Raw genomic sequence first — 63,684 nt, 5'->3', positions numbered from 1 at the left:
ATCTTTATTTAGTATTTCCTAGAAATTTTAGGATGATATTTTTACTCCATACAAACACTGTAATTTTACTGGAAGCGTACTGTGGTACTATCACAGAGCCTGGGTTACCTGTGGACCGAGTAAGCTCATGCAGTCCAATCGTCCAATCGTCAAAAAGTCAAAAAAAAAAAAAAAAAACTTGGAAAGCTTGCTTTGCAACAACGAGGGGACTATTTGTACGGGCAATTATTCAATTTGTTTTATTTGCTGTTTAGTAGCCTGCATAGCCAGCGCGATTGTTCATTAGATTGAGCAAAGTTTTGGCAGAGGAACGGCTCAACTAGTTTATATTAAGGCCTGGGAGTTTACCTAAAGGAAATGATTTCAGTTGGCTTCGGCAGATTATGGAAATGAATCAAAATTTGCTATGCATAGAAAACTCATCATCCTCAACACTTTAAAGTATAAATATTGTGTTCACGTTAGGAGCCCTGGTCACGTGATATGTCACGTGACCATTTTGCTAAAAAGAGGTCATGTGAAATCATTATGAAAATGAAACTTACATGATTTTGCCTTCGAAAAACGATTAGCGGGTCATATCTTAAAAAAAATAATAGTGATTTGGTTTCAAACCTGCACCATTTTAAGTTCGTGGCTGGTCACGTGACCAAAACGTGATTTTTAAAATTGTGAATTACCCCAGCCTAGTCCCTAGGCTTTCTCTTGATCCGTTGTCCGCGCGAAGTATCTCTTGGTGACGTCACAGCTCATGGTAGAGTCTAGGAATGACCAAGCCGAAAACGCCTGGGGACTAGACTGGAATTACCCCTTTCTGAAACAAATTTCGCACTTAAACTTCAAGGAAAATGTTGAAAATATAACGTGGTAACGTTTACAGCACATCTGAGCGTAACTATCAAAAGTTTAACAAGATATAAGCAATAAGTAGTTTTGGCCGCCATGTTGGAGGGCAAAAGTATGCCCTCCAAAATGGCGGCCAATACAAATCATACTACTTTGTTGAGAAATCAAAGTACCATAAAATATCTCCCTTAAATGCGTCTCCTCTTAAATTTCGGATGTAAGATAATTTTTATGTGCTCTACCAATTTAAGAGGATTTTAGAGAGCCAAATCCAGGCCTGGGTAGTGCTTCTGTTTTGACGTGCCGCAAGAGAAATTGGCTTCAGCTAATCAGAAATAATACCCAGATCTGGGTAGTGACAAGCCATCAGTATGAAATTTCTGCCGTCGTCCCTCAGACGTCATTTCGCCGGAAAACCAGTGCAGTTGTGGCCTCGCAAAATTAAATGTCGGCTAAATTTTCTTAGGCTTTAAAAATAGCCGCCATACAGGCAAACTATTCATTGGCTCCTATAAGATCGTTGAGAAGGACGTGCTCAACAAGGAGCGTCAAGTCTCCTCCAAGCACTGAGTAGACTTACAATGGTTTACAGTCAGAAACAGCACAACTGGGCACATGGAATGGTTCGAGCAACCGGGTTTTTGTTGAATAGAAATGCTACGCCACAACGAGTGAAGTGGAGAAAACCGTAAAGTAAGCCTTATTTTTAGCCAGTAATCATGATTTTTGACCAGAAAATGACTCACTGCATGATATTCCTCGATACTAAAAGTAGTCTCAATGTTTTAGAAAATGTTGGCAAATAGATAGATTGTCAACTGTGATGAAATATATTTGGGGTTTGTTCGTTAACTGCCCTTAGAAACAGAAGAGCCCCCAGAGATTTTTACAGACTTAGTAACTAGAATATCTGTGTAAACTGCCTGCTTAGTTTTAGCGCTGGAACTGATGTACTTTTGGAGAAATTCAAGGAAAGAATAACCATATTTTAGCCATCAACTCAAATGGCCGAAACTCTATGTAGTTGATTAACCGTTTATGCCTCGCAAATTTGATATAACAGGAACGCGCTTACAGCGGCATACACTGCATGTCTCGCCTGCTTGGAGATTAGATCGAGAAATGAGGAGGTGATTAATTCTACAAGAAACATGACTTACTCGCTAAGGTTTTTTCAGGTTTTTTACTTCAGACTTTATCGACGTCGAAACTTTTTGTTTCTGAATTGATTTAGTACGCGTGTTAGCGACGACCTAAAATACCTCTCCGGTAGCAGGCTATACGCGTAGCTACGCGTGCATAAATAGACGAAAATTCAAGGGCCTAGATTCCAGAGAAATTGCATGATTGCCAGATATCTCTGGCCAGATATCGCAAAAGTGATTTACAAGGCACGTCATTTCAATCATCGCCGAAAATAAATCGCATGCTCATCACAAGACTCATTTGCATGCAGTGAAAGTTTACAATACCCGACCATCGCAACTTTGCTAATTAAGATTCTTATTTTTTTTCGACCACTCAGACTCAGTAGTGTTCACTTGCTCTAAAGTAATCAACGCTTTTAAGCGATAGAATTCGTGGACCGACACGTTTCGGAAAAGCTCTAAATTTAATCTTTCCTAAGCTTTCTTCGCAAAACATGCGTGGCTTCGATCACGCAACGATTCTTAGTTCTAGTGTCCACGGTCTCCGCAAGGAACGCCTGGCACAATGACCTGCCTTTTGTGCCCTAAATTACGACCAAAAATTCCGGGTGGGGGGGGGGGGGGGGGGGGGGGGGGAACTTCCAGAAAAATTTGGAGGGGGGTGTGCGGCACGCTTCCTGAAACCCTTACCCTATTTCAGACCAAAATCTGTGATTTTCCCCACCCTATTTCAGACCTGAAGCCCTGGAGCCCAGCGCGTGACCGGAGTGCGTAACAAGCTGTTACGGCATGTACACGGTAGTTGGCGTAAACATTAAAAGGGAAATGATCTTATCACCAAATGATGAAGAAGTAGCTAATTCTTCTAAAAAAACATACCCAATTCAAGACTGGACAAACCATACCCTATTTACGACCAAAGTGGTCGAAATTGATACCCTATTTCAGACCAAAATCGGTAAAAAAAAACATACCCTATGGCGCGGCACATACCTATATTGCCTATATAAGGGAATACACCCCCCCCCCCCCCCCCCCCCACACCCGAAGGGAAAACGCGTTGCAGATTATGAGTCTCGCTGCTTACGCAAGCAAGACTAATAAAGAGCAATATACATAAATGTAAACTAGAATGATCGTATTATATCGGCTTCAAGTTGTAGCGTTTTAATGGACTTGAGAAACACAGCTACACATTTTGCACTTTTTACAACAGTTTGAGTTGAACATGAGGTTTTTTTGCCACCAACAAACAATTGGTGCTACCATGACAACAGTTAAGAAGGAACCCGAACAAAGTGCATTTTTAGACACGCAATATTTGAGGGAGGGAGGGGGGGGGGGGTGTCAAAGTTTTTCATTTCCCACTTTGCTTGACTGTTACAGAAAATTGCTCTTAAATTTTTTGCGTGTTTTTAATGCTGTAGTGAATTTACTCAGAGGTAACAAATGTAAATTAACCCTTAACTGCCTTAAAAATAGTTTCTTTGACTAAATCAGCATATTTCTGGGCCGTAGCTTCACTTGTTATGTTGCTGTAATATACAACTGTCCAGAACAGTTGATCATTAAATGTGGCAATATTATTAGCAAATATGCTTCCTCGTTCGTGTTCAGCAGTGCAGCCGAAGCTGGCTCGTAGGATGACATCATCATTTGGAGATCCATCCAGAAATTTACAGTAACCTAGATTAGTGTAGACCATCAGGTGCCTGAAACGGTTACCATGCTCATTGTCCCTTTTAGCTGACCTACAAAAATACTGACTGAGCACTGGAGCCATGCAGTAAAACATTAGGGCCATTTCCATGTGCTCATTCTTCTTCAGCCTACCATGGATATCTTCAGAGACACTCTTTGCCCTTTCCCAGAATTTTTCATGCTCAAGTGAAGTGTCAAAAGTGTTTTTACACAGAATGCTGGTTACAAATGGCCCTGCATACTCGTTTGGCACTGTGGACTTGAAGAATCGCCTAGCATTCACTGTTATTCCACATTCTATTTCACACTCGTTCTTCTCTAGCAGAGATGTCATTGCAACACAACCTGCTGTCTGAACTGCGCCTTGCACTGTTGTTTGATGCTCTTTGCACTTCTTTAACAGGCCTGTTGTTTCCTCTTTTGAGAACTCTAGAGGAATAATCTTGGTTCTTGGTTGAATTTGAGGATTTCTTTGCACCTCAACTCCATGTTTTCTAGTGAAGACATTTCCTTTTCCACTAATCCCTACCACTGCAACCATCATAAAGGCAGGAAAGCCTGGTATTAAGCTCAAAATGTCCATAGCTGCTGCCAGTAGGTGATGGTACCATCTGCCCTTAACAGCTTCATGTATGTACACAGAAAATGGTGGTAGCAATGCCATTGAAGATACTTTGGGTTCTTCCTTGTTACTTAACTTGTTTACATAGTTAATGAACTCTGCAAACATTCTAGCAAACGATGGCCCATCTATTATTATATGATGGAAACCAAATATACAAATGCACTCATTAGGGTATGATGTCATATCCTTGACATCACCTCCAGTGGCTGGTTTGTACCTAGCATTTGGCAAGAATGTCAACCTCCAAAGGGGACCATTCTCTGAATCAAATTTCTCCAACAAACTTTCCTCCATAACATTTTGCCAGTCCTTAGTATCCAGCTGCCTCATGTCGACATCAACTTTGTCCATTTTCTGAAAACAGTAAACTCCATCTTGATTCTTTCTAAGGTGCATGCGTAGCATGGGGTGTCTCTTTGTGAGCAGTCTCATTGCATTTTTCACGTCAGTTGCTTTTATTGGTTTTTTGGATCTCAACACCAGAGCATTGGCAATAATATCTTCATTTCTGTCATGAGCTATTCTCCAAATCTCCTCTGTTGAATCAATAGGACGTCCATTATCATGTGAATAGTGTTTCGGGAAGCTATCTTTCTTACCACAAAACTTAATCCAGAGTGTGGTAAACAATATTCCAGCAACTGCAACTACTATTGCCAAGGCAATCATCATGTCTGGGGGAAAAAAGAGTTCAGTAATTAATGACATAGAAAAAAAAAATAACATAGTTCGAAAGAGGCAATTAGTTGTTTTTTTCTTTCTCTTTTTGGTTCTTTTTCTTTGTTGTATCATTTGTATACTAGATATTACCCTTTAGTGACTGTTATTTTCCATGTATTGTATTTTGTTATTAAAAAAGATTGTCGTGTATCCCTGAGTTTTGTTGATTATAAGGTTTGTTTTTGCATTGAATGATGCATATGCACATGGTCATTCGGCACTGTGCACCTATAAAGAATCATCTGGGATTACTGACAGGAAAAACTTGCAGCTATTTGTGAAATGTATGGGGAAAATGTGCAATGGATTTCAAGTTTTCAAGCAACACATAATATTATGCATATGGTCCAATTTTTATATCTTAGTGTGGCATTATGGAGGCAACCTGTTGAACTGACAAACTTAATGCTGCTATGCTGACCTGACAATTCACTCAATACAACAACAGCAGCAACTTTATTTCAGTATCCCCACGCGAGCACATGGTATTACCTACATTATTTATGTCATAAATCTTAAATCAAAATAAAGGCTTTAATTAAAGAACAAGTTTTTGTCTATATTCCATACATGAATGTATATCTATGTATTATTTATAAGCAGCTGTAAGTTTGTAGATATAGGATCGATGTTGTTAAATATGAAGAGGGTTTTTTCATTGTTGTCAAAATTATTAAAAAGGGGGTATCTATTACTAATTTTACTGTAAAAGTTAGATCGAAGACCATCGTAAAGATTATAATTGAAGAGAAAGTGTAATTCATGTTCAACTTCATTTAAGTGGCAGAATGGGCAAATTCAAAGACTTTCTGGAGTTTTCGGTCATGTATGTCTGCCCGTTTCAATTTCAATAACAAAAGTCATCAAAAAAAATCTATTAAAATAAATAAACAAATAAATTAATTAAGATAGATAAAAAAGAAAGAGAGAGAAAAGAAAAAACTCTTCAATGGCATTTAGCATCTTCCAAATATTTGACACAGTTTCTAATTACTATCTTGTGTTAAACTGCATGCCTTTTAGAGGCAAACCCAAGCTGTAACTGTGTAGATTTTTCAAACCCTTACTTCAGTTTTATTTAAGAGGGCCCAGATGGGTAACAGCTTAATAATAAGAGGGTTAGTATTATGAACCATAATATTCTTACTTTTAAGTGATATAAAGCCCAAAATGTTAATGTCACTGGCATGAAATATATAACCAAATTAAATTAACTAGAACTACAGAAGTGATACTGATGATATTTTCATTAACATAGTGCCAAAATGGGCATTTTCTCAAACTTATCTCAGCTCCAACTTTTGAGAATGTGGGAGCCCAGGACAAGAATACAGTGGAGGAATATGGCTTCTTTCACAACCATGATTGGTGTCATACAATATTGTTATATTTTTCAGATATTTAAATGTTAGTGCAATTTTTCAACTTGCAGGTAATTTTATTAGAATTTCCTTATTGGGAAATTTCAAGTTAATTACAGAGCCCTGCCTGCAGTAATGTGCCCTTGAAAGGTTTTTTCTCTCAGACGTCAATCAACTGTTTCCATGGTATTTTGATGCACTATACCAGAGAAGGTTCTCTGCCTCTCTCATCATTCCACTTGGACAGCGAAGACTTACAATAATATTATTCTGAATGACAATTTTTCTGAGGTGTTTCCAAATTCATTGACATAAAGGATAACATTGTTAAAACAACCTTAACAGTCTGTGCAGGCTAATCGAGGTAACTGAAAAAACTTTCTGTAGAAAACGTTTTTAAGTAATATTCCATCATAAGAGAACAAGGGAGCTGTGGGCAAACTGCCAAGGAGTAATTCAAAGAAATGAAATAAATAAGGTGTAACCAAGAAGAGAAAAATTTTTCCTCTGAATAATTATGGAGGCTTTCTTCGAAAAGTGAACATTGAGTGAAAATGCAGGGTCCGAAATTAACTTTTTAATAGGGGCGCCCGCAGTACTGTGCCTCAAATGCAGTGCATTTTCAAGGGAGACGTTTACCTACAAGTTTTTTTTTTATATTTTCTATCCGCCAAAAATTTTAAAATAGCAAACCAAAGTGTCTCCTTATTATCACCATTCGTTAGATTAAATGTAAAATAATCTGGATTCCAAAATCCAAGAAAGTTTTGCTTGAAGAATCCGAAATCCAGGGCTTTGGAACCTGGAACGGAATCCAGATCAAGAAGAATGGAATCTCGCTAACGATTGGATTCTGGAATCCAAGTTCCACTGACGAAAAATTTAATATCCAGCACCCGGAATCCGGAATCCACTGTGTGGAATCCAGAATCTTGGAATCTAGTACTGGAATCCCGGATCCACAGCGTGGAATCCAGAATTGGTGTGGGTGGATTGGGTGCTTATCACCGTTTTTGTTGTTGTTGTTGTTGTTGTTGTTGTTTCCACCTTGAGATATTTGACCACGATCCTCGTTCCGGTTTGGAGACTGAATTCTTGCGCATTTAACCGGAATAATTTGCCCGTGGGCAGGGAAGCTGTTGGCGGTAAGTTTTAAGAAATGAAATAAATAAGGTGTAACCAAGAAGAGAAAAATTCTTCCTCTGAATAATTATGGAGGCTTTCTTCGAAAAGTGAACATTGAGTGAAAATGCAGGGTCCGAAATTAACTTTTTAATAGGGGCGCCAACTGGCGATCAAGTATAAATTTCTGGTCGCCAGAGGGCAAATTGTGGTCGCCAAAAATTCCCCCTCCCTTTTTTTCAAATAAAAGTTCAACACGAATAAAAAATACATGGTATGGGCGTTTTTATGCTCAAAAATTGCACTACTTCCGCTCTCGATACCAGAAAGCAACCGTTCGTGTACAAGTGAAGTCTTATTTTTCCACAAATTACTTTTTGGAGATATAAAGCTATTTAACCTAGAACATAGGAACAGAAAGCTGTCTGCCCATGACTGCACTGATCATATCAAAACTCTATTTCTTCCGATAACTACCACGAAACACGAAACATAAACATGAGTCAAACTTGAGTCAAGCCGCCTTGTTGCTTGTACTAGGCCACAACTGTGCCACATTACTCGTACCAGTCCACAAAGTACATAACGTACTTACCGTATTTCAGCTGAAAACAACATGGCGGCTTGGAAACGTTCAACTCGTATTGATCGTAGCTGTCCTGGAGGTATTATTACAAGAAGATTTGTTTCACTTTCAATTAAAAAATATCAGCAGGACAAAAAGGAAGACACTTGTTGGCAAATAGCTTCGAGGTTTCAATTCTTAATCAGTTTCTCCGAACTTTAAAGTCCACAATAACAACCAGCTTTACAAGTTGCCAGCTGGCGACCAGCTATGAAATTCTGGTCGCCAGGACTAAATTTTTAGTCGCATTGGCGACCAGGAGGGCGCAATTTCGGACCCTGAAATGAAGTTTGTAAGCTGCAGAACTAGCTTAGTGTAGAATCCAGATTAGAATATTCTTGCACGTCTTTGCAGAATTTATGAGAGAAGAAAGTGTAAATACCACGATCAACCACTGACTAAAACCCTTCGAGTGGGTGTGTGATTGGTAACCGCTGTAATGTTGGTTCTACACGTACACGAATATTACAGACTTTTTCATTAAGGGAGAACAATGAAGACAATTTTCCAGTCTTTGCTGGTTGATTTACAAGTAAAAGGCATTGTTTTGCAATACTGGCATCAGGTAGACTATCAGGTGTAACCAAAACTTTATAATATTTTCATTAATATTTAAGATTTTACTGAAAGTTTGCCAGCTTCATTACAAGATAAAATGTTTGTAGCTCTTCTATTCAGGCAAGCAAAATGTTTGTAAAATTCGGTGTGAATTTTTTGATGGCATCATTTTCTTATTTCTTAAGTTCAGTATTGCCGTAGGCACCGGCCCTTACCTCACAGCTGTATGGTAATAAAGAAGGAAATAAGACATCAAAAAGTTTTTGGATACAGAAACTCATGGAAGCTTATTAAATTCAAGATAACAGTTTAAAAGCCTGACCCTTTCCTAAATTTCAGGACAAAAAACAAAATCCCAACATTCATACCTTGTTTAGGACAACAACCTCAATTTCATTACCCTGTTTAGGACAAAGGACAAAATGAATGCCGTCATGTTTTAAAGTCATTAATTGACAATTGCAATCAAGAAAATTCACGTTATAGTCATTGCTTTTGTATACTTGGAGCACAAATACATTTAATTCAACAAATCAACTCAATTGGCAGGCAATATGCTGTTTACCATTAGGACAGACTTGTGCAAAATTATATATCCTGTTTACAACAGAGAGAACAAAAACCATACCCTATCTATCGGCACATCTCGTATAGCCAATATCAGAGTGTACCTCCCCCCCCGCCCCCACCCCAGGCATGTACTCACCGTCCATTTCTAAGTTGTCAACTCTCTCATGAATGATAAAACAAAACAAGCTTTCTTTATCCTCTTACAGTGATTAACAGTACACGGAATCGAAATTAACAAGTTACAGGACGTTCATCATGAAACCATCCACAATTTTTGGTTCGATTGCAATAACATCACCCAGCAGGGAGGGGTAATGGAACTGGGGGGGGGGGGTCTTGCTGCTTGGAAATGCTTCAGTTTTATGACTTAAATTCTCATGAATTCTGGCAAAATGCTTTACCAGATCTCTTCCCTAAAAGGTAGCAATCTGCTTACCAGTGTCTCGACTCTGTCTCTGACTTCCCCGGGAAACGATGATTCACTAGACGATTATTACATCTGCTGAGCTGAAGATGGGCTGCTGCATGTGTACTGCCCTTTGCAGATCAGACATTTAGATTTAGATATACACTGTACGACGATGCAGCGGCACGTTGACTTAGGATCAAATTCTTCGCTTTTTCTATGGCCTTTCAACACTTTTTTTTCTGTTATTATGCTGTTGTATCGGGTTGGAGTTGCGGGAAACCCACTCTACACCAAAAACACTCGGTGTACTTCGGCACGCAACAGATAGGCTTGGGAACCAGGCCAAGAATCCTAACCAAATTAAGGGACTTGTCAGAAATTAGCAGGGGGGGAGGGGGGGGTGGGAATTTTAAATTTGGGTTGGGAAATGAGGTGACCCATCGCTGCAATGGGAGTGAAATTTGCTAACCCTCCCCTTGACCTTGGCCTAAAATATCATGACCCTCCCCCTTTTGTATAAATGATAAAATGTAGTTGTTGCAATACATTAGGGTGAGTCAGTATTATGCAAGCTCAAAATATATTTCTAATCTGTTCTTTGTAATGCCATATACATACATTTTAGATGACAGCATTTATAACAGTCCGGCTCTGATTCTGACAGCTGATCACTCGACTCTCCTATTTCTCCAAGGTTTTTTTTACAAAATACAGAACTTTTTTTTCTTTTGTGGGTGAACCTCTACATAATCACGGACACATATTTGCATGACCCTCCCCCTATTAACGGCCCATTTTTCATAACCCCTCCCTTTTCTGCAGTCTCAAAAAGTTGTGACCCTCCCTCTGTTTCCACCCCCCCCCCCTCCCCCCCTACTAATTTCTGACAAGTCCCTAATCGCCGGAAGGCGATTTTAACTGGGTTTGCGAAGGCGATTTTATCTCCTTTGTTCCGGACTGATGACAAGACAGAATCTCGATCAAACTTCAACTTATAGGTAAGTCTCGTTTAATCATGTAATTTTTCCGAGAGAGGAGGTCTGTACACAGGCCACCAGGCACAGTCAGTCCGGGCACCACATTGTCGTCGACCATTGCTTGACACAGCATCCCATGTGAGAGTTATTAACTTAAAGGAGCTGTCACGAAATTCAGCCAAATTAGGAAATTACAAAGTGCCCGTCAAATTAAGAGAAACGTGAAAAACCCTCTTAAAACTCTAAAGGAAGGTTAAAATAACATAACAGAGACAACAGATGCCACGGATGGGCAAAACTGAAGAAGATTGAAACAGATTGAGAGATTGAAATGAAGGTTTTTGAAAACTGTTCAGCCTAACAGTTTTTCAAAGTTGATCCCAGCTGCTTGCAACTTTAAAAATAATGCTCAGGAGACATTTGTTTGTCTCGGATCTCTGATTTTGTCATTTACATGTAATTTCTTTGCTTACTTTAAGTTCCATAGCAATTGAGGGCGAGTAATTGGCAAAACAAAATGAACTGGACTGCCGTGACGCCCCTTTAAACTCATTTGAACATTGTACCCTTTTCAAAGACTTTTGTAACAAGAAAAATAGTACCACTTTTAATTCGGGGCTGTATAGTAACTTTTCAAATTCCAACATTATGAATAAAAGTAAGCAAGTTAGCCATTCTTAGCAGGAACCAATAAGCGTTATTTTCCCCACAGTATGACAGTATGACGTTACTAATTAGACCTAATCGGAAATTATTGTCATTCTACGGGTCATAAAACGCTGTCAACATGCAGCAGAAGCAGTACATTTCTCAATATTCTGGTTCTTAAAACTAACAAAGCAAATTAAATTTTAAACGGTACTTGCTTGCATTTGCCTTATAGATATTGATCTGAAATAGAGTCTACAGTCAAGATTAAGAGAATGAAACGACAGAATTCCCACCACGAATTGGTAGGGATCCCCCCCCACCCCCGGAGAAAAAATCGACGGTATTTTTTAATAAACTTGGCCAGCCTATGGCAAGCCCAGTTAGATAGCGAGACAACATTTTGAATCGTTCAAAAAGTAGCATTTTTGCTCTAGAAATGTTTCGTGCAAAACAACCCGCGTGGGGAGTAGCCCCCGCAGTACTGTGCCTCAAATGCAGCGCATTTTCAAGGGAGACGTTTACCTACAAGTTTTTTTTTTATATTTTCTATCCGCCAAAAATTTTAAAATAGCAAACCAAAGTGTCTCCTTATTATCACCATTCGTTAGATTAAATGTAAAATAATCTGGATTCCAAAATCCAAGAAAGTTTTGCTTGAAGAATCCGAAATCCAGGGCTTTGGAACCTGGAACGGAATCCAGATCAAGAAGAATGGAATCTCGCTAACGATTGGATTCTGGAATCCAAGTTCCACTGACGAAAAATTTAATATCCAGCACCCGGAATCCGGAATCCACTGCGTGGAATCCAGAATCTTGGAATCTAGTACTGGAATCCCGGATCCACAGCGTGGAATCCAGAATTGGTGTGGGTGGATTGGGTGCTTATCACCGTTTTTGTTGTTGTTGTTGTTGTTGTTGTTTCCACCTTGAGATATTTGACCACGATCCTCGTTCCGGTTTGGAGACTGAATTCTTGCGCATTTAACCGGAATAATTTGCCCGTGGGCAGGGAAGCTGTTGGCGGTAAGTTTTAAGAAAAAGTCAAATCCCCACCTCATTCACTTCCTCCCCTTATACAGTGATAGGTGCATCAGAGGTCACAATTTGATCAATGAAAAGACCGCGGAATGCCTGAGGTTTACTCATTTATTATTTATTTATTTGTTTAGTTTTTTATTTATTCATTCATTTATCTTAACACAAACCACGCCTTACCTTTTAAATGTGGCTTTGAATTCCATGCATGTTGACACTCCTTACACATTTGTTGTCACAATTTTCAGTTGCTTAATTCTGGTCAAATATGAGGCTCTTCTTTAGAATATACAGGTGAAAAATGTTTTTCCTTTTAAAATATATATTGAGAAGTTTAAAGCTAATAATATAAGTTGTCGCGTACCCAGTGCAGCGGACACGGGATGTTGTGCACTGGAGATCGGGAAGTGTCAACCACAGTATAGAATTTAACAGCACAAGTTGACTCAACAGCATTTAATACGATCACCAACTCGTCTCAATTATTGTACACATGCGGTGAAAACTAAAAGGGGAAATTACAATGTACAAGATCAAAAAAGGGGCTAAGACTAATTACAAAAGAAGCAAAATTGAAAGGAAAACGAAAACTAAATACAATAAGCTGAAACTTACGTCTGATCCTGTCTTAAGGGCTAGAGAAACTCCGACGTTACGTAACTCCGAAAAAGATAAAACTGCTCTGAAAACTCCGATGTTGCTCCGTAGATCTCCTAACTCCAACTCCACAAAAACTAAAGGGGCGTTCTCTGATAAGGGTACAATTCACGTGTACAGTTGTAAAACCGGTTAGAAAACAGGAATGGTGAGCTACGTAATTGATTCAAACTGTGAACAATAGCACATGGAAAAAGGGGCGTAAAAACTCGATAAATGAAACAGAACAGAAACGTATCTTATTTAAACCAAAACAAAACTAAGCTTAATTGCGTAATCAGGTTCTCTTTGATTAAATGTTCATTGTTCATCACACTCCTCGCCCAAGGATTCTTATCCTTGCTACTCATATTCTCTTGGCGTTTACTGCTGGTCTGGATCAGCTGCGTCGGTCAGGAGTAGAACTAGCTCCTTAATTGGTCTAAGGTAGGTTTTCCTTTCTCCGTCTCTGACAACGTTTACTTTGACTTTCCTCACTCTGCCGTCGTCGCTCCTAAGGGCTTCCGACACTCGTCCCAGTGGCCAATCGTTACGGTGTTGTGATTCGTATCGCACAAGAACGATATCTCCCACGCACAGGTCTCGCCGCGTCTCCGTCCACTTTCGTCGCGGCTGTAGGCTCTGCAAGTACTCTCTCCTCCACCTGGTCCAAAATTGTTCCGCAAGGAACTGGACTCGTCTCCATCGACGGCGCGCGTAGATATCTGTCCGCATGAACTGGCCTGGAGGGGGCGAGGCTGGGCGTGTCTTCATAGTGAGTAACATCGCAGGGGACAGAGGCTGCGGGTCATCGGTGTCGGACGGCAGTGCTGCTATCGGCCTGGCGTTTACAATGGCTACCACTTCGGCCATCAGTGTCACCAGCAATTCGTGTGTAAGCTGACTCTGGCCTAACTCAGTGAACATAGCATCCAATACACGGCGAATCGTATTAATCTGCCTCTCCCACACACCGCCAAAATGTGATGCATGGGGAGGGTTAAACTCCCACTTGCAACCGCACTCCGTTACGAACTTCTCCACTTTCTTCTCATCTAACTCGGATGCTGCTGTGTCAAGCTCCGTCTTAGCTCCAACAAAATTGGTGCCCCGATCGCATCTGAGGAGTTTAGCATGGCCTCGTAGTGCGAAGAACCTCCTCAATGCACAGATAAAGGCACTGGAGTCCATAGCTTCTAAGACTTCGATGTGAATGGCTCTGCTGCTTAGGCACGTGAACACTAGGCCCCAACGCTTGGCGTTTACTCCTCCTCCTCTAGTCTTACGTGTTTGCACCGCCCAGGGGCCAAAGACATCAAATCCAACATTGGTAAAGGGAGGACAGACTTCGGTTCTATCTAGCGGGAGGTCGGCCATACGCTGTTCTAGGTGTGGTCCTCTCAGCTTCTTACACACGACGCAAGCTCCGATGACCTTCGTGACTACGTCATGGCCTCCAATAAGCCAGAAACCTGCTTTTCTAATTGCACCTCCTGTAATCTGTCTCCCTTGGTGGTGTACTTCATGATGATAGTGTTTAGCTATTAGCTGTGAGACATAGTGACACTTCGGTAGTACAATTGGGTGTTTCTCATTATACTCCATTTGAGCTCTCCTTAATCTGCCTCCGACGCGGAGGATCCCGTGGCTGTCTAGGAACGGATCGAGACGGTACAGCTGTGAGCCTTTGAGAGCCTTCTTGGCGCTACTTTGGATTTCTCTCGGTAGCTCAGGTTCTTTTCTGGTATCGCGTAACAACCCACTGAATGCTTCTCTCTGCGTACTGCTGATTATGACGCGCAGGGCCTGATCCCATTCCTCGACTGTCGGGGGTCTGAGTTTGCCTTGTGTACTACGCGCTTTACTCTTGAGGTTAACTCTTTCTGCTTTAACGTCTCTCCGGTGTTTGAACTCTCTGACAACGACAATTAGATTAGCGACTGCTCGCTGCAGAGACTTAAGTGAAGAAAATTTCTTGAACCTCTCTGCTCCAAGGTCTGGTTCTTCCTCTTCGTGCGTATTCACACTGGCGCTGAACACTGCTTTTCGGACTTCAGGGTCGCTTTCGACGAGCGTGAACGTTTCCTTGGTTGGGAGGGTTCTCTCCGGTTTGCGTAGGAATTCCGGGCCTACTAGCCAGCTCGTCTCCATTAACTTACTTGAGGGAACTCCGCGCGTTGCTAGGTCTGCTGGGTTCAAATCAGTCTCCACATATCTCCACTGTTCCGGGGCAGACATGTTCCTAATCAGCTCGACTCGGTTGGCTACGTACACATAGAACCGTCGACTCTCGTTGGTGATGTAGCCAAGTACTACCTTTGAATCGGTGTAGTATGTCACGTCAGAAATCTTCAGATCGATTTCTTTTATCACTCTCTGGGCTGCTTGAACAGCTAGGACTGCTCCGCACAGTTCTAGACGCGGTATACTCGTCGGATTTAACGGGGCGACTCTTGCTTGGCCGTACACAAGGGCCGTAGACACCTCGTTTGCTTCATTCAGCTGGCGAAGGTAGACTGCGGCTCCAATACCGTCCTGACTTGCGTCGGAAAAGGCACGTCACGCTGCCGAAATCTTTAGGGCGGTAACAGCGAGGCACGGAAAGGTTCTGTAACTCTACGAGAGAGTCTCTCCAGCGCGTCCACCGATTTATCATCGCGGTAGGGAGGGGGTCGTCCCAGGCTAGGGGGGTATTGTTCTCCTTCGTCCGTTCTCCCATATGGACAAGCTGCTGCAATATTTTTCTTCCTTCGAGCATAACAGGTACTGCAAAGCCAAGCGGGTCGTACACAGAGTTGACGATGGACAATACTCCTCTCCTTGTAAACGGCTTCTCCGGTAAAGATACCTTAAAGGTAAAGGCATCTGTCTCCAGGTCCCAGAATACCCCGAGCGAACGTTGAGCTGGCAAGCTGTCATGGCGTAAATCCAGGTCACGCACGTCTTTTGCTCGATCTTCGGCCGGGAAGGCTTCCATGACTTCCACAGAATTAGAAACTACTTTGTGAAGTCGAAGGTTAGCTGTGGCTAGGGTGGCTTGCGCACTCTTAACCAGGTCTGTCGCTCCTTGAGTAGATGAAAGCGAGGTCAAGCCATCATCGACGTAAAAGTTACGGCAAATGAACTTTTTGGCCTCCTCGCCATACTCCTCCTCGCCGTCAATGGCTGCTCTGCGTAGGCCGTAGGTAGCGACTGCGGGACTGGGTCCATTGCCAAATAAGTGTACATTCATCCGATATTCTATAATGGGCTTTGACGGATCGTTGCCTTCGAACCATAGGAAACGAAGGAAGTCTCTATGTGGTGGCTCAACATAGAATGAATGAAACATTTGCTCGATGTCGCACATTACTGCTATCCTCTCCTTGCGAAAGCGCATGAGGACTCCAATGAGGTTGTTCATCAGGTCAGGGCCTGGTAAAAGTACTTTGTTCAGTGAAACTCCTTCAAACTCGCAACTGGAATCAAACACGACGCGAATGGTGCGCTTTGTATTGTGATAAGTTGCAAAATGCGGTAAGTACCAGGAACGGCCGGGAGGAGGCGGAACTTCTTCACTTGGGATAGCCGAGGCGTGGCCTTTGTCGATTATTTTTCCCATAAACTCCAGATAGTCCGCTTTCATTTCGGGTTTCCTGCCGAACGTCTTGAGAAGCCCTTGTAAGCGCTGCATAGCTTGAACTCGATTGTTCGGCATAGTCTGGCGCTCGTTACGAAACGGGAGGGGCATCTCCCAGTTTCCCCTTGAGTTCTTGTGTATACCTCTATCCATTATCTCCAGAAACTTACGGTCCTCGCAGGAGAGACCGGGCTCGTTGTCACCTCGTGTCTTCCTAAATATGTCGTCAGTGGCACGCTCCAAGAGGGGGTCTGTAACCTTGAACTGGTTGGGGCAAGGTACTAGCTCGTAAATTCTGCTTCCAGTCTCCAGTTCTTTCTCCGTAACAGTAGACAGGCTGGTGAGGCGAGTGAGGACGTGTGCGGGACCACTGGCGAAGTCAAGGCACATCTGACCACTGATGGTCCAGCCGAGGGCCAGTCGCTGAGCCCAGGGGGCTCCTTTCGGGCCATTTCTGAACTCCCTGACTTTTAAAAGCTCCGGCGCGTCTCGACCAAGTAAAAGGTGAATCTTAGCTGTCTCGTTTATGGGAGGTATTTCGTGCGCTATGGCCTTTAGGTGCGGGAAACTCCTTGCCATGTCTGGGGTAGGGATTTCGCGCTTGTCTTGTGGGATGGTATCGCACTCGGTGAGGGTCGGTACGGCGAACTCTGCTCCACTAAGTGAACGTACTGTAATGCCTGCCACTCTTCGACCATACTTCTCCTCTTTCTCGCCGCTGCACGTGGACAAGAAGTATTTTTCTGAGGGTCCGTCCGCTCCAAGGTCGTCGGCTAGTTCGCTAGTGACGAGGGAACTGTTGCTCTGCTCGTCAACGATAGCATAGACGCGCTTAGTGAGGTGTGGGTTACGTCGGCTATAGACGTCCACCAGCAGAGTCTTGCTGCAGGACACGCCCCCTGTAGGTCCACAGAGCACGGTACATTTTGGGTTGACTGCTTCTTTCTCCGGTTTAGAGGGTGGCCGCTTCTACTTATGCAGTACGGCGCTGTGACGCTTGTCTCCGCAGATAGCGCACTGTACGGGGGTGTTACACCGATTGGCGACGTGGTAAGGGCTGAAACAGCGAAAGCATAGGCGGGCGTCTTTGATCCACTCCGTACGTTCTTCCAGGGGTTTCGCCGAGAACGCTTTACACTCCTGCAGATCGTGTCCATCTCTTTCGTGATACGGGCAATGTTTAGTCTTAGTTTCTCTTTTTTCAGGGGCCTCTCTCTGTTCTTCTCCGGCACTATCCTTTCCAGCTGTGGGCTGAGTCTCCGTTTTAAGCGTTTTCTTTTCTTTGCGTGGCTTAGGTGCTGAAGCCTGGGTGGGGCTGGCTGCTTTACCGGCTAGAACGTTTGGATCGTTCTTTATCTTTGATTGCTCCTGGACTATTTTAGAGAATCTGGAGAAGGGGGGATACGCTCCGCCGTTGGTGTTCGAGTAATAGGCTATTTCTTTCTCCCATTTGGCGCGGATAAACTGCGGCAACTTCGCGGTTATTGGTTGCATGGCGTTAGGATAGTTGAGGCACGCAAGTCCGGGAAGATAAGTCACTTGACTTTCGATATCCGCGCATAGATCTGCGAACAGCTGCAGTTTATCGTGTTCTCGCTCATCAAAGGTCGCGGTGTCCCGTAAGCGCTCTAACAATGTATTGCTAATCACAGCCACGCTCCCGAAACGCCTTTCTAGTTCTTCCCACAACTCTTTTAGCAACGCGACGGGGTCGCGCATTTGCCGCTTCCGGTAGTTATCGACGAGGCGTTGTGGCTTTCCGCTAGTAAAGCTTCTTAAATAGTTTATCTCCTGAGTAGGGGATACATCAGCATCTAACAGCATAGCTTTGAAGGCGGTTTTCCAGGGATGAAAGAGGGTAGGGTCCCCAGAGAATATGTCAGGCTGGCATTTTGGGAGATTTTGTCTTGCTAGGCTGGCAACTATCTGTTGATTTGCGACTGTAAGCGAATCTATCAGCTGACTTCCAGTGATATCTTTCAAAGGGGTCGAAGATATAAGTGGTTGCCGATTGAAAATGGTATTTTGTGGCACTACACGATCCTCATCTGTGGATTGCTGCTGAGGTAGATCCGGGCTTAGGACGTGAAGTTCAGGGAGGAGGTCTGTTTTCTCCGATTTTCTTTCTTTGGGGGTGGGGCGCAATAGAGGCTTTATTTGTTCTGGCGTGCTTAACGGCTCTTGGTTTCGCTCGGAACGTGATATCTTTCCCGTGGGTAGGGGGTTGGAATGTACCCACTGGGAAGTCCTCTCCTCTGCTTTAATTTTGGGAAATTCTAACTCTGGTAATTGAAAATCTTTTTCAAGTTCTTCTTCTAGAAGAGCCTCCTCGAAAACTTTAAGTTTAGCGTTCGCCATCGCGGCCTTTTTGTCTGCTCCCAGAATCGCGATCTCCTTTTCGAACTGCGCTATCTCCTGTTGTCGAATTTTCTGCGTTTCTGCTTCGCGTGTCCTACGCTCAAGTTCTTTTTGTGCTATTAGCCGCGTGTACTGAGCTTCTTCTCTTGCCGCTTTAGCTTCGGCCAGCGCTTGCAATCTAGCGGTAGTGCTGCTAGTTTTGGAGGCTGATGAATGGCGCGAGGAACGACGAGAACACACAGATCTTGTCTCCAACAATTTGTTGGATTGTCTAGTAATTCTATTCTTTAAACTGTCTAAAAGTAAGAGGGCTCGGTTAAGGGTCTCGTTCTCTTCACTAAGTTGAGCCTCTTCTAAGTAATCGCCGCGTGAATCTTGTTCGTACAAGCCAATTAACTCCTGCAACAATCTTCCAAACTCCTCCGAGGCGAGTGTAAGGTCACGCGCCACCGTATCAATATGGCTGTCATCACTTAGCCCTTCTACTGATTGCATAACACTAAGGAGCCTTTTACGCGATCTAAGAATTTGCCTCCGTTTAAGTTCTACAGCGCTTTGTAGAGCCCTTTGTGAGGGTCTCGTCTGCCTTTTGCTCCCGGCTCCGCTCTCCTTTGCTCCTTCTACGTTCAGCCATTCTCTTCCTGGGCTCGTCATTCTCGATGGCTCCGGTTTTAAAGTATGATACCGCTTACCTCCATTCGTTGATTTTATCCTCAGACTTTTCACTGTCGCGTACCCAGTGCAGCGGACACGGGATGTTGTGCACTGGAGATCGGGAAGTGTCAACCACAGTATAGAATTTAACAGCACAAGTTGACTCAACAGCATTTAATACGATCACCAACTCGTCTCAATTATTGTACACATGCGGTGAAAACTAAAAGGGGAAATTACAATGTACAAGATCAAAAAAGGGGCTAAGACTAATTACAAAAGAAGCAAAATTGAAAGGAAAACGAAAACTAAATACAATAAGCTGAAACTTACGTCTGATCCTGTCTTAAGGGCTAGAGAAACTCCGACGTTACGTAACTCCGAAAAAGATAAAACTGCTCTGAAAACTCCGATGTTGCTCCGTAGATCTCCTAACTCCAACTCCACAAAAACTAAAGGGGCGTTCTCTGATAAGGGTACAATTCACGTGTACAGTTGTAAAACCGGTTAGAAAACAGGAATGGTGAGCTACGTAATTGATTCAAACTGTGAACAATAGCACATGGAAAAAGGGGCGTAAAAACTCGATAAATGAAACAGAACAGAAACGTATCTTATTTAAACCAAAACAAAACTAAGCTTAATTGCGTAATCAGGTTCTCTTTGATTAAATGTTCATTGTTCATCACATAAGTCCCTGAATCAGTTAGTCTCAAAACTAAACAATCCAATACTAAAAAGTCTTAATGACCTCAATGAGTTAAACCAATTTCTTTTATTCTAAAAAACCATATGCAAGACTATAATGGCTACGATTAAGCTGGACGACCAAAACAACAACAAAAACTGAACTCTTACAACAATAATGACCAGAACAAGTGATCTTTATGACGATGATCTTTGATACTCAAGATAAACATTACTAGAAAGGCTTTCCTGGGAATCCTTACTACCAAAGTTACTGCCCTTACCAAACCATATGTATTTTGAAACTGATTTTAAAGTATTTAAAATGTATTTTCAGTATTTGAACACTATTTTCCTGTATTTTAATACTATTTGACAAAAAAATTTAAATTTTCGCCCCTGTTTGAAATATATCTTGAGTGTAGTTAAATTGTATTTCATGTAAAGGAAAACCTCTCTCATCAATTTACAATGTATTTTGTTTAATAAATATGATTAAAATAGAGTATTTAAAATGTATTTGGGGCATAGAACCACTAACACTGTTACAAACAGAGTTCAAATAGACTATTTGAAATATGTTTTAAGGGCTTTTATGCTGACTGTAATTAAGATACTTTTAAATAGGGTACTTTAACTCTGTTTTGAGTTGTATCTAAAATGTATTTTGAGACGCATCCACTCACAAAGTTACAAACATAGTTCAAATAGACTATTTGAAATATGTTTTAAGAGCCTAAATGCTGACCGTATTTTAAATCCTTTTAAATAGGGTACTTTAACACTGTTTTGAGTTGTATCTAAAATGTATTTTGAGACGCATCTACTGACAAAGTTACACACAGAGTGCAAATAGACTATTTGAAATATGTTTTAAAACCTTAAGAACTGACCGCATTTTAAATACTTTTAAATAGGGTACTTAAACACTGTTTTGAGGTCTATTTGAATTGTATTTTGGGCACACAGCACACTGACTATAAAAACAGATTATCCATAAACTATTTGAAGTCTGCTTAAAGTCATCAAATGCTTACCTTATTGTAAATACTTTAAAGTAGTGTACTTATAACTTATTATTACTAGGGTGCAATACTGTAATGTCTTTTGGGAGACTTATACTCAGACTATAAATAAAAGTAACAATTGCACAAAGTTAATTTTTAAGCCTTCATCGTGTCACGAACTCATAAATGACTCAAAACAAGCTGTCACATATTGTGGACCGGATTCTCCTCCCAACAAAGTTCGAAGCTGAGCGAAAAATTAAATCTAAATTAAATAAAAAAAGAGAAGAAAATTAGGAATAGGTTTTAGCTTTGACTGACGACACGTAACTGTGACAGTGTTCCGATAAAAGATCTATCCGTTCCTCACTGTTCATTACCTGCAAGCTCTCTGCGAAAATCTCCGCGTAGATTTTAGCCGTGATTCAATTAATGCAGTTACGGGACTTTCCATAAGTTTTTTAAAAGAAACTTCTTAAAATCGCATTTTAATTTCATATAGAAATTTTTTCACAAACAGCCGAAGCCGCGGGCCGAGAACCGGATGCACGCGGTCAACAGAGGTTTATCTAAAATAAGCCCTTGAAATTACATAATAAATAAATTATCCAAGCTAAGATCTCACCTCATATATATTGCATCAAGAAACAAAGCTCAGATATGAATAAACTCCGACATATGGTTATCTTTCTCTCATAGATTATTCCGCACATGCATGGCATATTATTTCTAAGATGTCACGCGCGACTGAAATCACGACTTCGCGCCGCGGTGATGTGACAAATGCACGTGATAAACAAACCGTCCTTTGTCCTTTGCTCATTTCAAATTATTGTACCGGCGGTTGCTGTGATGGCGGGTGCGCTTGATTTTACTGTTTGTTACGATCTTACAAAAGTATACATTTCAACTCTGCGGATTGTCTGAACACGTAGATGTTGCATTTATCACGGATCAAAAATGGGTATGACTCCTCAGCGACTGTTATGTACTTTGAAAGGATCTGGTTCAGTTTCTCTCCGAAGCACGCGGTCTTGTGCTGTCTTGTGTGTTAATCCAAGAGTATTCTGTTATGTGGGTATTATACACAATATATGCATAACATGTTACTAAGACGCTTAAGTATACGCCATATGAGAAACAAATGAAGGGTAGTAAACATTTATATACTCCCGCCTGTACGGCAATTTTAGTTTTTACAGGGTTCCATGCTCAGCCTCGCTGTTCTCAGTCACTTGATGTCACGTCACCGACCTCTTTCATGCTCGTGTAAATTTGATGGTGTTATTCTTATGTTGTTCTTTATCAGCCAATAATTAAACGTTCAGGCGTAGCCTGCAAGCTTCTGATAATAATCGAGTAAAGCCGTGAATATAATAAAAAATGTAAGTTACATGTATGTAGATTATCATTTACCGGTAACGTAACGCAATACTCTTTTGAAGCGGAAGATTGATAGCCTGTGTACCGACCCCCTTCCCCTCCGATTTTTATTGAGGGGAGGGGGTTAATTTGTACACAGGCTAAAGATTGATTTCAGCATTTCTGAAAAATTCCATAAGAATTTCCCGAGAATTCGTAGGGAAATCAACGTAAAGTAATTGGCTAAGAGATAATTCCGGTGAAATCCTAGAGTAGGACTGTGTGGAGAAATTTCGCAGAAGTAAATCTTGCTTTTTCAGAGTAATTTTCGACGGTTTTGTATTCATTTTATTTCATGAATTTAAATGGTATTTTCATCCTGTTTTTGTACTGTTTTTATGCTCTTTCGACCGATTTTTGTACTGTTTTCAGACAACTCTAAGGCTATTTTCTTACAATTTTATACTGTTTTTGCATTTTTGCATCCTATTTTTGATGTATTTTCACAATATACGCGTGCTATTGCTTTTTTTCCTCTGTGGTATTTTAATACTATTTTCAAAGTATTTTTATTGTATTTGCAAATACGATTATTTTACTAAATTTCGAAACCCATTAAAAAGCTATTAAAATATATTTTGAAGCATAACATTTTAATAGCGTTTTAAACAGGTTAAAACACCTTTAAAATCAGTCGAAAAATATATTAAAAATATATTTTTGGACCTATTTTAAACCTGTTTTTTTCAAAATACGTTTAAAATTGCCATTAAAAATAGTTTTAAAATAGTATAGCAAATTAAAATATGTTTCTGAAACTGTTTTTATCCTGTTTTTATTCCGATTTATAAGATATTTAAAAACTATTTTAGACCTGTTTTGAGCCTTGCAAAAGCCCTGGAATTTTTTATATATTTTAAACGAATTTAAAAATACATTAAAAATTCTTTTTTAATAGCGTTTTAAACAGGTTAAAACACCTTTAAAAGCAGTCGAAAAATACATTAAAAATACACTTTTCACCCTATTTAAAACCTATTTCACAAAACAGGTTAAAAACAGTTTTCAAAAATAGCTTAAAAATACATTCAAAACAGTGTTGGATTTGGTAAGGGTGCGCTTTTCGCAAGCACGCGAACTCCAAGCATAAATGGATTACCTTACATAGGGTGTCCAGTACGCATAAGCATAAAGGTGATGTCACATGAGACGATTTACATTGTCGATTTTTAGCGCAACACAGCGTTTCAATATTATTGCGACATTGTTTCGAATGGTTACTACATTGTTCCAGCATTGCAACACTGTGTTGCAATAAAAATCGTCGTTGCCAATCGTCCCGTGTAACATCACCTTAAGCACAAGGACAAAAGCAGAATAGCATAGTTGATTTAATTCTCAATATCAGCTTTCCTCAACCCGATGATAAACAAGGTGGCGGACGAAGCGTCCGCTAAATTGCTTTTTATATGTCCGCATGAGGTCTGGGTCAAAGTGACCTATGGTTGGTTCACGGCCTTGTGCTTATGTCGACCCAGTTTTCACTAGTCAAAGCTACGACATATGCACAATTTTCTTGTGCTTACACTTATGCTTATGTCGACCCAGTTTTCACTTGCTTACACATGTGCTTGTGTCACAATCGTGTTTTTCGCTGCCATCAATCATAATTACGATCACAAGAAAGGAACCTTGAAACTCAGAAACACACAAAACTGATCAGTGAAATCCACCAAGCACAAATCACAAACAATGACCTTTTGCACCCGTTTAAGTAAAGTCCTATGTCCTAAGAGGTCCGCTGAGATTATTGACGGCAGCGAATAACGCAAACTTCAGTTGGCTTTTGAACTTCAGAGTTTGCGTGTTTTTAAAAAGCGCAGTAAAGATTATGTAAACCCTTGACTTTGTCTCGGGTTTGCATAACCGTCTCGAATTCTCCCATCACCCTCTACTGTTTACTGTCGGGCTACGCAAACACGGAAAACGTTTTCTATTGCTCAAATTTGATATCTATCTGGTGATTTTTTTTCATCGATTTTCCGTTCAGGTGTAGTCAGTATAATTCAGCTATCTCGTCTATGGACAGCCATAGACTCTTCGCCATTTTCGTGAGTTCAGTCAGGGCCAAATCAACTAGGTTTCCCCGCCACTGCCTGGAAACGAGATTGTGATTGTATATTAGGTCAAAATACCATCTTATTGTATGGCTGAATCCACGAGTGGGCAAGATGAAGCAAACTTTGTGTTCTGATTGGCTACCCTGATGGGCCCATCCAGCCCGCTGGGTATTCCCCACGTTGGTCCCGGAAGAAAAGATTCTTTTTTTCTGACCAAGCTTGTTCGGTCGAGGTTGCTGTATATTGGCCTCATTATTATTTTGAGTTTTTATTAATTGACTAATATTCAGCCATCTTGACCTCACACTTGGTCAATAACGCATATTTATCGATTATGTATTATCTACATCTTCCAGTGCCTTTTTGTTATGAAGAATTAGTCAGGGTATCTGAGCCAATCAAAAGCGGAGAACTATTTTGAATGAATAGTAAATCAAAATTGAACCACACCAGGGACACACAAAACAATGGACAACAAATATAATAAATTTCATCCCATTAATAGACGTCAGAAGCACGTATTGGCTTGGCTGAACGACCATCTTCCTCCTCACTTTCATCTTCACTTGCCGTTCCAAGTTTTTCGCGAACAACTTGATTCTCTCTCTGGTTCTTGAACTCCAGATGCTCGGGGACATCCGGGATAATCCATGCTATCATACTGGTGAGCGAGTACACAACAAATATAAAGGCAATCACGAAGGCGAGTCTGGCGGCCACAACATTCCAGTATTCCTTGGAGTAACCATACGGGTATGTACTTTCACGGTAACTGGAATAACTGAGTAAACCCATAAACAAGTAGCAAGTGAATAAATTTGACCCTCTAAAGTTTAAACGGGTTGAGAAGGGAGGGTGAAGCTGCCCACTAAGGTTTTGCCCCCCCTTATTGGAAACGATTGTAAGCCAGAAGGCGTGGTATCAGACTTCTTAGGTTAGAATTTAAGGGCACACCGATCGGCAACAATACTGATCCACTTTCCCGGAGTATCATCATGGGAGAACTGCCGTGCGTTTTCCGGTCAACATTCCTATACTTGTTGGGAAATTTGACGCTTAAAGGAGTTCTTTGCACTCCCCTTTGCAGTCATGCTGATGACCCAAATGAGCTCAAAACAGATGTCCATTGTTGTTCAGTGGGCTCATGGCTGTGTGTATGCGTAAGATGCTGGCCAAGTAGAGGTTTTGTGTCTGAGTGTTTGGCGCTGGTTGGTCTGATAATTTTGCATTCTCTAGATCTAATCAAGGTATCGAGGTCCAATTAACATAACAATTAAACAAAGTTATATTAAGGGTTTTTAGGACTGAAGATCTTTTCTGATATGTTCACGTTTGATCCAGGCAAGTTATAGTTATAACGCAAGCGCACATTCCGCTTCACCACACTCGCACACCCCGCTTCGCTATTGCGAGAGTATAAATTTGCAGGTATGTTTGAGCATAAAAGGCCAGGTAATCCATTCTTTCATTAGTGCTGAGATAACAGTGTTGCGATTATAAAACTTAAATAAACCAAGCAGAATAGCATCTTACCTGCAATAGTCCCTGGTGTAATTAAGATTCGCAAAGGGATTAATGGGCTCGGTCCCAGGCTCCCACGTGTATAGCGTCTTAAGATCAATGGAAGCAAGGCTGTTGTTGACGAATCCTTTAAGTGTTCCCCCGCCAGTTGAATTACGGTCTGGAGCATATTTCAATCTGTACAATAGCCTTGGTATGAACTCAGAAGTGAATGCTAACACAAAGGCATTCATCAGCACTGCGGCGATGGTCACTGCTTCCAGTACACTGTACCATGCTCCGATATCTTCAGCACGCCCTACCGGGGGCCGCCTGTGATATGAAACCATGTTGATGGCATCCACCCGAATTTCCGCGACTGCGTTTATAAGAGCGAATATTGGGGCGAGTGGAAATGCGGCAAGAAACATGGTTACAAAGCCGTACTGGAGAACTGAAAACAGCGTAGCAAGACTGTTAGTTTGTTGGTCGGTTTTACTTCCGGTACTAATTAACGGATGAATGTACTTCTCTTCTTCTATTTGGAATAGAAGCTGAGTGAAATCTACTTCCAAAAACCCCTCCGCCAACAGGAGGATGTTTGAGCGTGGATTTGTGTTTGCATGGGCTTCAATGAGAGTATCTGATAGACAAGGGCGGGGAGGGACGGCCGGGCGTTTGATTTTAAGTACAACCTCCTGTAAGACAACTTTTCCGAGGCCTTTTTTCGGTTAGTAAAGGGTATTGTTTCTCCCCTATCCCAATACCCAAGACGACAAAGTGACGAAATGATGACCTGAGGAGAACCGACATATGCATTTCAAGGCGTCATCTTTTAAAATCGAGCACTTTGCATAAAGCACCTATCAGTTACCAGGTTGTCTTTTTTTGCTGCTACATATTTCATTTTCTTTATTCATTTTACCTATCTCAAGGTAGTCCCAGAATAGGTAATGATCCTCAAGTGTGCTTAGATTGTAGTCCTTAATATACTGTGGCTGGTCACTAATCTCTTGTAATTCCTTCCGTTTGAGCCATAGCTTGAACCATCTGTACTCCAAAGAAAAAGACATAGATTAAGTAAGAAAAGAATCTAACGAAAACAATTACGATTTTAATACTACTGAAGTAAGCAATTACATAAAAACTCTTTTATGGCTAAAAATCACAGGTAGTGCAGAACCGTCATCTCTACTAAGGATCGTTTTATGTGAATGCCTCCTTGATTTTCCTGTTAACGTCAATGGTCTGTCTCTCGGTAAACGATTTAATTTTATGACCCCTTTCTTCTTTTGGTTGACCTTTCTCCATACCTCAAGGATCGGCCAAGCTGTCTCTACTATTCGCTTCCACAGCTGTTGCGTGAAATATCGCACATGCATACAAGGCCCAATACTATAATTTGTGTGGACCTTGTGACTAGAGTTAATGGTGACGAACATTCATTGATTTTTTATATGTAGGCATTTTTTCTCACTTAGTGTGTCCGGCGCACTTTCTTAAACTGAATGATTCCAGGGTTTTTCAACAGAAGGATTGAGATATTTTAGTACAAAAATGTCCTATCTATATCGAATGTTGTAAAAGTCACTTGACTCCGGGAATTGCCGGGAAAAAATAATACAACACAGGGCTCTTTCTGGGATTTATCCTTTGGGAAAGAAGTCCCTCGTGGCCACGAGCTTCCTAGGGGGGGTCCGAGGGCATGCTCCCCGGCATTTTTTTGAAATGAATATGCGCTGAGATGTAATCTGGTGTATTTTGAGACACAATTTTGAGACTTATGTTACAGTGGCATTTTATTTAATTATTTTTTACTTGTGACCACACGTTCTTTTTATATGGTGTCCTTAGACAAGGAATACTTACTTCATGTGCACTGATCATGACCTCGTCACTTCTGGATAATTTTTCCGATATAGCTACTTATATACTGTAATGATAACAATATTTTTTTGGGGGAAGCTGGTACCCCTCAAATACCCTAGACAGAACCCTTCAAGAAAAGCAATGAATCTGGACCAAAAAAATATACACACGACATCTGAAAAGTGTCTGGGCTGCTTCATTGAAGCAGCAAATTCCAAGACTTAGACTTTGACTTTAAGATCACAAGAAGACAATAATTATCTACCGAAAACGAAATTCACGTCCCATACAGGCATCCATTTCGCATTTAATTGTTTATTAAACTAGGCAAATCCGTCAGGCAATTTTCATACTGTGGAAATCAAGACCAAATTCAGCAAGAAGGTACACACTACCATCCCCGTGGAAAGGCAAATGCTTGACGCATGTGCACAGCCCTAGGCGAAGGGTAAAATCTGGCCTTTTGAAATTCAGACCTTGTAGTTACTCAGGGGCACCGAACGACTGTTTTCTCTATCATATCTGTTCGGAGAAGCAAATATTGCCTAGAATTTTCTATTACTTGAGGACAGCTAAAAAGTTCAAGATTATCATTCCATGCACAATTTTCGAAGCTTATCTTATAAATTTCTACGATTTTCTAAAGTTTAATTTTTCACAATTCACTCCCAGGGTTAGGCTATTTTTCATAGAAAAAAGGAAACCTTAAGTTTTCACATTTAAAAATGCGATGGAGAGAGGAATCAGAAAAATTCTCACTTTCCTAGTATGTTAAATTGCGGCTAAAAATTTTCGGGAAAATAATACTGAAGCCCTTGTAACTGTTCAAAAAGACTCAAGTTCAGCTAGGATGACTGAAAAAATACAAATTTTAAAGCACCTTTTAGAATGCATTTCTAGAGATCTAAACCGTTGTCGCGTACCCTTACCCTACTACCTTATTTTTTTTAAGCGGAGCCAAGAGACGAGTAAACTACACACGGCCATCACCTCAGTTTCACCGCCAAAAATACAGTAATTCTTAACTGTATATATCTTCCCATTTCCAGGGATACTTACGGAATGCCAACTTCCAGAATGTTGGAGACAATCTGCAAGCCGATCATGAGAATTGCAATCTGAATGGCGAGTTCTAAGAAGCATCCCTCCTCGCTGCAGCCTTCCAGTCTATACTCTCCAAAAACCCTGGTGTATCTTCCTGGTGTGCCAACAATAAGATCAGACTTGAAAAATGCAATGTAAATAATAGACGAGAAGGTGTTTACAAACTGGAAAAGAGCCATTTTTGTTGTGAAATTGTCCTCATAGATGGTACGAGTTTTAGGGTTTTCCCAGTTGGTCAGCCAAACAGCAATTTTGTTGTAGGCGTTCTTCAACACGGTGATGGCCACTAGATTAATGCACGCAGCTATACCCGTTGTCAGTATTTGAGCACTACTCTGAACAGTTCGCTCTGAACTGCTACTCAGGGTGGCAAAGACAGCCGCACGAAACACCACTACACCGATCACAACAGCTAGCACCAGACAAATCATGAATGTGACCACGCTAGCAACCACTGCAAAACGACGATTCTGCTTCATTCTTTTAGCCCTAAACACTATCTTGCCAGTGTCTGGATCAGGTCTGAATGGATCAAGTTCTTCTTTGGTTAGAGAACTGACATATTCGGGGCGAAGTGGCTCGTCTTCAGCTTCGAAATCTTTCGTGTGCCATGCTTGGGCTATAGAGGCTTGTCGACGCTTCCAGAACTCAAGAAAGAGGGTGGCCCAAATAGACGCAACAAAGGCGAGAACAGGGGTGCCATCGTTGTCAAAGATGTAAGTTATGGAGGCATAGAGACAAGTGGTAGTAGCTAGGCTCCAGTAGCTGCACTCTCTATCACAAAGAGGACACATGTACCAGACACCTTCATTCCTTTCGTTACACACGTCTTGAACAGGAATAAACGAGCCTAGAGATAAGATGCCGTACAAGAAGACAATCAAAGAGAAGATAGCGAGTGGAACCAGCATGGCCGTGTAGAACCCAAGCCAGGCAAAGTACAGACCAATTTCATGGCCGAAGTAATCTTTGATGGCCTCGTATGGTTGGTACTTGAAACATCTACCAAATCTTGCCCAGTCACTTTTCAAGCGTTGGCGGTCATTCACAGGGAATTCTCCTTCCTCAAGTTTCGCCGTTCCTTCGTGCAAAGGATAATGCGAGGTGTATGCACCATCTAAGACCAGCCTATTGAGACCAACGCAGTGAGGCTCCTCGGAGAAGCGGGTATTTTGCAGGATCTGCTGGACCATGTACATTCGATCTACAGTACTAAAGAAAATATCCTTATCCTCGTAGTTGATGTACTTCTCCAACTGTTCTTGTTGGAAACGGCCCACAAAATAATCTCCCTTTTCTCTGACTGTTGCATCGTGTACACGTAATGGATCGCAACGCTTAAGGGCTTCAATTCGTTTTGGACCACACCATGACTCCAAAAGCGATGGAAATTCTACGTCGTTTGGTTGAAGGGGAATCTTCAATCTCATCTTTTCTGCCCGCCTAGACAAAAATTCCCACGTCGCATGAATTAACACAAAATGGCGTTGAACGTCAGGGCCCTAAAGACAGTGATAAGGGAAATTTACGTCAACTGTTCTCGACACTTAATTGTTTTAAGTAAATTACCAGCATATGAGCAAAACCTTAGCTTAAAGGCTTGGCTAAATTTCTTCTTGGTTTTCACTTGACGTCACCAAAATTCAGCAACAATGGAACCTCTCCTTTGAGACACCTCCATTCAGGGGACACAAAAACTTGTTCCTGAAAAATGTTCACATAATCTTTCTTATTCAGGGGAATGGGGCACTTTTTACTTTGTAGGTTCCGAAACCAAGGTTTAACCTCCACTTAGGAGACACCTCAGCACTCAGAAAGTGGCTGGGCACAAAAAACATTTATAAGTTTAAGTGTACATTAGTAACAATGGCGACAGCTTTCAAAACATGAACTATCTCACGTAAATTAATGTACTGCACTTGAAGGAATTCAACACACAACATCGAGGAGATAATCTAATCATGTTTTTTATACATTATCTAACTCCTTGAAATATTATGGCTGCAGCAGATTACGAGGAAGACAAAAAAGACAATTATTTTATCTGTTAGTTTAAATTATCAACAAACCCCAGCCGAACCTCTATTCAATGTAGACTTGCCTTGGTGCCGATGGTGTTGTCTGAATGGAGGTTCCTCTGTAGCTAAAGAATATCAATTCATTGTTTTCATGATTTATTGCTGCAGCTAAACAGGTTTCGGTTCGAAAGGGCTCTTCGTTTTGCGACAGAATACGCTTGAATTTCGAAGCCTTTTTGTGACGTGGCATTTTGGTGGCTGCGAGGGCGAGGAAGCTGTCATGTAGGTTTAAAAAAAGTCAGCGATCTTTTGAAAGTTCGCTATGTGAATAATCCTTAGTTGTCTCAGAATTAATATAATTTCAACCTTCATAACTTCGCCATGGTGAGTTCACACCTTTTTAGCAAAATTCACACAGGTGTTTCAGTTGGTCTCCGGCTGCCATGTTTTGGACACTAACATGTCGTCTCCATACAATGCCAAGAATCTCGCATAAGGAAAATCACACAGATCTTATTCTTGGAGAGGCTTTTTTCATGTTTATCTCCTTTCATTTCCCGGATTCTGGATTTTGTGTTTTGAATGGTACGATTTCATTTTATGTTTGATGGCACGGCATTAAAAACCACCAATAGTATTATGAAATTTCAAGATGACCTTTATATTAAGGCTTCCCTTGCGTCCTTTGCTTTGTTGTAAAGCCGCAGCAGGTGGTAGTTTGCTCTCAATGGCATCATCGCCAGAAAATATGGAATTTGTTATTGACAAAAAAACCATTGTAACTGCTATAACTCTTGTCGATCGAGAATGTGTTAAATCAAATAGCATTTCGCTCGAAATCAACGCCGACGATCTTTCTCATAAGTGGAACTCACCTTTGAGTATAAAAACCAGCCAAAAACTCCTTAAGAATATGATGTTAGACTACACGGTAGAACTGGGAAATTTTAAAATAGTAGCTCGTTAGAATTGTAACACGTACATTACATTTTTTAACAGTCACTGTATCAATCCATTTTATCCATCTTACTCTCTTTGGTAACAATTTGTTATTTTAGATAGTTGTCTTAATTCCTTTTAGGCAAGTTTCGGTTCACAATGTAAACAAATAGGGTTTTAGAAATTCTGCTCACGTAAAGAAGTTTAGTTATTTGTATCTATTTATTTATTCATATATTTATTGCATTACTTCATCAGTTAATGCATGATTGAGTCATTGGTATGCCTTAACGACGAAGTACAGAGAAGTCCAGTTCTTTCAGAACCAGAAATTCAGAGGTAGTAGGTTTAGCATAACAAGACAATCAGGAAGAAATAATATCAAGGTCTTTGTATCTGGTAGGGTTTTTTTTCATACATTTCACTGGGCAAAGAAAATGAAATAACCGGTTTTCTGCTTAAAGAAGAAGCGGAATATTGCATTTCTCCGGCTAACTACATATACAGTGAGTGGCACGAAGCCTCTCCATGGTAACTGTGAAAAGGAAGTTAGAAAACAATTTTCTATTCTCCTACCTCGCTTTGGCTGACATAGGAAGTACAAAGGATTTTACCCTCCCTTCCCCCCCCCCCCCCCCCTTTGACTGACAAGGAAGTAAGAAAACATCTTTCCCTCTCTTCCCTCCCTTTGCCCTACTTTTCTCCAGACCAGGGCAGGTACAGCTGCATGATCTCACCTTTGCTGGGAAAATGTTGTTGTTATCTGGATCTTCCTAGTTTAATTTGTTTGAATCAAATAAAAGGCCACGCACTGGCCAAATTTTTCCAAGTATGGATTTTTCATTATTTTAAACCCCAGCAAACAGAGCTCATGCGCACAAATTAAGACTCCGCCAGCATCAACAATTGACTTGATATGCCCAGGAAGATGATGAAGCATAAATGGTATTATTTGCTATAACGGCTATACCGCGATCCTCTGTTAATAGGAGTTCCAATGTACAAACCAACCAAAGAGACATAAAAAAAAAAGACACGTGATAGCCTGTAACAAAAAAAAGAAAACTGGTATGCTTGGTCCAGGAAAGGTGGCTAAGGGAACGCGCCATAATCATTAATGACTTCTACTTAATTGTCTTGTCTAGATAGATAGATTGGCATGCTTGCAAATAAAAAAAGTGACTCAGTTTTGCTCGATATCATCTGATAAGAGTTCACTCACGGACTATATTTGAGGAGTCTAAACTGAGAATGGCACCCGAGTGAACGAAAGATGAAGTAATAAGTAAAATAAATTAAGGACTAAATAAGATCCGCAACGTGAACATTCATAAAGGGGAGCGCTACTACAGCCAAAAAAATTGATATTTTAGACTAAGAATACCTTTTTCACAGTAATGCTATCTTGCCGTATAATAAGACCTTTCTTTTCAAGTCCTTTCTCGTACGATCTTCTTAAGTTTTCAAGTTTCTCCGCCTCCTTCTTCTTATGTTCGTGTTCGTTCTCCTCTTCTTTACAGGTCTCGTACACCAAGACGTAGTCAATACGCAAACCTTCATCTCTCGGGTACGCTCCTTGATTTCTCGCTTCAGGCTCGACTGGATCATCGTCTTGAGACAATTTAGCGTAGACTCCTCTGTCCATAGCAACAGAGTTCCTTCGTTTTAAAATCCTACCGAGATGACTGAGACGACCGTGACTAGAAACAGTGGAAAGCGAGAATGTCCAACGTCTCGCTTCAAAATGAGATGGAATAATTCAGGAACATGAATTTACTGGGCATAAATGTTTACGTTCTTGTTTTTGAGATCCATAGCTAACCTTCTAAGATGTTTGACTTTTACAAACAGAAGATAATTGAATATCACTTTTTTCCAGAAGTCGTGGTGGTATTAGTCTCAGAGTGAAGTTAACTGACGCATTTTCGATCGAGTAGCAATGTATCAGCCTTCGAAGTCGATAAATATTAATTTTACTTTCATGAAGGCAGAAACACTGCTTCCCCGTCAATTATCAGTCACACATAATTATTCTTATGATAGCACTGTTTTCGGTTTTCCCCTTTCACTTCGCAAACGGAGCACTCTGCATTATGACCAGACAACGGGGCTACGAGAGAAATGAGGATGACAAAAAACATGAAATGACATTCAAAGTCGAAAAATGCGACTTAAATAGTAAAACGACATAAAACAATCGACAGAAAAAAAAAAAAAAAAGGCGAGAAATTAAAGAAGCCATCAAAGGACAAATTTTAACTTATGTAAAGAAGATAATAAAAATTACTGTGAATTTTCGTTGTTGCTGGTGTTGTCCGCTCGTCGAAAGTAGTCATGGGAGAGTAACTATTAAAATCGTGCTTTCTCAAGTAAAAGCTAAAGTACTTCCGTATTTAATGGTGATTTGAATTGCTTTTAGAATTTTCGTATGCTTCGTATATAGGTATACCAAATTCCCTTTTTACTCTTGACGACAACCTAACAACACCAGTGTTTTGTGGAAAGCGTGAGTCAATCTGTCAACTCATGTACAGCATTCATGGAGTTTGATTTCAGGGTAACATGTATGTCTAAGAATTTTCTATCTATCATCATATTTAAATAAGTATAGGATACAAGAAGGCAACACAATTTTTAGGCGTTTAATTCACCCCCTTGTTTGAATCACTCAAAGAGTTGTTAAGTTCTACCTGGTTGAAACTGAAAAAAAGAGTTGCTTAAACATTTCTTTCATTTTACGGTTACTGAAATTTTATCAAGTCTCAACATCCACTTTCATTATTTATCATGTTTTAATTTTTCCAGGACAACGAATCCGTCCATCGAAACGATCGTTAAGGCATTAACTTGATCGTTCCATAGTTGAGATATAGAATATAAAAAAATATAAAGGTAGTGGCGGTTTGATTACAGTTTCGACGTACGCGCTGGGCCTAAATTTTCCACTGAACTTGACCGATTGTACAATAATGCGATGAGAAAAAGAAAGTCATTCCTCTGTTATGCAATCTTGCGAAAAGCACAACAGAAAACGCCGCCTGTTTCAGGTGAATTCACTGTGTGAGAGAAACAGTCACCCTATTCTTAATACACTCCGTACAGCCATTGCAATGCTAATTAACCCAAAAACCAGTCCGAAAAAGATTAACTGATAAAAAAATGCGTTTTTTTTCCTGTTAAGTGCAAGCAAGTGCTAACGGTACCCAAACCAAAAAGGTAACCACCATTTTTTATTGACCATGACATGTTTTAAATTATCTCCTAAGATAATTACTCTTGGAACATCCTTGCTTTTATATTTTAATACCTGTTATCTTACTATCAAAACCCATTGGTTCTTTCTGGACCAGAGGGGGGAAAGCTACTTCCCATACATTCTCTTAAATGAAATCCAAACGATGTTCTCACAACTTGCAAAACGATCAGCAAGGGTCTTGCCAGCGGATTTGTGTACTGATCATGCGCATTGCGTGAAAAACCATAGATCAACGGTCTTGAGAAGAAACAAAAACATGGCGGTCGAAGGCAGGACTGTTTCTCACTATTATATTTGTAATTCGCAAATTTATTGATTTTATGTCGCTTTTCAGACATAGTGTATAGTCAGGGCTCACTCATATATGTATACATATATGCAATTACTTTGTGTAGGCATCACAAGGTATCCAAGGGCGGTTTGAGATATGAAAACTAGCGTTTACCGCAAACATTAGGAAAGTTAAAGCCGCTTCAAGGTACAGAGCTGTCAGTAGTAGTTGTGATTTGTTTATTAGAATCGTTTGAATTTTAATTTTGGCTTCAAGATGTTGACTGATCGAAATAAACGAAGTGAAATGTTATGAAGTGTTAATTTTTATTCAGTTATGATATGTAGAGCTGTAAGCTCATAGTTATAAAGCTCTCTTGAATATACTTGCTTCCGATAAAAGTGACACTTGCTCCAGTAATTTTTATCAGCATCAAGTTATCCTTGCCCGGCAAAAACGATGTAACCTATAAATAAGTCGATCGTCCGCGTTGTTGTTGGTTAAGATCTAACACGGTTGCGTTTTAGTTTCCCGCGCAATTTCAGAACCGAAAGACAAATACGATATGCAAGAAAAACAAAGATGCATGCATATAATTTTTTCAATTTTTTAAGCATTTCTGATTTCCTCTGCCAGTTCGCTTGTTGCTTCTAAAAAGTCTAAAAATATTTACTGTGGGAAAAATAGTGCAATTATCCACTGACCACCACGCAGGGTGACCGCTTTGCAAGTTGTGAGAACATCGTTTCTCGGTCCCAGACCTCGTCTCTTCTCTATCCCCCCCCCCCCCCTCCCCCCGCCCTGTTCTGGACAAACCAAAAAAATCAAACAGTTTCATGAAATATTAATGAGATATGAATGACTGATACGAATAATCTGCCCTGAAACCACTTTTAACATGGCATGCACCTCAGACATGCAAGTACTGCATCGATTGTGAAACAAGTCCCCTTATAGCTCTTGATGCAGACGATTTAAATGTCTGAAGCAAGCGTTGCCTTTACAGACAGATCATCTTCCTCTTCACTTTCCTCTTCATCATCACTTGCCTTTCCAAGTTTCTCTCGAACCACTTGTTTTTCTCTTTCGCTTTTGAACTTCAGATACTCTGGGACATCCGGGATAATCCATGCTATCATACTGGTGATCGAGTACACAATAAATACAAATACGATCACGAAGGCGAGTCTGGCGGCAACTAGATTCCAGTATTCCTTGGAGTAGTTGTATGGATAGGTACTGTCATGGTAACTGACGTAACTGGAAATTGTAGTAAATCGGTAGGGAAACGTTAGAGGAGCGACGTCATGAATTTTTTAGTGAAAAGAGACATTTTCATGCAGTTTCGGGTTGTGTTAATAGTTGTGGTAAACACATCAATTTTTGAAAAAATGACCAGTTGGTTTTCGTTTGTCAGCCATTGAAAATGGGTGCAAAGAGTAAGGAAGGGCCAGGGGGCTAGCAAGGGTGTTGCATCATCGAGAACACTCCATCCTTCCACCCATTTCCGGCATTCATATCGTAAGGGACTGTGTACCAGTCTATTTTTTGGGAGGGAATTATCAACAAAAGAATAAGAGTAAATATTTAATTTATATATATATATATATATATATATATAAAGAAAATCCCTAAGTTTTCTTAGCATATATTGAACAAGATAGGCTAATGTTGAACAAGAGATGCAACATGCCCAGGAGTCCCCCGGAGTCGACACCAAATGGCCGTACCATTTTCAAATTGAAAAATGTGGTAGACGTAAAAATGGTAAAACCTGTATTGGGTGGACAGTGTTTCTAAAATTCATTCACTTCCTATATTTATAAGTATTAGACCAGAGACTTTTAACACAAGCAGTTTACCTGCAGTAGTCTCTGGTGTAATTAACGTTTGCAGTAGGGTTTAGAGGCTGGGTCCCAGGCTCCCACTTGTATAGCGTCTTAAGATCAATGGAAGCCAGACTGTTGTTGATGTATCCTTTCAGAGTTCCCCCGCCAGGTGAATTGCGGTCTGGAGCATATTGCAACCTGTATATTAGCTTGGGTATGAAATCAGAAGTAAATGCTAACACGAACGCATTCATGAGTACTGCAACCTTGGTCACTGCTTCCAGTACACTGTACCATGCTCCGATATCTTCAGCACGCACTACCTGGGGCCTTCTATGATACGACACAAAGTTGATGGCATCCACGCGAATTTCCAAGACTGCGTTAATGAGAGCAAAGAATGGGGCGAGTGGGAATGCGGAAACAAACATGGTGACAAAGGCGTACTGAAGAACTGAAAAAAATATATATATATTCAGTCGGAAATTAAGTTTGCCTTAAACTTTATCTGTAAACCAAGGTGACGGCACACTCCTGAATGGTGTAGCTCGGGAATTTTTTTACTGCCAGGTTGTTTTGGTAAGTGTTGTAGCTAAGGAACGTAAAAGTAAATGTAATCATGCGGAAGCGGCTGGTTTGACGAGTAGTAACTAAAAAAGTAGTAAACAAACGAGTAGTTCAACAAAGAAGCTGGGTAATGAGGGTAACTGAGGTTTGTCTCCTTATTGCGTCTAAAGATGCAACATTTTATTTTACCTATTTCAAGGTAGTCCCAGAATAAGTAATGATCCTCTAAGCTGCTTAGTTCGTGGTCCTTGATATATTGCGGCTGATCAGTGAACTCTTTTACTTTCCTTCGTTTGAGCCAGAGCATGAACGATCTGTATATTAATATTAAAATAATAGATGATATATCTGTGTTAGAAGGTGATGGAAACTATACCAATCAGTATACCATCGAATCTGTGGTATATTGCTCCCCCGGATCTTTCAAATAAGGTTGACCTCTTTGCGGTAAATATTGCTGTAGACTCTATCTTATCAACTGTTTGTGAAGAATTAGCCGGGAGACTGGAGCCAATCAGAAATGGCGACAAATTTTGAATGAATAATAATGAAAAGATATTGATAATGCTTATGTCTATGATGAGCAGACATGATTATGATCACAATTTTTTTTTTGCATGGGACCAACATCAATGATAGGTGCACTTCAGTGGGTCCGAGCTCTATGTGGTAGACAGGTAAATATAAACTGGCTACAAGGTTTGCAATCAGATTAAAACGCGAAAACCAGTCCAATGTTAAAATCGATATCCAACTAATGAGAAAAATCACAAAACTATTTCCACAGTTCATGTATGAGGTTAGAATTAGAAGATAAGAAAATATGCATCACGTGTCTACTGAGATGGTTCCAATGAACACGATGATAAATAAAATGATTGATTTAACAAAGCTCTCATGATATGTGGGCAGCATCTAACTTTAGTTGACCCGTATATACCTAATTCAATAAAGGTTGCTTTTACTATTGGTCATTTGGGCATACGGAATCGAACCAAATGCCATGATTTGTTTGAATGACTGACCGCCAAACAACAGCTTCCCCAGTGCGCAATTCCCAATGCCCAAAACAACTTTCATTGAATCAGCTATATATGCACTTTAAGGGAAAGACTTACGGAATGCCAATTTCTATAATGTTTCCGATTATCTGTTGCCCCACCATAATAATCGCGATCTGAATTCCGAGTTCTAAGAAGCAGCCTTGTTCGCTACAGCCATCCATTCGGTACTTCCCCAAAATTCTCCGGTATCTTCCCGGCGTGCCAACTATTATCTCAGACTTGAAGAATGCGATGTAAATAATAGAGGAGAAGGTGTTTACGAACTGGAAAAGAGCCATTTTCATCGTAAATTTGTCCTCATAGATGGTACGAGTTGCGGGATTTTCCCAGTTGGTCAGCCAGACAGCAAGTTTGTTGTAGGCGTACTTCAACACGGTGATGGCCACTAGATTAATGGAAGCCGCCATGCCCGTTGTCAGTATTCGAGCCCTCTTCTGAACAGTTCGCTCTGAATTCCTACTAAGGGTAGCGAAAACAGCAGCACGAAACACCACTACGCCGATGACGGCAGCAAGCACAAGACAAATCATAAATGCAATCAAGCTAGCGACTACTGCGAAACGACGAGTGCGCTTCCTTTTATCATCTCTAAACACAATCATTCCAGTGTCTGGATCGGGTTTGAATGGGTCGAGTTCTTCTTTAGTGAGGGACCTAGCATACTCAGGTCGAAGTGGCTCGAACTCAGTTTCGAAACCTTCCGTGTCCCATTCTTGCGCTAAAGTTGCTTGTCGACGCTTCCAGAACTCAAGAAAGAGGGTGGCCCAAATAGACGCAACAAAGGCGAGAATAACTGTGCCATCGTTGTCAAAGATATGGGTAATGTAGGCATAGAGACAAGTAGTAGTAGCCAGGCTCCAGTAACTACACTGTCTATCACAAAGAGGGCACATGTACCAGACTCCTTCATTCTTTTCATCACACAGATCACGGAGAGGAGTGTATGAGCTTGAAGATATGATGCCGTACAAGACAACAATCAAAGCGACAATTGCGAGTGGGACCAGCATAGCCGTGTAGAAACCAAGCCAGGCAAAGTACAGACCAATTTCATGACCGAAGTAATCTTTGATGGCCTCGTATGGTTGGTACTTGAAACATCTACCAAATCTTGCCCAGTCACTTTTCAAGCGTTGGCGGTCATTCACAGGGAATTCTCCTTCCTCAAGTTTCGCCGTTCCTTCGTGCAAAGGATAATGCGAGGTGTATGCACCATCTAAGACCAGCCTATTGAGACCTACGCACTGAGGCTCTTTGGAGAAGCGGGTATTTTTCAGGATCTGCTGGACCATGTACATTCGATCTATGGTACTGAAAAAAATCTCCTTATCCTCGTGGTTTAAGAACTTCTCTAACTTTTCTTGTTGGAAACGGCCCACAAAATAATCGCCCTTTTCTCTGACTGTTGTATCATGTATACGTAGTGGATCCAAGCGCTTGAGCGTTTCTATCTGCTCTGATCCACACATGGACTCCAGAAAGGAAGTAATTTGGACATCATTTTTCTGAAGAGGCATTTTCAAGCTCATTTCTTCTGCCCGCCTAGATAAGACTTCCCATGTCGCGTGAATTAACACAAAGTGGCGTTCAACAACAGGGTCCTACCGACGAAAAACAATCAAAGTTAGAATTCAGTTAATTGTCAAATGCAGGTTTGAAACGAGAAAAAATGAGCTTTTTGGCCGAACATTTATTAGTTAGTAACGAAAAACAGACTATTTAAACAGGACCTTGATTCTAAAGGTGTTACAGGAGTAATCCGTAGTCCAAAAATAGTCGAATGAACCAGTGGCAATACGCTGTCCAACTAAGAATATTTTTAGCAAATTATTTTTATATACCACCATCTTCGCTAAATTACAAAATAGGGGAATTACACTATTTAATTTTTCTTATCGTGATTGTAAGACTACCATGAAACCTGCTTATTCCGTAATCATTTTGATTTAATTCTTTTATTTTTTCTTGCAGATCCCTAAACGCTTTTAAGTATTTAAAAATATCTTAGCCCGAGTAAACATCCTGAGAGCGTCTAATTAATTTGAATAAACGTTTTCATATGTTCAACTGGCCTTGTTGTTGTTTCTTAAAAATGTTTCGGAGTGAAAACTTAGTGATACTGCCTTTGATTCGATGTTTTTATGGAATCATAGTCGACAGTTTTCAAGTAGAAAGTTATTTTGATGTTGAAAATTTTCGTGGTAATCTTGGCATTAATAATAGAATTTCTCTTTTATACTAATTTACCCACATTGATTTTTTTTATTTTTTTTTGTAAAATAATAATAATAATAATAATAATAATAATAATAATGATAATAATAATTACTATAATCAACGTTTTTCATTTTTAATGATCTTTCATTATAGAAATTATTATTATCATTATTATTATTATTATTATTATTTTACAAAGACTTGTAAATTGTTTAGAATGCCACTACTGAGAAAACTTTTGCAGTAAATAATTTCTTTTTTGAGGGCCATTAAGGAGGATGTTTTTAAAGTATTTTTAATCAGTCTTACACTCTTTAGATAGAGGTTAATCAAAAGTATAGAATATTTTCGTTCCTTAGAATTTACTACGAAATTTCATGAAGGCGTAAGGTCAAGTGATCATATTAGACCATATTATCATGAGGCCGTGAAAGTATTTGCATGCAGGAATCCGGAAAACTCTAGCGCTTGTTTTTCTTTCATCAATGCTCTTATATTGGTATGTTATGATGCATGAATGGCCCTTATTTAATATACTTGCTAAAGTTATTACTTGTATTATCCTGCAGCCCTTATGACGGCATTTTTTCTATACAAGGACAAATGTCTTCCTACACATTCTTACATCGTGGAAACTGAGACATCGGCATAATGATGGTTTAGATATTTCTTTAAAAAGGGTTAGAAGTGGAAGTGGCTCTTGCTATTTTTTATGTAATGTATGCCTCAATAACCTTTTTTATGAAGTTCTAGTAAAACAGAAAACTTTCAGTTTTTAACTGAGTAAAGCTCTAAGCAGCACTTGTCCGATATGCTGTAATATATTGCACTAGAGAAAGGACAACTAAAATAGAAACTGAATACGTTATTTATAAACTTTCATGTCCTTAGTGATAAATTTTTATTTCCTGAAATTTCCAACAGACCATATAACTACTTGAGCAGCAATTTTGAAACAACATTCCCATTTTTGACTACTAAACTTTAACTGGTCAGGAGCAAGTTTTTAATGAGCAGAGTAACAAGTACACTTACTGATCAAAACGTACAAAATGTGAGCATTGTCTTATTTCGTGCTGAATACACGGTTTAAAATTGAAAGAAAAAAAGCACATAGGCTTTTAAGACTGGACTCATCATTTATTGGCCAAATGGCGTTTATCTGTGATTATTCAGGCTCTGATCCTTTAGGAACGAGTGAGCTTGTTTTACTACGCAGTCAAAATACCCCTGTAAGAAACTTTTTCCATTCAAACACCATGTTTTTTAGTCCCCACTTCAGAAAATATATATATCACCTCCTGACAGACAACCATCGTCTTGATCCACAAGAGGCTCTACTCACCAACGCTCACTGACAGTAACACATGATATTAAATAATTAAAAGCCAAACATTGATTTAATCATTAAGAATACCTTATCTGCAGTAATAGTTTTGTGCTGTAGAATAAGACCTTTCTTTTGAAGTCGCTTCTCATAAGATCTTCTTAACTTTGCCAATGTCTCCGCCTCTTTCTTGGTTTCTTGATCTTTTTCTTCCTCTTCTTTACATGTTTCGTACACCAAGACGTAGTCGATAAGCAGGCCTTCATCTCTCGGGTACGCCTCCTGATCTACCGAAGGTTCCGTCAATGGCGCATTCTTCGCCTCAAGCTCGACTGGTACATCATTTTGAGACAATTTAGTGTAGGTTCCTCTGTCCATGACACCGTCAGGTTCCTTTCGTCTTTAAAGCATTGGCGAGAAGATGAAAAATAAAAAGTATTTATAAATGATACTCGAGATTATTCTACACTTTTCTATCAACTGAAATTAGATCATTTACTGAATCAGTGATATCAACTTTTGCGCGACAGAATTAGTTCAGAGTGATGTGTTCTTTCACTTACCTGGTAAATTTCAACATTTTCAGGCTTTTTCACACATGAGTAAGAAACCGTGCGTGATGATAAAAAGTGGCGAGAATGTAGTAGTCCCAGTTCAGGGAGCGACACATGCCAACTTTCAGATTTAGCAATATCAGTCTTTGAATTTTTTTAAATATTAATGAGAGCAGCGACACTTATGTTTATCTTAATATTAAGTCACGCTTAATTGTTTTTAACGTCACTGTCCTTTTTAACACAGCTACAGCTTGCTTTTTATACGGATTTACGTGTTATTCGGCGAAATACGTTATTAATGCCAAAAATAACTAATACTATACTCATCAATCCATATGAATATTTTAAACAATTTCTTTGTGTGTAAAAGTTTGTAGATATTCATGCTGTTCAAGCCACCATTTGATTCCCAAAAGGTCATCCCAAGTAATATATTATTCAGTGCCTTAAACTTTGGGCAAATCCTTTAGTATTAATAAAACCAGAAATTACAAGCCAATATTTCTCTTTAGGCTTTACATTTCGCTGCTAGAATGGATTAGATCATAAGGCCTCGAATATTTCTGAAAACCAAATATCCGTATTGACATTGATTGGCATAAATTTTTACAAAGCCTAAAGTTCTCCATCGAAACAGAACGAGTTTTTCATTAAACCACGCCATTACTGGTGTAATGTGGATACAAAAAAAACAGACGCACTATTCAGTAGGCCAAGATGATTCCCTTCTGTCAAATAGGCGAAAAACGAGCTTATTATTATTATACTATTTGACGGTCTTATAGCCCTCGGCTAAATAAGATAGTTAGGTCTGATCACAAAAAAATCCGTCTTTCATTTCTTTGTTTTTTGTTTTCTTTTAAAATATTATTGGTTCAGCTATTCCAAACAAAGAGGTTTGGAAAACTTGTAAATTAATTTCTCGTTCTCCTTGTTAACTGAACATTGTTAACGTTTAGCTCGCGTACTTTTTTGTTTTACGTCGACGATGGAGGCACTCCTTTTATCGAGTCGTTGGGTGTTCTGCGTTCTGAGCATGTTCCTAAGCGCGAGAAATCGATAAAAGAAGTATTCGGTTCCTAATCTACACCATCTTGAACATCACAATCATACCCCAGAGTGTTTCGCAGTCCGTTCCTCGATCGTGGAATCGTGGTACGAATTACGCTTCGAAAACTATCTTTCTTAAAGTATATCGTAGATTAATTTCTTTCTTTCTTTTCTAAAAAGAGCGTCGTAGATTAAAGCTTGATCTCGAAGTACTGACTATTCTTTTGCAACTCGGCAAAGTGCCTTAATTATCCCTTAAAGGCGCTGCACAAAAATTCTATTAGCAATCGAAGATTTTAGAGCGTATTTAAAATGTTAATTCATATAACAACAATGTTTTTCATTTTATCACTAAACTTCCAAACCGAGCTGCCTTTTTACCTGATTTGTTGCCCTCGTATATCCTGTGCCGCAGAAACCTAGATAAAACTGTTCATATGAAACAAAACATTTTTAAAGGAATGATCATGTTACCATAGACCATAGACCAATCATTTGTCTGTTGGCTGGACAAAAGACATTTCGAGTCTCGCGTCACGCAATCGCACGCGTGAGTTTTTAGTGATCAGATTTCATTTTTTTGATTGACAGTTACTCTGATTTTGTAATTCACACGCGGTCGGGTTTTTGTTGTTGTCATGAGTTGTTATCAGAACATGTAAGTTTTAGGAGCCGTAAAATTAAAACCGTGAGTTTATTTAACCGACGAGATATCGTTTGTTGTCTTCGCAACATTTTTTGGCGACCACGAAGGGACAAACCGAGAGACCGTTTTGAAGAGTTACCGGGAGATTCATTCACCGTACGCAAGCACTGTGGTAAGCTTGAATTTTTTGATTTGTGATTTCGCCGCTCAAGATGAATGCCGATGCAGAAGAAACTGGCGGTGAAAATGGTCCGGGAACCGAACAGACCGAAAACAAGGACGATGAAGAGAAACTGGAAAGAGAGAAAGTGTTATTGGATCTGAAAAAACAAAAGAGACTACGAAAAACCGAGATGACAAAAATTCGCCATCACATGGAGAAGCTTTGCATCACGCCGAAGGATTCGCCAAAGGACGTAGGCGCTATTGAGAAAGATATTGAGCAACTTTGGTCGCTTCTGGAAAGCACACTGGAAATACTGGATGAACTGTGTGTTGTTTATTTGAAAAATGGAGAGGAAGCAAATAAACAGGCGTCTATGGAAGAAGGAAAAACGCTGGAATCGGAAATTCAAGCCGCAATTGAAAAGGCACACGAGGCCGTGAAATCACACGCTCAAATTTCTGTCGCGACTGCTTCGCACAGTGAATTTGTCGCTCATTCAAGTCCGCCGATCGTTTTGCAGGGTTCGCTCAACCCAGTTTTGCCTCCAACGCCTTCCCAAAATTCGCACAGCAGTCAAGGAGAAATAAACGTTCCTGAAAGCCCGCAAATCAGTCATTCCGCGAATCATCGCCTGAAGCCATTGAAAGTACCGACGTATGGTGGAGACAAGACGAAATTTGAGGAGTTTTGGGGCTTGTTTGAAAGTCTGGTGGACCAGTCCAAAGAATCAGTCAACCTAAAAATGGCGAGATTGAGGCAGAGCTTGTCCGGCAGCGCGCTGGAAGCGATTCGAGGGCTTGGGGTGTCAGAACCAGAATATGAAGAGGCAAAGGAAATCTTGATAGCCAAGTTCGGCGGTCAGCGGCGGCAACTGCAGGCCTACATGGACCAGCTGGAAAAAATGCCCAAAATGGGAAACAACGACATTCAAGGATTTGAAAAGTTTGCAGATTTAATACGTATTACTGTGGTTAAGCTTAGGGCCGAGGGGCGCGATGGAGAGCTTGGAGAAGGAACACTTCATAGCCTGTTAGTGAAAAAGCTCGCGGAAGTTCAAGTACAAGGGTACAGCCGTTGGCTACAGAAACAGAGCCGGGAGCGATCTGTTGTAAGTTTGAGGGATTGGCTTAAGGAAGAAGTACACATCCGCGTTGAAGCTAAGGAGATGGCGCATGGCTTATCGGTTACAGAGAAATCTGATGGATGGCAACATTCAAATCGAAATCCAAACAATCGAAACAGGCCCAGAAATTTTCACGTCAGATCAGATTTCGCCAGGAGACCACCAGGCTCAGGCCAGCCTACCCGAAAACCGCCGTGTCCGTGCTGTGGTTCCCCGAATCATGGAGTATGGGCCTGCTTGGTTTTCCAACAGAAAAGTTACGATGACAAATGGACACTGGCTAAAGAAAAACGATTGTGTTTCCGGTGTTTAGGTGATGATCACCAGGGAAAGTTCTGTACGAAGTCACAAACCTGCCAAATCAACGGTTGCCGGGGAAATCACCACCGTCTCTTGCATGAGAATCCGCCTGCCACGAACCCACCCATGGGGACTGCTCAACCAATGATCAGCTCTAACAGCTACCCGTCATTTACTCCATGGGAGGGGGCAGTCGGCCCCGTTTTATCACCCGAGGGTGAGGACAGTCGTGCCTCGCGAGCGATGACTACTCACAACCCGAGAAGCCCAAAAGAAGCCTACTCACTGCGTACCGTTCCCGTGTGGGTGAAGGCACAAGGAAAAAAGCTTAAAGTGAATGCAATCCTAGATGATGCCTCAAACGAGACATTCTTGAACGAAGAAGTGGCCGGAGCCCTTGGACTAAAGGAGTCTTATCAAACCGTGAAAGTTCATGTATTGAACAATTCTGTAGAGACGTTTCAGACTATGCCGTTAAAAGTAGAGATCGAAAGTGTTAATGGTCAGTTTACAAAGGAAATTGAAGTTAAGACCTGTCCCCGCAATGTCACTGGAAATTACCAAGTGGAGAATTGGAATGCGAATAAAGGCAAGTGGCCTCACCTTGCACAGTGCGACTTCGCGTCACCAGCAAAAGACGGCTTGGTAGATTTGTTGATCGGTGTTGATAATGCTGACTTGCATTACTCGTTTGCTGATGTACGTGGAAAGGTGGGTGAACCGGTGGCGCGCTTGGGTCCGCTTGGGTGGACTTGTATCGGACCTCCAGATGGTAGAGCGGAGACTGGAACAAGAACGCATACAATTCGAACACTGTTTACAAGGGATTTAGGGCCGGTTAGTGTAGCAGGTGGTTGTTGTGATTTAGATGGAACGCTTAGGAGGTTTTGGGAGATCGAGAGTTATGGAACTGAGCTAAATGACCGAGTCGTGTGTACTGCAGAAGAGAGATTGGCCTTAGAAAGGGTTAGCAGCTCAGTCTGCTACAACGGTGAGAGATACAGTGTTGCTGTGCCGTGGAAAGGACAGAGGCCTCAACTTCCCGATAATCGTCAGATGGCAGAATCCCGTCTTCTCAGCACAGAGAAAAACCTAAAAAAGAGAGAATTTGTTGAGAGAGAGTATAAGAAGACCATCGAGACTTATGTGGAGAAGGGGTACCTGCGTAAAGTCCCAGAAAATGAAGCACCGCCCCCTGAAGTTTGGTACCTACCACACTTTCCGATTGTTAGGATGAGCAAGTCTACAACCAAAGTAAGGATAGTCTTTGACTGTTCCGCCAAATACAAAGGAATCGCTCTTAATGATGTCATTCATGCTGGGCCGAAACTTCAGAGAGAACTCTTTGATGTTCTGATCCGCTTCCGCCGTAACCCGGTTGCCCTTGTCTGTGACATTCAAGAGATGTACCTCCAAATAGAAATTGAGTCTGAAGACCGACCGTTGTTTCGAATCCTGTGGCGAGACGGAGAAACAGGCCGCAACCCAGATGTGTATGAATTCTCTAGAGTTGTTTTCGGGAAGAACTCAGCTCCCTTCGAAGCCCAATTCATCGCCCAGGAGAATGCCAGGCGGCACCAAACCGAGTTCCCATTAGCTGCAGAAACTGTCCTTCAGTCCACCTACATGGATGATTCGTTAGACAGTGTTGAGGAGGACGAGAAAGGAGTCGACCTGTATCACCAGCTTAATGCATTGTGGGCAAAAGCAGGCATGCACGCCCGAAAATGGGTGTCGAATTCAGCAACGGTGATGGCAGCCATACCCGAGGAGGACCGAGCCACAGAAGTGGACATAAAAGACAGTAAGGATACAGTAACGACAACGCTTGGCTTACAGTGGAACAGCACCGATGATTTATTGGCCGTGCCTGCAACACCCGTGACCGAGGGCTACCCAATTACTAAGAGGAGTGTTTTGAAGAAAATTGCAACTGTTTTTGACCCGCTTGGCCTGATAAGCCCTTTCGTCGTACAAGCGAAGATTATGCTCCAAGAACTGTGGAATCGTGGCTATGACTGGGATGAGGAGGTTCAGGACGAAGTGGCTAATCGTCTTCAGGTCTGGTTCTCACAGCTGTCATGCCTAGAAAAGGTCAAGATTCCACGGTGTCTGCAAAACCAGCAACCAGTCAAGTCGAAGGAGGTGGTGACCTTTGTTGATGCCTCAACACAGGCCTATGGAGCTGCCTCCTACTTACGCTGCGAGTATGAAGATGGTACCGTGTCCGCACAGCTGATAGCTTCTAAGAGTAAGGTTGCCCCGCTTACCCCCATGACCGTGCCAAGGCTGGAATTAATGGGAGCCATAGTGGGTTTAAGGTTAACCCAGTCCGTGTCCAGAGTCCTGGAACTACCCGTGAAAGCAGCGTCGTTATTTTCCGACAGTACAGACGTGCTATGGTGGATTCGTGGAAGAGGCCGAGACTTTCGACCCTTTGTGGCAAACCGTATTGGGGAGATACAGATTAGTACTGAACCGGTACAGTGGCAACATGTCTCCACCGACAAAAATCCTGCAGACCTGTGTTCCCGAGGAACGAGCCCAGCTGAGCTTGCTAAATCCGAACTATGGTGGAATGGCCCGGAATGGCTGATGAAGGAGAAAAGTGAGTGGCCTAAGATGGAGTTAGCCGAAAGCCCGAAAGTGATGCCCGAAATGAAGTCGACAACAAAACAGCAACAGGGTTCTACCACCCTCGTGACAGTGCAAGAAAACCAAGCTCAGAGGGACAAGCCAAGTCAGGGTGGCAGTGTTCCAGTCTGGAGATTGAACCCGAAACGCTTCTCAAGTTGGAGCCGACTGGTGAACCTACATGCTAGAGTAAGGAGGGCGCTCCACAACATGTCGAAGAGGGGTCCGCGACAGACCAGCAAAGCATTGTCACCGTGTGAAATAAGAGAAGCTGAGGCAGAGGTGGTGCAATCCTGTCAGCGCGAAGCATTCCCTGACGAATACAAAGCTCTAGTGACCGGGAGACCAATACTGACCAAGAGCCGACTAATGAAGTTGAATCCTGTGTTAGATGAAGAAGGCTGTATCCGTTCAAATGGAAGACTCCAGTTCGCAGAGTACCTGCCTTACGATGTGCGATTTCCAATGATACTGCCTCGAGGACATTGTGTCACGAAGCTCATTGTCAAGCATTATCATGAACAGGCTAACCATACAGCAGGAACCAACTTTGTCTTGTCCCAAATCAACCAGAAGTTTTGGATCATTGCAGCCCGGGAAGAGATCCGAGAGTGGGAGCGAGAGTGCAACATGTGCAAACGAATGCAGAGCAAGACCGCTACACAGATCATGGCACCGATTCCAGGGATCCGTCTTCGCTTTACCTTCCGTCCCTTTGACCAAACAGCCGTTGACTATGCTGGCCCCTTTACAACCGTACAAGGACGAGGTGTGCGCCGACAGAAGAGGTGGCTGTGTTTGTTTACTTGTCTGTCAACCCGTGCGGTCCATTTGGAGGTGGCTTTTGGTTTGGACACCGACAGTTTTCTGAATGCCTTTACACGCTTTACAAGCAGACGGGGAGCGCCAAAGGAAATGATAAGCGACTGTGGGACCAATTTTGTTGGAGCCGTCAACGAACTAAAAGAACTGATCAGTAAGCTGGACCAGGACAAGATTCAGCAAAGCACAGCCAATCGAGGTGTAACATGGAGATTCAACCCCCCCGGGGCACCACACTTTGGTGGCATTCACGAGGCCATGATAAAGTCGGCCAAGAAAGCTATTTACGGAGTAATCGGAACGAGTGACGTAACTGATGAAGAGTTAATTACCGCAGTGACTGGAGTGGAAGGACTGCTCAATGCACGACCGCTCACCTACCAGTCAGCCAACCCCCAGGACATTGTACCGCTGACTCCAAACCACTTCTTACACGGACAGTTGGGCGGTCAATTCGCACCTGAAACCGTTGATACCACCGAGTTCAGTCCACGAAAACGTTGGCGAAAGGTCCAGGAGATAATTTCCCAAGTCTGGAGGAGGTGGCTACAAGAGTACCTTCCTTTGTTAAGCAGAAGGCCAAAGTGGACCGAAGTGGTCAAGGATCTGAAGGTGGATGATGTTGTTCTCGTCCTGGATTCTAAACTGCCAAGAGGACGATGGCCTCTAGGACGCATCATCGAAACTTATACAGGAAGGGATGGCCACATCAGAGTCGCTAAGATCCAATGTGGCGCAAGCACCATCGTTAGACCAATTCATAAACTGGTGCCCTTGCACGAAAGTTAGAACACTGAACATTTCTCGTTGTTATAGTTTTCTGTTTCAATCTTTTATCGAACAATCACACTGATCCTTACCTCCCAGTGTGGGGAGGGGGAAATGGACAAAAGACATTTCGAGTCTCGCGTCACGCAATCGCACGCGTGAGTTTTTAGTGATCAGATTTCATTTTTTTGATTGACAGTTACTCTGATTTTGTAATTCACACGCGGTCGGGTTTTTGTTGTTGTCATGAGTTGTTATCAGAACATGTAAGTTTTAGGAGCCGTAAAATTAAAACCGTGAGTTTATTTAACCGACGAGATATCGTTTGTTGTCTTCGCAACAGTTGGCAGTTACCTGCATTGATGTAATGACCTTTTAAAGGAATCCAAAACTTCTTCGGAATATAATTTGAGCGGTTTTAGAGAAAAAGGAGATCATACCGGTCCAGTCTTTCCCAATTTGAACATGCATAAAAGAGGTTTCTAATTTTAGGGAAAGGTTTACACTTCACCGGACAGTTTTTCATGCCGCATAGGGCCCCTGCTCACACTAGCTATGTACATAAGAATGGTGATTTCGGCGCGATATCTCCAACTGACGGGGCGAAGCTGCGCTGCGCTGATGTCGAAAGTGAAGCGTCACATATCTGTTTGTTTCTGGGCCACACTTTAGTGCAGTGTGAACGGTATTCGGACAATGGCAGAAGTAATAAGTAGGATAAAAGGCTGAAATCCACTGAGACAGAAGTAAATATTCAATAGTGTGGATTGGGATTTAGTTCACCAAACGCACTTATACAGGATAGCTGTCCACGTCAGCACGAAACTGCTTTCCGGTATAGTGTGAAGACAGCCTTAAATACACAAGCTTTCGATTCCATCCATTCCAAAAAACGTTTCTGTCCCGGTTCAGTAAGAATAATTTTGGGAGGCTACTGAAATCTAATAATGGGCTACAACATTAAACAGGCGCAGCTGGTCATTAATTCCCAGTGAATAAGCCCCTACTGCGAAAGCACTGAAACACAGAAAAGCCCCTGAAAAGGGCTCAATGAAGGAAATACGGTCATTTCAAAAATAAAATTAGCTAGGATATAATACAGCACAGTGACTAGAAACCTCTCTACACTATTCAATCGTTCTTATAAGTTTTCAAAGCCTGCGGCTTTTTATCCATTCACCCCTGGAAATTTTACCGAAACGCGTTTTGAAGCTAGTCGAGCGGTTCCATGGTCACCATGTCGTGCAGTAAAGAAGTAAAACGTACCATAAAGCCATTTACAGGTCGTACACTTCGCAGCCTTCTGATCCAGATGCAAGATATTAGCTTGGGAAGTTCGGGCATGCGCAGAAAGCAAAATTGGGTTCCCAAGTGACCAAGCAGTCTTGACTTTTACTTTTCGCTTTCTCTCCTCCCCTCTTTTTCCCCTTTTTTTGCCTCATTGTTTTTATTTTTCTGAGGATTTAGTGGGCTTCTTTTTGGAGGGAAAAGTTTTCAGGAGAACTTTTAGGATCTTAGAATTATACGAAAGGAGAAGAAGACGGGTCGTGGAACAAGATTTTCATGGAAATTTTCAGGTCAATGTTACATGTTTTTTTTTTTTTTGCGTTTTTCTCCTGTCCTTGACTGGATTGAGCTCATTCTGGCATGGTTTGAAAGATATCTTCACTCTGTACAAGTTAGCGGCGGACAAAGTTGGCCTTGACCATTACAAGTGGTTACGTCACAAGCGGTAGAAGGGATGTGGATCCGCACGGGCGGTTACAGGCTGACAGGGGCGTTGAGGTATACTTCATTCAGGGATTTGTACATACATACATACATACATTGGTATATAGGTCATATACATTGTAATGACCGAAGCTTAAGATCCTTTTAACAATCCAATAAACAATTAAATATCGACTTCTTTAACACGAAAAAAACGTTATCACAAATAATTTAATTTGTAAGTTTCGATTTTTTTAGCTACTTCAATTCTTTACTAAAGGTTCGAATACTGTGCGCCTGAATTAGCGGATAGCATTCGATAGAAGTTGCCGTTTTGATCCAACCATAAAACAAAAATTTTGTCAGATATTTCACACAGTATTGTTTCCTTAAATGTTTTTACAAGTTAACGAAATCGCTTTTAAAAGTTTCGCTTGAGTGGAAATCAGAAAAGAAACAATACTCTAAAAACGGCGACTCGACCTTGCTTGGAGATAAGATCCGAAATGAGGAGGCAATTAATTCCTAAGGAGCCTGTGTCCGGGCGTGCAAGCCCTGATAAGGAGTATATGTGAGGAAGGACAAAAAAAAATGTTAGCTAGCCAGGTTGCATAGTAACCATTGACTGCCTTTGGTACTAACAATAGTATAATATTCTCACTGCATTGCATACCTTCTTCTTCTTGGTCTTCTTTTTTTTTTTTCAGCCACCGAAGTATTCACTTGTTTTAATGTAATCAACGCTTTCAAGCGATAGAATTCGTGGACCAACCCGTTCCGGAAAAGCTCTACATCTTTAATTTACAGTAATCTTCCCTGCATGGCTCTAGTCACGCCGAGATACTTATCCCCAGTTTCCTCGGTCTCCACGCCTGGGACCATGATCACTATTGGGGCAGAAAGCCGAAACGCTTGCATTTTCTGAGTCTCGCCGCTAAAGCAAGCAAGACTAATGAACAATGAAATGGTCATACTGGGAATTAATGCAGCCTGGTCCCAGTTGTTCAAAAGGTGGATAACGTCACCCACTGGATAAATCTCTATTGAATGGATACTGCAGTTGGTTTCCCTAACACTCATCCGTCAGATAGTGCTTTATCACGTAGCGCTATCCAATGTTAAAAAACCGGATCCCATTGTCAACAAAGCCTATCGCCATCCTGGCTTCCCCATTTAGTCCTCTAAAGCCTTTAAGCTGTAAAGAAGAAATAAGCTATACTACTACAACAATGGAAAAACGTACCGCAATTTGAATAAATGCCCTTCATTTCACTGCCATCGGATAGTATCTTGGATATATCTAAGTAAAGCCGTTTGCGATGGCCCATTTAATCCTGTCACCCACCCTTTGTTAGCTGTGCTAGTACCTGTAAGGACCCGCGGTCTCTTTTAAAAGATATAAACGCTTGGATAATATATTATGCAGATGGTTCATATGTGTTAAAATGACTAGAAATGCCTAAAAGTAAATGACCTCATTGTTTCTCCTCCCAATAATCAACTTGTGTATATAGACCAATTAAATTATAAGCTTTATGATAACATCCGAAAGAGGCGATTCTTTCAATAATCTAGGGGGTCTTTATAAAGCAACAGTACGGTGAATTGACTCGAGGTGCCGTCTCTCCTGCCATATTTTTTTTCGTAAGTGCAAATGGCCTAATTCAGTCTCACTTATGGATACTGTGTAGATGCGACAATGGGATAAATAAGTTTTATTTACCGTTCAAAGTCTAACTATTTTCTAAGTACAAATGAACACGCGCTAGAATACGACGATTTACCTAGAGGGTAAATTAAAAATTATAGTTCTTCAAGAAGCCATAGAAGCCCATTAGCTAGGAAGTATAGTTGACGGTTTAATACAATTTCAGCTGAATAAATTTCTTCAGAAGTATAACTGAAGAGTGTGTAGAGTCTAATGCAAAAGTTTTCAAAACCCAGCCAAGGACGATAGCCCATTGTCCATGGCCGCGGCTCGAAATTGCTCGTAATGTCCGACTCTATCAAGGAAGTTTTAAAGGACCAAGAGTGACGTCAGAGGGACATGTTCTTCGAACTCTATGAAAAACATTTTTATAATTAATACAAAAAGAGGCATGTGCCGAAACCCAGACGATAGATTCTGGACGATAGACAATGGACTATAGACGAAGAGTATACAACCATACGCCTCAATTACGCTTCTTAAGGTGGCTCCGTAATTAACATAAGAGCATTTAGCTGTGACAAATTTTCCGTCATAACTTTTTGGTTTTTAACGCGATGGCTGCGAAACTTTGCAAAGAACAACAGATAACATTCCGCAATAATACGAAATATTCCGATTTCATTGATCGTAAATATTTCTTGAGAAATTAGCGCTTAAAAGGACCCTACTGTTCAAAGAAAATCGCGTCTAGTAAAAAAATTTGCTGATATTTTTTACTGAAATTTCTGGTATCGGCTTTACTTGATTTAATAAATATGCCAGAGGAATTTCAGAAAAATCGTTGGAGCAGAAGTCCGTAACTAAAAGTCAATCAAAATTCAGCTGTGAAATTGTTTTGGAATTTCAAAAATAAATAACTATCAGGAAGAAGGAGACACCAGTTTCAATTTTTGGGACAAGTAAATTCAGTGTTTGCTAATTATGAAAACAGTATCAATTAAAGCCGATACCAGAAATTTCAGTAAAAAATATCAGCAAAATTTTTTACTGGACGCGATATTCTTTGAACAGTAGGGTCCTTTTAAGCGCTAATTTCTTAAGGAATATTTAACATCAATGAAATCGGAATATTTCGCATTATTGCCGAATGATATGTGTTGTTTTTTGCAAAGTTTCGCAGCCATCGCGTTAAAATCGAAAAAGTTATGACGGAAAATTTGTCACAGCTTAATCCTCTTGTATTAATTACGGAGCCACCTTACCAGCAATGCACACGATCATTTCTTCTTTTCAGGATGCAAGGTACTTCTTATCAACAAGTCATGCATTGAGTGTATTTATGTTGCGTCACTTCGAGTCATATGTAGGAAATCAGGTATAACCTGTGTGTAGCTGCTAATAACTCTCCGCCGTATAAGGGAGGAAGAATAAAATTGACATCAGGAATGATTTTCAGATAAACATGTTCTATCCAATCAAGATCCACACACTCTTTTCGGCACATTTTGGTAACCCCCCACCCCCATCATACCTCGGGGAGGGGGTTATAACGCTCAATCCGTGTATCACGGAGGGCTAAAAGACTATTTGTGTATTGTGACTTTATCAAATCACACATTCGCATTATTTTCATCCCTGAGTATGGCCTTCTCCAGCTCCTTCTCTTTTTTCATCTTAAATTTCAGCTCTTCTGGGATGTCGGAAATTATCCATGCAATGAAGGCAGTTATGGAATACACAACAAACTGAAAAATGAGAACGAAGGCAAGTCTGGCGGCCAGGATGTTCCAGTACTCGCTCGAGCGCTTGTAAGGATAAGTGTCCTCAAAGTAACCCTTATACCTGAAGGAGCAAAAAAAAAAAAAAATAGGAATATGTTTAAAAGCATGTTTCTGAATCATTTGTGCTTTTTATGACCATTGTTAAAGACATCCACCTGGAATGTAGCTTCAGTTTCTTTGTATCAAAGCATTGACACTACAAAGTGTCTACGAAATAAGCTTGGAATGATCCGAAGGAATAAAATTTGTAATTACAATTTCTCATGTTTAAAAGGACCATGTTTCATTCAGACTGATCGATTTTTCATGAAGACAATTTATAGCCACTGGGATGGACCTACAAAAGGACAACGAATTTCGCACCATAGAATTTTTCCATAAAACTGCACGTGTTGGTCACGTGATGCATTTTTAAACAATGTTAAAAATGACGTTTTTTATCTAATTTCTGTTTTGAGACTAAACATTATTAAGTTTCAATGCGTTGAATCGTGTCTTTTTTACAAACCTTTGGTGGAATTTGACTGTCTCGTTTTGCTGTTGTCGATAAGTTACAAGGATGCAAAACACGAGTAAAAGTAAATGTCACCATGGTATTCGACACGTCAGTCCAAAGGTTCTATATTAATAATATCTTGGATGACAAATTACTCCTTAATTTTGGCTCGAAGTTTCAGCGTCAATTTATAATTTGACATGTGAAATTATAAAATTGCTTCCAGGCAACGTTCAGACGTCTCAGTCAAGTGGCGTCGAAGTTATAAGTTGTCAGGGCGTTAAAAGACGTTTTAGAAAACCTAAACATACAAAAGAGCTCATCAACGAGGACTCTCACAGGTATACTTGGAACTTGTTGAAAATTTCCGAAACTTGTGAACTCAAACCACAGCTTGTGCTATAAATTTTTCAGTGCGTGGAGTTCTCGATACTCGATAATCAAATAAGTAAAAAACCACGATTGTAAGCGTAACATTAATTAAACTTTGGACAAAACGCACGTGAAGTCATTTCTATATTTCACTCGTCACCATTTGATTACACATACTAAACGAATATTACCTGCAGTAATCTCGTGTGTAGTTGAGATTCTTTGTAGGATCTGTTGGCTGAGTGCCATTTTCCCATGTATAAAGGGTTTTCAAATCAATGAAGGCAAGACTGTTATTGACGTATCCCTCAAGCGTCCCCTTATTTTGTGAGTAAATCATCTTGTACGTCAGTTTTGGGATGAACTCGGAGGTGAACGCCAAAACAAATGCGTTGACGAGTACTGAAACCTTGGTGATGGTCTCTAAGACGTTGTACCAGGCCCCTATGTCTTCCACGCGGGTGGCGTTGGGCCGGCGGAAGTGGCATAAGAAGTTGATGGCATCCACTCTGATCTCCACCACGACGTTGATGAGCGCAAACAATGGTCCAAGGGGAAATGCAGCGACAAACATGGTTATAAAGCCGTACTGTAAAGCTAAAACAACCACAACAAAAGTAAACACATATTGCCCAGGATTTATGATACGGAATCAAACCTGACTTAATTACTCACCGATTTCGAGGTATTCCCAGAACATAAAATTCCTTTCTAAAGGGCTTAAGTCGTAGTCCAATTCGTATTGTGGTCGAATGGCATCTTTTGTTTGTGCTCGTCTTTTTTTCAGCAACATTATGTACCTAATGAAACCGAGGCAAGAAAACTGTTATATTATACTGCCAGTAAGGATCGATACTCACTAGTGTATTTAATGGTGGAGCTCTCTCGCGCGCAAAGCGCGGATAGCGGAGCACCATGGATAAGAAAATTTGGTAATCTGTGCATCCAAGAAATTTTAGTTCTGAGAAGGGAAATGCTAGCGGCCACCTAAGGTGAAAATGAGCGGCAGCGAAAAAAAAAGTGAAGAGGAACACATAAAACGTGTAACTAGGAAGTTTCTTGAAGTTTCTCGTTGTATTCGTGCAAAGGTTAGAAAGTGCTAGCATAAAAGCACAAATTGCTTTCAGATACAAATTCTCTCGAGAGGTGTACGCATTTTGCCGAAACCGTACCTTGCCAATGACTTTCCAAAAAAGTGAACACATAATTAATTAAGTCGAAAATAAGTAAATTACATATATAACTTAAGTGCCACGGTACAGCGCTGGAATAGGGTTTTTTGGTTTTGCTTAAATGCATAGAAAAATATTATGACAGGAGCAGGAACAGAAACTTACGGTATTCCAATTTCAGTGATGTTGTAGAAAATTTGCTGTCCGACCATGATAGTGGCGATTTGAATGGCAAGTTCTAAAAAGCATCCCTGCTCACTACAGCTGTCGAGTCGATATTTGCCTAGCACCCTTGTATACCTTCCAGGTGTTCCAACAATGAGCTCAGACTTAAAGAAAGCAATGTAGAAGATGGATGTATAATTATTAACAAACTGGAACAAGGCCATCTTCCTGGTGAAGCTGTCTTTGTAATCCGTCTGGGTGGGTGGGTTTTCCCAGTCAGTGAGCCAGATTGCTAGCTTGTTGTAAAGAAACTGTAAGATATTTATGACCACCAGGTTAATCAAGGCAGCAGTAACCGTTGTTAGGATTCGAGCACCGCTTTCCAGATTTCTGTTGGAGCTACTACTCAAGACTGCAAAAACGGCTGCTCGGTAGACAACAACGCCGATCATGGCGACGATAACCAAGAGAATCATAAAAGCGATGATACTGAAAACCAAACTCAGTCGACGAAATCGCTTAACCTTCTTTTTATTTGGGCTAATTTTTCCAGTTTTTGAGTCCGGTTTATAAGGATTCAGCTCTTCCTCTGTTAAACTTGACACGTACTGGGGTCGGAGTTGTTCTTCTTCTTCTTCAAATTCAGATGTGTGCCATTTGTGTGCAAGAGTCGCTTGACGGCGTTTCCAGAATTCCAAGAAAAGGGTGGCCCAAATTGATGCGAAAAAGGCCAAAGCAACGGTCGCGTCATTGTCAAAGTAGTGAGTAACCTTCGCGTACAGACAGGTGTCGGGGGCTAAATTCCAGTAGCTACACTGTTTGTCACACAGCGGGCACATGTACCAGACGCCGCGGTTATTCTCACTGCAAAGATCATGGATTGGAATATACGAGCCTGCAGACGCAATTCCATAGATGAACACAATCAAAGCAAATATGGCGAGAGGAACCAACATTGCAGTGTAGAATCCCATCCAGGCGAAGTACAGACCGATCTCGTGACCGAAATAATCCTTTATGGCATCGTAAGGCTGGTATTTAAAGATTCTACCAAATGTAGCCCAGTCTCTCTTCAGCTGGTGACGAAGCTTGACATCAGATTCATCACTTGCGACGTCATGCTTTCCCTCGTGTAATGGGTAACAACTCTCGTAGGCACCGTCATAAAGAAGCTTGGAGAGTCCTACATCATTAGGTTCCTCCGAATATCGGGTAGTGGTTAGGATCTGCTGAATTAGATGCTGTCGGTCGATGTTTGAGAAAAATGTATCCTCGTTGAAATCCTGGTGTTGAATGTATGCCGAAAGGCGATCTCTCCGGAAGTTCCCCATGAAATGGTCAGGACACGCATGTACAGAAGCATCCCGTATTTCTAAAGGATTTTTCTGTGTTACTTTGCCTGCTATGCTCGAACCAAAGAAGAATTCCAGCCAAGTTTCAAAGACGGTGTCGTTAATCTGAAGAGGAACTTTCATCTTCGTTCTTTCAGCTCGTTCAGAGAGAACCTCCCATGGAGCGTGAATTAACACAAAATGTCGCATCAGTTCACCATCCTACATAAATGGGCAGACAGAGTGATGTCAAAGTTATGCCACATTTAAAACATGGATTTTATCGTATCACAGCCTCTACATTAACCTCATCTCATTTCCCATGCCCGTCCCTTTGCAAGTCTCCCACTAATTTAGTTTTGCCATAAATAATACTGACACTTTGTTTGGCCCACTCCCTCAACTGCTCCCCCAAAATTTTACATTAAGATGAGAGGAGCTGGCAGGAGAGGTGAACATCCACCACTTCCCTATTCCCCATAACACCTTGTTTGTCTCATCCCATCCTTCCAACAAAAGGCAAAACGGTATAATCGCCAACCTTTTATGGCCTTCAAAGGCATGACCGGTCACGCCCCTGAACATCTCCCAATTTGTTACCATACCCGTGAGCATGTTAGTAAACGAATATAACTTGGAATAGCCAAAAGCAAAACAGCCTCTTTCTTAGAAGCCTCCGGATGAAGAACCTTTCAAGCTCTAGGATAATTAAGAACCTTTTCTAAAATTTAGCCGTTAATTTTCTGTTTAAGTTTTTTAACGAACCAACTTTAGCATAATTATATTCTTTCCAATTAATAAGTCCAATATAGTATTTTTTTATTTTATTTTATTTTATTTTTTTTTAAGTCCAATATTGTAACTAGGAATATATTAAGTATTGTGATTAAGAGTTGGGGATTGGTTAAATACTAATTATCGTTCCTGAAAAGTCCCTTTGTGGAGGAGAAAACAAAAAAAAGATTTGGATTTAAAATGATACATCTCAGGGGCACCCAACGACTGTTTTCTGTGAAATATCCTTTCGGAGAAGCAAAAATTGCCTAATATTTTCTATAGCTTGAGGGGGGCTAAAAATTTCTATATGACCGTTCCATTCATGTATAATTTTCAAATCTTAAGTAATAAATATCCTACGATTTTCTGAAGTTTAATTTTTCCCATTTCACTACCCAGGTTAAACTATTTTTCGTAGAGAAAGGAACCTAAAATTTTCGGAATCGAAACTACGATGCAAACTAGGAGATATCGGAGAAATTCTCCCTTTTGTAAAACTTTAAATTGCTGCTAAAATTTTCGTGAAAATAATACTGAACAGATATAAATTTTTTAGCGCTACTTAGAATACATTTCTAGACATCTAAAAGTACTCTGGATAGCCAAAAGAAGGAAACCGTCGTTGGGTGCTTCTGACATCTGAAGAGATCGACGGTAGAACATGGACAAACCGTAAGCACGGTTTATGTTTCATATTAGGTATTTGAAAACGGACCTCTGGAACCAGGGTACTTCTGATCAGAAGAGGTTCCGTCATTACCTGAACTGTGAGCACAGAAATAACGTTTTAAATAAAATATAGTTGAAATGTTGTTTTTTTTTTCCTGAGCAGGATAGTAGAAATTAAACGAAACAGTGAAAACCTATTTTGTTTATCTACATATTTATTTATTTATTTATTTATTTATTTATTTTTATCCATTTATTTATAAATTTGTGGAATAACTGATTTGCATCTGGAACAACATTTCTAAAAATATGCATGTGATTGGCACACAAAGTAAAACCTGAAAGGGCATGAATACTGAAAATATTGCACATGATCTCCATCATCAGCAGTACACATTGACTTACAGACGCTGCTTCTTTAAGAAAAAAATGTAATATACCTATTTACTCTAGACTTTTAAGACTTAAGCTAAAATGTAATTAGAAATACGCATGATTGCCCATTTAATTGACATTAAATAAATTCTCAAAAACGCACCTCATCAGCCTTTGTTCGCTGATGTAGAATAAGACCTTGCTTTTCCAGCTCTCTTTCAAAAGAAGCTCTCAAAAGCGCTAGTCTGGCGGCATCTGCTGCAGATTCCTCGTCCATTGTTTCATCATGTTGTGAAGTTTCGTACACTAAGACGTAATCAATCCGTCGATCTGGTTCACCATCGTTCGAATAACCTCCAGCGGCCCGCAAGCGTGTTTCATCGGTATTTGCTTCTTGCACAGGATCAATTTCGAATAATTCCTCTTCATTTAATCTTGTAAATGGCACCGAGCTCATGTTTAACCTCGATGAATTGAGTCCAAACTCTCAAGCCGCTATAAAAGAGTCAAAAGAATAATGATTAGAAGGCCGAAATTTAAATTGCAAGTTTGACTCGCTTCATTGACCATTTGACAGAGCACTTAATATATATATTCTAAGACTATTGTAAGAAGAGCATCAATACCTAACATTTATCGTCGGGATTGACTTTCATGAAAAAAAAGAAAGAAAAGTCGGAAAAAGAAAACGGTCGAATTTCCCTATAGAAGAGCTTTTGTTTGTCAGCACAATATAATATTGTTTCCCACATTCATATTTCTTATTTAATACCATATTTTTTGTTCACCTGTTGTTGTTTTTTTTCCTTGATTTAATTTTGTTTTGTTATGCGGTTGTTGTTTTAGAATCGTGCACGCTCTTACCTTTTTTAAAGACTTAAAAATATTCTTCTAAGCTCATCTTTGCCAAGCTTATAAAAGTTGTCTTAAAGGAGGCTGCTACTTTTGATCTTTTCGAAGACCTTTGTGAGTTCTGGCTGGATATGACTCCCTCGTGATTTGTATGCCTATGTCAGTCTTTTTCTAACTTGGAAGGCACGTGCATTGCCAAACTTGAAGTGACCCCTAACCTCAAAACAGTTTTATCTACTTCAGTAGTAATTAGTATGGCTTGAAAACATTAAAGAACAATTTATCACATGACCATAAATGTTGCAATTTGCGTATAACAACTGTTTCATGGAAATGCATATACTTCATTTTCAGCTGCTTTGTCGGTGGGTCCTGAGCCTGACAGATCAAGATTTAGACAATTACTTTAGAACGTTCGAAAATGAATGAATGAGAAAACTTACTAATTCGTTGTAGTGATAATGAAACATGCTTTAAGATATATTATTAGCGTGGCCGGATGAATCTTCTTAATTTTGTATTTTCGCAAGGTTCACAAGTTAAGGTTGCTAAAAAATACCTGTCTAATCATCTACGCCCCCACCTCACCAACTCCCTAATTCAGCACATTCGACTTTTACGGTCATGTAGATTCACGAATCGGCTTGTTTCAACATTGCTCTCTCCTTGACAAAAACGTGACTAATTGTCTGTAATCAACGTTTTCAGGTATCAAGAAGTTCTGACCACTTTTACTCACTGAGCCTACCCAGCAAAATACCCCATTCATCATTAACAAATTTCGATTTCTTTGACGATGCTCGTACAGTGTTCAGATCGCCGATCACGTTTCCAGTGACTTGAGTTTAAAGCCACTTGCTACCATGGACCGAGGTCAGCGAAGAAGACACGTAACCTCGGAATGAGTGTTAATATAAAAACCCTGAATTGCGGTATGACGGAATGCTGTATCGTACACTTAGCATTCAAATGACATATATATACATATATATATATATATATACACCCGTTTTCAAAAAGGTTTTCATATAGAGAGATATATAGATAGATATATACTTTTGTTTTCTTGCACGTGCGCCCGTGTGCATTTACACTTGTTATTGTCCAACTTGTGAAAAAACTTGGTTAAACGATAAATTTTCTTTTCGTCAGGTTCTTTGTTCCAATTTGTCAATTAAAAAAAATAATGCACCAACATTGTCTACAATTCTCTTGATTTGCATTCTTTTGAAAATTGAAGAATGCGGAATTCGGTCAGTTGTAGGTCATATCATTGTTGTAGTCACAGGATAAGGAGAAAATCATCAAAGATTTTCATTTTCACAACAATGCAGATGAAATGAAGAAAAAAAAGTGTTTTCGAAACCGCTGATTTTTTTTTTTCTGAGAAGGAAGATGTGACGGTGGATGTCGATACTGGATACGTGGCAAGGAGCAAAAATATCATGATCATAGCAGTTGATTAAAACGGACCAAGACGTTGACTAGGTTCATAGAAGTAGATTTTATGATT

General features: G+C 40.6%; 7 protein-coding genes across 10 annotated transcripts; 1 reads left to right on the top strand and 6 right to left on the bottom strand.

Annotated features, from left to right (window-relative positions):
• Nucleotides 1-3,199: 3,199 nt before the first annotated feature.
• Nucleotides 3,200-9,981, bottom strand: LOC140940448 (uncharacterized). The gene is made up of 2 exons (XM_073389425.1): nucleotides 9,713-9,981; nucleotides 3,200-4,994 (listed from the first exon to the last, which is right to left on the bottom strand). Exon 2 carries the CDS (start codon nucleotides 4,990-4,992, stop codon nucleotides 3,451-3,453), a length of 1,542 nt encoding a protein of 513 aa, XP_073245526.1. The 5' UTR covers nucleotides 4,993-4,994; nucleotides 9,713-9,981; the 3' UTR covers nucleotides 3,200-3,450.
• Nucleotides 9,982-13,370: 3,389 nt separating this feature from the next.
• Nucleotides 13,371-15,224, bottom strand: LOC140940811 (uncharacterized). Its single transcript, XM_073389772.1, has one exon. It carries the CDS (start codon nucleotides 15,222-15,224, stop codon nucleotides 13,371-13,373), a length of 1,854 nt encoding a protein of 617 aa, XP_073245873.1.
• A 256-nt stretch (nucleotides 15,225-15,480) lies between these two features.
• LOC140940809 (uncharacterized) lies at nucleotides 15,481-16,839 on the bottom strand. Its single transcript, XM_073389770.1, has one exon. It carries the CDS (start codon nucleotides 16,756-16,758, stop codon nucleotides 15,481-15,483), a length of 1,278 nt encoding a protein of 425 aa, XP_073245871.1. The 5' UTR covers nucleotides 16,759-16,839.
• A 6,119-nt stretch (nucleotides 16,840-22,958) lies between these two features.
• On the bottom strand, nucleotides 22,959-34,240 carry LOC140941356 (anoctamin-4-like). 3 transcript variants are annotated; one of them, XM_073390343.1, is made up of 5 exons: nucleotides 33,608-34,240; nucleotides 29,222-30,768; nucleotides 27,219-27,343; nucleotides 26,327-26,747; nucleotides 22,959-25,454 (listed from the first exon to the last, which is right to left on the bottom strand). In XM_073390343.1, exons 1-5 carry the CDS (start codon nucleotides 33,866-33,868, stop codon nucleotides 25,292-25,294), a joined length of 2,517 nt encoding a protein of 838 aa, XP_073246444.1. In that variant the 5' UTR covers nucleotides 33,869-34,240; the 3' UTR covers nucleotides 22,959-25,291. The 3 variants fall into 3 exon arrangements, with proteins under 3 accessions (XP_073246444.1, XP_073246442.1, XP_073246445.1); XM_073390341.1 differs by having other exon boundaries at nucleotides 22,959-25,574; nucleotides 33,608-34,237; XM_073390344.1 differs by having other exon boundaries at nucleotides 25,345-25,528.
• A 2,296-nt stretch (nucleotides 34,241-36,536) lies between these two features.
• LOC140940537 (anoctamin-4-like) lies at nucleotides 36,537-52,150 on the bottom strand. Of its 2 annotated transcripts, none has more exons than XM_073389521.1 (6): nucleotides 52,087-52,150; nucleotides 42,845-43,154; nucleotides 39,265-40,811; nucleotides 38,336-38,460; nucleotides 37,613-38,033; nucleotides 36,537-37,010 (listed from the first exon to the last, which is right to left on the bottom strand). In XM_073389521.1, the coding sequence occupies exons 2-6, from the start codon at nucleotides 43,130-43,132 to the stop codon at nucleotides 36,725-36,727; spliced, it is 2,667 nt and encodes an 888-aa protein (XP_073245622.1). In that variant the 5' UTR covers nucleotides 43,133-43,154; nucleotides 52,087-52,150; the 3' UTR covers nucleotides 36,537-36,724. The 2 variants fall into 2 exon arrangements, with proteins under 2 accessions (XP_073245622.1, XP_073245621.1); XM_073389520.1 differs by lacking the exon at nucleotides 52,087-52,150 and adding an exon at nucleotides 43,318-43,461.
• On the top strand, nucleotides 45,220-50,841 carry LOC140940807 (uncharacterized). The gene has a single exon (XM_073389768.1). The coding sequence runs from the start codon at nucleotides 45,220-45,222 to the stop codon at nucleotides 50,839-50,841; it is 5,622 nt and encodes a 1,873-aa protein (XP_073245869.1).
• Nucleotides 52,151-55,563: 3,413 nt separating the features above from the next.
• On the bottom strand, nucleotides 55,564-62,341 carry LOC140940657 (anoctamin-4-like). Its single transcript, XM_073389646.1, has 6 exons — nucleotides 62,184-62,341; nucleotides 61,483-61,814; nucleotides 58,168-59,720; nucleotides 57,506-57,630; nucleotides 57,022-57,427; nucleotides 55,564-56,023 (listed from the first exon to the last, which is right to left on the bottom strand). Exons 2-6 carry the CDS (start codon nucleotides 61,774-61,776, stop codon nucleotides 55,792-55,794), a joined length of 2,610 nt encoding a protein of 869 aa, XP_073245747.1. The 5' UTR covers nucleotides 61,777-61,814; nucleotides 62,184-62,341; the 3' UTR covers nucleotides 55,564-55,791.
• Between the last annotated feature and the right edge of the window lie 1,343 nt (nucleotides 62,342-63,684).

Source organism: Porites lutea, chromosome 6 (assembly GCF_958299795.1).
Source record: "Porites lutea chromosome 6, jaPorLute2.1, whole genome shotgun sequence".
Classification (NCBI taxonomy): domain Eukaryota; kingdom Metazoa; phylum Cnidaria; class Anthozoa; order Scleractinia; family Poritidae; genus Porites; species Porites lutea.
This window is presented reverse-complemented; position numbering and strand designations above follow the sequence as displayed.

Bases quoted from the DNA above. Each gene is read 5' to 3' on its own strand.
- LOC140941356 (XM_073390341.1), bottom strand. From the start codon at position 33,868: ATGGACAGAGGAGTCTACGCTAAATTGTCTCAAGACGATGATCCAGTC. The intron at 30,769-33,607 runs GTATTCTTAGTC...CACTGTCTTTAG, and splicing joins ATAGCATTACTGTGAAAAAG to GGCCCTGACGTTCAACGCCA. The intron at 26,748-27,218 runs GTAAAATGAATA...CGCTGTTTTCAG, and splicing joins CTGGGACTACCTTGAGATAG to TTCTCCAGTACGGCTTTGTA.
- LOC140940807 (XM_073389768.1), top strand. From the start codon at position 45,220: ATGAATGCCGATGCAGAAGAAACTGGCGGTGAAAATGGTCCGGGAACC.
- LOC140940448 (XM_073389425.1), bottom strand. From the start codon at position 4,992: ATGATGATTGCCTTGGCAATAGTAGTTGCAGTTGCTGGAATATTGTTT.
- LOC140940809 (XM_073389770.1), bottom strand. From the start codon at position 16,758: ATGGATAGAGGTATACACAAGAACTCAAGGGGAAACTGGGAGATGCCC.
- LOC140940811 (XM_073389772.1), bottom strand. From the start codon at position 15,224: ATGTCTGCCCCGGAACAGTGGAGATATGTGGAGACTGATTTGAACCCA.
- LOC140940657 (XM_073389646.1), bottom strand. From the start codon at position 61,776: ATGAGCTCGGTGCCATTTACAAGATTAAATGAAGAGGAATTATTCGAA. The intron at 59,721-61,482 runs GTGCGTTTTTGA...CCATTTATGTAG, and splicing joins AGCGAACAAAGGCTGATGAG to GATGGTGAACTGATGCGACA. The intron at 57,428-57,505 runs GTGAGTAATTAA...TGGTTGTTTTAG, and splicing joins CTGGGAATACCTCGAAATCG to CTTTACAGTACGGCTTTATA.
- LOC140940537 (XM_073389520.1), bottom strand. The intron at 38,034-38,335 runs GTAAAATAAAAT...TATTTTTTTCAG, and splicing joins CTGGGACTACCTTGAAATAG to TTCTTCAGTACGCCTTTGTC. The intron at 37,011-37,612 runs GTAAACTGCTTG...TACAATTTCCAG, and splicing joins TACACCAGAGACTACTGCAG to TTACGTCAGTTACCATGACA.